Raw genomic sequence first — 72,089 nt, forward strand, 5'->3', positions numbered from 1 at the left:
GCTTAGAAGTTTTTCGGGTTAGTATAAATCAGTAACCAGCGACAATTAGAATTTTTTCGGGTCAGAACAAATCAGTAACCACTGACGCTTAGCATTTTTCGGGTAAGGAGAAAACAGTAACCAGCGGCACTTAGAATTTTTTCGGGTCTGTAGAAATCTGTAACCACTGACACTTATAATTCTTTTCGTGTCAGTACAAATCAGTAACCAGCGGCACTTAGAATTTTTTCGGGTCTGTAGAAATCAGTAACCACTGACACTTATAATTCTTTTCGTGTCAGTACAAATCAGTAACCTGCAACACTTAGAATTTTTTCTGGTCATTATAATTCAGTAACCACTGGCACTTAGAATTTTTTCGGGTCAGTACAAATCAGTAACCAGCATCACTTAGAATTGTTTCGGGTCAGTTGAAATCAGTAACCACTGATATATAGAATTTTTTCGGTTAGTACAAATCAGTAACCAGCGACACTTAGAATGTTTTCGGGTCAGTTCAAGTCAGTAACCACCGACACTTAGAAATGTAATGGGTTAGTAAAAATCAGTAATCAGCGAGACTTAGATTGCTTTCAGGACAGTTCAAATCAGTAACCACTGACACCTATAATTTTAATGGGTACTAAAAATCAGTAACCACTGACAGTTAAATTTTGTTCGTGTCATTACACATCATTATCCACTTGCGCTTAGAATTATTTAGGGTTAGTACAAATCAGTAACCACTGACACTTAGAATTTTTTCGGGTTAGTACAAATCAGTAACCAGCGTCACTTAGAATTTTTTTGGGTCAGTACAAATCAGTAACCACTGACTCTTTGACTTTTTTCGGTTTAGTAGAAATCAGCAACCAGCGCCACTTAGAATATTTTCAGGTCAGTATAAATCAGTAACCACTGACTCTTAGAAAATTTTCGACTCAGTACAAATCAGTAACCAGTGACACTTAGAAATTTTTCGACTCAGTACAAATCAGTAACCAGCGTCACTTAGAGTTTTTTCGGTTCAGTAGAAATCTGTAACCAGCGATATGTATAATTTTTTCGGATCAGTATACATCAGTATCCAATGACAATTAGAATTTTTTCGGTTAGTACAAATCAGTAACCACTGATATATAGAAATTTTTCGGGTTAGTACAAATCAGTAACCAGCGACACTTGCAATTTATGTCGGGTCAGTATAAATCGGTATCCACTGACACTTTGAAATTTATCGACTCAGTACAAATCAGTAACCAGCGACACTTAGAATTTTTTCGGGTTATTATACATCAGTAACCACTGACGCTTAGAATTTTTTCGGGTTAGTACAAATCAGTAACCAGCGTCAGATTGAAATTTTTCGGGTTAGTACAAATCAGTAACCAACGACACTTAGAAATTTTTTGGGTCAGTACAAGTCAGAAACCACTGACACTTTGAATTTTGTCGGGTTAGTACAAATCAGTAACCACTGACACTTATAATTTTAATGGGTAGTAAAAATCAGTAACCACTGACACTTAAATTTTGTTCGGGTCATTACACATCGTTATCCACTTGCGCTTAGAATTATTTAGGGTTAGTACAAATCAGTAACCACTGACACTTAGAATAGTATAGTATAAATCAGTAACCAGCGACACTTAGAATTTTTCGGGTCAGAACAAATCAGTAACCACTGACTCTTAGAATTTTTTCGGGTAAGGAGAAATCAGTAACCACTGATATATAGAATTTTTTCGGGTCAGTATAAATCAGTAAGCACTGACACTTCGAATTTTTTCGGGTTAGTGCAAATCAGTAAGCATTGACACTAAACCTTTTTTTTGGGGCAGTCGAAATCAGTAACCAGCGGCACTTAGAACTTTTTCGGGTTAGTACAAATCAGTAACCAGCGACACTTAGAATATATTCGGGTCAGAACAAATCAGTAACCACTGACACTTAGAATTTTTTCGTGTTAGTACAAATCAGTAACCAGCGACAAATGCAATTTATGTCGGGTCAGTATAAATCATTATCCACTGACACTTTGAAATTTATCGACTCAGTACAAATCAGTAACCAGCGACACTTAGAATTTTTTTGTTTTTGCACAAATCTGTAACCAGCGACACTTAAATTGTTTTTTGGGTCTGTAGAAATCAGTAACCAGCGACACTTCTAATTGTTTTGTATCAGTACCAATCAGTAACCACTGACACTTATAATTTTAATGGGTTACTACAAATCAGTAACCAGCGACTCTTAGATATTTTTCGGGTCATTACAAATCAGTAACCACTTGCGCTTAGAATTTTTTAGTGTTAGTTCAAATCAGTAACCACTGACACTTCGAATTTTTTTGGGTTAGCATAAATTAGTAACCAGCGACACTTAGAAATTTTTTGCGTCAGTACAAGTCAGAAACCACTGACACTTAGAATTTTGTCGGGTTAGTAAAAATCAGTAACCACTGACACTTAAATTTTGTTCGGGTCATTACACATCATTAACCACTTGCGCCTAGAATTATTTAGGGTAGTACAAATCAGTAACCACTGACACTTAGAATTTTTTTTGGTTAGTACAAATGAGTAACCAGCGACACTTAGAATTTTTTCGGGTTAGTACAAATCAGTTACCACCGACACTTAGAAATTTTTTGGGTCAGTACAAATAAGAAACCACTAATATTTAGAATTTTTTCGGGTTAGTACAAATCAGAAACCAGCGTCAGATTGAAATTTTTCGGGTAAGTACAAATCAGTAACCAGCGACACTTAGAAATTTTTTGACTCAGTACAAATCAGTAACCAGCGACACTTAGAAGCTTTTCGTTTTTGTACAAATTAGTAACCAGCTACACTAAAAATGTTTTTGGGTTAGTACAAATCAGTAACCAGCGACACTTAGCATTAAATCGGGTTAGTATAAATCAGTAACCACTGACGCTTAGAACTTTTTCGGGTTAGTACAAATCAGTAACCAGCGATACTTAGAATTATTTTGGGTCTGTAGAAATCTGTAACCACTGACACTTAGAATTTTTTTCGTGGACGTACAAATCAGTAACCAGCGACACTTAGAATTATTTCGGGTTAGTATAAATCAGTAACCACTGACGCTTAGAAGTTTTTCGGGTTAGTATAAATCAGTAACCAGCGACACTTAGAATTTTTTCGGGTCAGAACAAATCAGTAACCACTGATTCTTGGAATTTTTTCGGGTAAGGAGAAATCAGTAACCAGCGGCACTTAGTATTTTTTCGGGTCTGTAGAAATCTGTAATCACTGACACTTATAATTCTTTTCGTGTCAGTACAAATCAGTAACCTGCAACACTTAGAATTTTTTCTGGTCATTATAATTCAGTAACCACTGGCACTTAGAATTTTTTCGAGTCAGTACAAATCAGTAACCACCGACACTTAGAAATGTAATGGGTTAATAAAAATCAGTAATCAGCGAGACTAAGATTTTTTTCAGGACATTTCAAATCAGTAACCACTGACACTTATAATTTTAATGGGTAGTAAAAATCAGTAACCACTGACACTTAAATTTTGTTCGGGTCATTACACATCATTATCCAATTGTGCTTAGAATTATTTAGGGTTAGTACAGAACAGTAACCACTGACACTTAGAATTTTTTCGGTTAGTACAAATCAGCAACCAGCGCCACTTAGAATATTTTCAGGTCAGTATAAATCAGTAACAACTGACTCTTAGAAAATTTTCGACTCAGTACAAATCAGTAACCACTGATATATAGAATTTTTTCGGATTAGTACAAATCAGTAACCAGCCTCACTTAGAATTTTTTCGGGTCAGTACAAATCAGTAACCAGCATCATTTAGAATTGTTTCGGGTCAGTAGAAATCAGTAACCAGCGACATGTACAATTTTTTCGGGTCAGTATAAATCAGTATACACTGACACTTAGAATTTTTTCAGTTAGTACAAATCAGTAACCACTGATATATAGAATTTTTTCGGATTAGTACAAATCAGTAACCAGCCTCACTTAGAATTTTTTCGGGTCAGTACAAATCAGTAACCAGCATCATTTAGAATTGTTTCGGGTCAGTAGAAATCAGTAACCAGCGACATGTACAATTTTTTCGGGTCAGTATAAATCAGTATACACTGACACTTAGAATTTTTTCAGTTAGTACAAATCAGTAACCACTGATATATAGAATTTTTTCGGATTAGTACAAATCAGTAACCAACGACATTTGCAATTTATATCCGGTCAGTATAAATAAAGTATCCAATGACACTTTGAAATTTATCGACTCCGTACAAATCAGTAACCAGCGACACTTAGAAATTTTTCGGGTTAGTATAAATCAGTAAGCATTGACGCTTAGAATTTTTTCGTGTCAGTACAAATCAGTAACGAGCGACACTTAGAATTTTTTCGGGTCAGTACAAATCAGTAACCACTGACACTTATAATTTTAATGGGTTAGTAAAAATCAGTAACCACTGACACTTAAATTTTCTTTGGGTCATTACACATCATTAACCACTTGCGCTTAGAATTATTTAGGGTTAGTACATATCAGTAACCATTTACACATAGAATTTTTTTTGGTTAGTACAAATGAGTAACCAGCGACACTTAGAATTTTTTCTGGTTAGTACAAATCAGTAACCACCGACACTTAGAAATTTTTTTGGGTCAGTACAAATCAGTAACCAGCGTCAGATTGAAATTTTTCGGGTTAGTACAAATCAGTAACCAACGACACTTAGAAATTTTTTGACTCAGTACAAATCAGTAACCAGCGACACTTAGAAGTTTTTCGTTTTTGTACAAATCAGTAACCAGCTACACTTAAAATGTTTTTGGGTTAGTACAAATCAGTAACCAGCGACACTTAGAATTTTTTCGGGTAAGGAGAAATCAGTAACCACTGATACATAGAATTTTTTCAGGTCAGTATAAATCAGTAACCACTGACACTTATAATTCTTTTCGTGTCAGGACAAATCAGTAACCTGCAACACTTAGAATTTTTTCTGGTCATTATAATTCAGTAACCACTGACACTTATAATTTTAATGGGTAGTAAAAATCAGTAACCACTGACACTTAAATTTTGTTCGGGTCATTACACATCATTATCCACTTGCGCTTAGAATTATTTAGGGTTAGTACAGAACAGTAACCACTGACAGTTAGAATTTCTTCGGTTAGTACAAATGAGTGACCAGCGACACTTAGTATTTTTTCGGCTCAGAACAAATCAGTAACCACTGACTCTTTGAATTTTTTCGGTTTAGTAGAAATCAGCAACCAGCGCCACTTAGAATATTTTCAGGTCAGTATAAATCAGTAACCACTGATTCTTAGAAAATTTTCGACTCAGTACAAATCAGTAACCAGTGACACTTAGAAATTTATCGACTCAGTACAAATCAGTAACCAGCCTCACTTAGAATTTTTTCGGGTCAGTGCAAATCAGTAACCAGCATCACTTAAAATTGTTTCGGATCAGTAGAAATCAGTAACCAGCGACATGTACAATTTTTTCGGGTCAGTATAAATCAGTATACACTGACACTTAGTAATTTTTTCGGGTCAGTACAAATCAGTAACCAGCGTCAGATTGAAATTTTTCGGGTTAGTACAAATCAGTAACCAGCGGCACTTAGAATTTTTTCGGGTCTGTAGAAATCTGTAACCACTGACACTTAGAATTTTTTTCGTGTCAGTACAAATCAGTAACCAGCGACCCTTAGAATTTTTTCGGGTAAGGAGAAATCAGTAATCACTGATACATAGAATTTTTTCGGGTCAGTATAAATCAGTAAGCACTGACACTTAGAATTTCTTTGGGTCAGTACAAATCAGTAAGCAGCGAAACTTAGAATTTTTTCGGTTTAGGAGAAATCAGCAAATAGCGCCACTCAGAATTTTTTTCGTGTCAGTACAAATCAGTAACCAGCGACACTTAGAATTTTTTCGGGTCAGTACAAATCAGTAACCACTGACACTTATAATTTTAATGTGTTAGTAAAAATCAGTAAGCACTGACACTTAAATTTTCTTCGGGTCATTACACATCATTAACCACTTGCGCTAAGAATTATTTAGGGTCAGTACAAATCAACAACCACTGACACTTAGAATTTTTTTCGGTTAGTACAAATGAGTAACCAGCGACACTTAGAATTTTTTCGGGTTAGTACAAATCAATAACCACCGACACTTAGTAATTTTTTCGGGTCAGTACAAATCAGTAACCAGCGGCACTTAGAATTTTTTCGGGTCTGTAGAAATCTGTAACCACTGACACTTATAATTCTTTTCGTGTCAGTACAAATCAGTAACCAGCGGCACTTAGAATTTTTTCGGGTCTGTAGAAATCAGTAACCACTGACACTTATAATTCTTTTCGTGTGAGTACAAATCAGTAACCTGCAACACTTAGAATTTTTTCTGGTCATTATAATTCAGTAACCATTGACACTTATAATTTTAATGGGTAGTAAAAATCAGTAACCACTGACACTTAAATATTGTTCGGGTCATTACACATCATTATCCACTTGCGCTTAGAATTATTTAGGGTTAGTACAGAACAGTAACCACTGACACTTAGAATTTTTTCGGTTAGTACAAATGAGTAACCAGCGACACTTAGAATTTTTTCGGCTCAGAACAAATCAGTAACCACTGACCCTTTGAATTTTTTCGGTTTAGTAGAAATCACCAACCAGCGCCACTTAGAATATTTTCAGGTCAGTATAAATCAGTAACCACTGATTCTTAGAAAATTTTCGACTCAGTACAAATCAGTAACCACTGACACTTAGAAATTTTTCGACTCAGTACAAATCAGTAACCAGCCTCACTTAGAATTTTTTCGGGTCAGTACAAATCAGTAACCAGCATCACTTAGAATTGTTTCGGGTCAGTACAAATCAGTAACCAGTGAAACTTAGAATTTTTTCGGGTAAGGAGAAATCAGTAACCACTGATACATAGAATTTTTTCGGGTCAGTATAAATCAGTAAGCACTGACACTTAGAATTTCTTTGGGTCAGTACAAATCAGTAACCACCGACAGTTAGAATTTTTTCGGTTTAGGAGAAATCAGCAAATAGCGCCACTTAGAATTTTTTTCGTGTCAGTACAAATCAGTAACCAGCGACACTTAGAATTTTTTTCGTGTCAGTACAAATCAGTAACCACTGACACTTAGAAATTTTTCGACTCAGTACAAATCAGTAACCAGCCTCACTTAGAATTTTTTCGGGTCAGTACAAATCAGTAACCAGCATCACTTAGAATTGTTTCGGGTCAGTAGAAATCGGTAACCAGCGACATGTACAATTTTTTCGGGTCAGTCTAAATCAGTATACACTGACACTTAGTAATTTTTTCGGGTCAGTACAAATCAGTAACCAGCGTCAGATTGAAATTTTTCGGGTTAGTACAAATCAGTAACCAGCGGCACTTAGAATTTTTTCGGGTCTGTAGAAATCTGTAACCACTGACACTTATAATTTTAATGTGTTAGTAAAAATCAGTAAGCACTGACACTTAAATTTTCTTCGGGTCATTACACATCATTAACCACTTGCGCTAAGTATTATTTAGGGTTAGTACAAATCAATAACCACTGACACTTAGAATTTTTTTCTGTTAGTACAAATTAGTAACCAGCGACACTTAGAATTTTTTCGGGTAGTACAAATCAATAACCACCGACACTTAGTAATTTTTTCGGGTCAGGACAAATCAGTAACCAGCGTCAGATTGAAATTTTTCGGGTTAGTACAAATCAGAAACCACTAACATTTAGAATTTTTTCGGGTTAGTACAAATCAGTAACCAGCGTCAGATTGAAATTTTTCGGGTTAGTACAAATCAGTAACCAGCGACACATAGAAATTTTTATGACTCAGTACAAATCAGTAACCAGCGACACTTAGCATTATTTCAGGTTAGTATAAATCAGTAACCACTGACGCTTAGAACTTTTTCGGGTTAGTACAAATCAGTAACCAGCGATACTTAGAATTATTTCGGGACTGTAGAAATCTGTAACCAATGACACTTAGAATTTTTTTCGTGTCAGTACAAATCAGTAACCAGCGACACTTAGAATTATTTCGGGTTAGTATAAATCAGTAACCACTGACGCTTAGAAGTTTTTCGGGTCAGAAGAAATCAGTAACCACTGACTCTTAGAATATTTTCGGGTAAGGAGAAATCAGTAACCAGCGGCACTTAGAATTTTTTCGGGTCTGTAGAAATCTGTAACCACTGACACTTATAATTCTTTTCGTGTCAGTACAAATCAGTAACCAGCGGCACTTAGAATTTTTTCGGGTCTGTAGAAATCAGAAACCACTGACACTTATAATTCTTTTCGTGTCAGTACAAATCAGTAACCAGCGGCACTTAGAATTTTTTCGGGTCTGTAGAAATCTGTAACCACTGACACTTATAATTCTTTTCGTGTCAGTACAAATCAGTAACCAGCGGCACTTAGAATTTTTTCGGATCTGTAGAAATCAGAAACCACTGACACTTATAATTCTTTTCGTGTCAGTACAAATCAGTAACCTGCAACACGTAGAATTTTTTCTGGTCATTATAATTCAGTAACCACTGACACTTATAATTTTAATGGGTAGTAAAAATCAGTAACCATTGACACTTAAATTTTGTTCGGATCATTACACATCATTATCCACTTGCGCTTAGAATTATTTAGGGTTAGTACAGAACAGTAACCACTGACACTTAGAATTTTTTCGGTTAGTACAAATGAGTAACCAGCGACACTTAGAATTTTTTCGCTTCAGAACAAATCAGTAACCGCTGACTCTTTGAATTTTTTCGGTTTAATAGAAATCAGCAACCAGCGCCACTTAGAATATTTTCAGGTCAGTATAAATCAGTAACCACTGATTCTTAGAAATTTTCGACTCAGTACAAATCAGTAACCAGCCTCACTTAGAATTTTTTCGGGTCAGTGCAAATCAGTAACCAGCATCATTTAGAATTGTTTCGGGTCAGTAGAAATCAGTAACCAGTGACATGTACAATTTTTTCGGGTCAGTATAAATCAGTATACACTGACACTTAGAATTTTTTTCGGTTAGTACAAATCAGTAACCACTGATATATAGAAGTTTTTCGGATTAGTACAAATCAGTAACCAGCGACACTCGCAATTTATATCCGGTCAGTATAAATACAGTATCCACTGACACTTTGAAATTTATCGACTCAGTACAAATCAGTAACCAGCGACACTTAGAATTTTTTCGGGTTATTATAAATCACTAAGCATTGACACTTAGAATTTTAATGGGTTAGTAAAAATCAGTAAGCACTGACACTTAAATTTTCTTCGGGTCATTACACATCATTAACCACTTGCGCTTAGAATTATTTAGGGTTAGTACAAATGAGTAACCAGCGACACTTAGAATTTTTTCGGGTTAGTACAAATCAGTAACCACCGACACTTAGTAATTTTTTCAGGTAAGTACAAATCAGTAACCAGCGTCAGATTAAAATTTTTCGGGTTAGTACAAATCAGTAACCAGCCACACTTAGAAGTTTTTCGTTTGTGTACAAATCAGTAACCAGCTACACTTAAAATGTTTTTGGGTTAGTACAAATCAGTAACCAGCGACACTTAGAATTTTTTCGGTAGAGTACAAATCAGTAAAACCTGACACTTATAATATTAATGTGTTAGTAAAAATCAGTAAACAGCGACTCTTAGATTTTTGTAGGGTCAGTTCAAATCAGTAACCAGTGACATTAGAATAATTTTGGGTTAGCATAAATCAGTAACCAGCGACACTTAGAAATTTTTTGGGTCCGTACAAGTCAGAAACCACTGACACTTAGAATTTTGTCAGGTTAGTACAAATCAGTAACCACTGACACATATAATTTTAATGGGTTAGTAAAAATCAGTAACCACTGACACTTTAATTTTCTTCGGGTCATTACACATCATTAACCACTTGCGCTTAGATTTATTTAGGGTAGTACCACTGATATATAGAATTTTTTCGGTTAGTACAAATCAGTAACCAGCGATACTTAGAATTATTCCGGGTCTGTAGAAATCTATAACCACTGATCAGTAGGTCAGTAACCACTGACACTTAGAATTTTTTTCGGTTAGTACAAATGAGTAACCAGCGACACTTAGAATTTTTTCGGGTTAGTACAAATCAGTTACCACCGACACTTAGAAATTTTTTGGGTCAGTACAAATCAGAAACCACTAATATTTAGAATTTTTTCGGGTTAGTACAAATCAGTAACCACCGACACTTAGAAATGTAATGGGTTAATAAAAATCAGTAATCAGCGAGACTTAGATTTTTTTCAGGACAGTTCAAATCAGTAACCACTGACACTTATAATTTTAATGGGTAGTAAAAATCAGTAACCACTGACACTTAAATTTTGTTCGGGTCATTACACATCATTATCCACTTGCGCTTAGAATTATTTAGGGTTAGTACAAATCAGTAACCACTGACACTTAGAATAGTATAGTATAAATCAGTAACCAGCGACACTTAGAATTCTTCGGGTCAGAACAAATCAGTAACCACTGACTCTTAGAATTTTTTCGGATCAGTATGCAGTGACACTTCGAATTTTTTCGGGTTAGTGCAAATCAGTAAGCATTGACACTAAAACTTTTTTTTGGGTCAGTCGAAATCAGTAACAGGCGGCGCTTAGAATTTTTTCGGGTTAGTATAAATCAGTAACCACTGACACTTGGAACTTTTTCGGTTTAGTACAAATCAGTAAGCAGCGACACTTAGAATTTTTTCGGGTCAGAACAAATCAGTAACCACTGACTCTTAGAATTTTTTCGTGTTAATACAAATCAGTAACCAGCGACAAATGCAATTTATGTCAGGTCAGTATAAATCATTATCCACTGACTCTTTGAAATTTATCGCCACAGTACAAATCAGTAACCAGTGGCACTTAAAATGTTTTTGGGTCTGTAGAAATCAAAAAACCAGCGACACTTCTAATTTTTTTGTATCAGTACAAATCAGTAACCACTGACACTTATAATTTTAATGGGTTAGTACAAATCAGTAACCAGCGACTCTTAGATATTTTTCGGGTCATTACAAATCAGTAACCACTTGCACTTAGAATTTTTTAGTGTTAGTTCAAATCAGTGACCACTGACACTTGGAATTTTTTTGGGTTAGCATAAATCAGTAACCAGTGACACTTAGAAATTTTTTGGGTCAGTACAAGTCAGAAACCACTGACACTTTGAATTTTGTCGGGTTAGTACAAATCAGTAACCACTGACACTTATAATTTTAATGGGTAGTAAAAATCAGTAACCACTGACACTTAAATTTTGTTCGGGTCATTACACATCGTTATCCACTTGCGCTTAGAATTATTTAGGGTTAGTACAAATCAGTAACCACTGACACTTAGAATAGTATAGTATAAATCAGTAACCAGCGACACTTAGAATTTTTCGGGTCAGAACAAATCAGTAACCACTGACTCTTAGAATTTTTTCGGGTAAGGAGAAATCAGTAACCACTGATATATAGAATTTTTTCGGGTCAGTATAAATCAGTAAGCACTGACACTTCGAATTTTTTCGGGTTAGTGCAAATCAGTAAGCATTGACACTAAACCTTTTTTTTTGGGGCAGTCGAAATCAGTAACCAGCGGCACTTAGAACTTTTTCGGGTTAGTACAAATCAGTAACCAGCGACACTTAGAATATATTCGGGTCAGAACAAATCAGTAACCACTGACACTTAGAATTTTTTCGTGTTAGTACAAATCAGTAACCAGCGACAAATGCAATTTATGTCGGGTCAGTATAAATCATTATCCACTGACACTTTGAAATTTATCGACTCAGTGCAAATCAGTAACCAGCGACACTTAGAATTTTTTTGTTTTTGCACAAATCTGTAACCAGCGACACTTAAATTGTTTTTTGGGTCTGTAGAAATCAGTAACCAGCGACACTTCTAATTGTTTTGTATCAGTACCAATCAGTAACCACTGACACTTATAATTTTAATGGGTTACTACAAATCAGTAACCAGCGACTCTTAGATATTTTTCGGGTCATTACAAATCAGTAACCACTTGCGCTTAGAATTTTTTAGTGTTAGTTCAAATCAGTAACCACTGACACTTCGAATTTTTTTGGGTTAGCATAAATTAGTAACCAGCGACACTTAGAAATTTTTTGCGTCAGTACAAGTCAGAAACCACTGACACTTAGAATTTTGTCGGGTTAGTAAAAATCAGTAACCACTGACACTTATAATTTTAATGGGTTAGTAAAAATCAGTAACCACTGACACTTAAATTTTGTTCGGGTCATTACACATCATTAACCACTTGCGCCTAGAATTATTTAGGGTAGTACAAATCAGTAACCACTGACACTTAGAATTTTTTTTGGTTAGTACAAATGAGTAACCAGCGACACTTAGAATTTTTTCGGGTTAGTACAAATCAGTTACCACCGACACTTAGAAATTTTTTGGGTCAGTACAAATAAGAAACCACTAATATTTAGAATTTTTTCGGGTTAGTACAAATCAGTAACCAGCGTCAGATTGAAATTTTTCGGGTAAGTACAAATCAGTAACCAGCGACACTTAGAAATTTTTTGACTCAGTACAAATCAGTAACCAGCGACACTTAGAAGCTTTTCGTTTTTGTACAAATTAGTAACCAGCTACACTAAAAATGTTTTTGGGTTAGTACAAATCAGTAACCAGCGACACTTAGCATTAAATCGGGTTAGTATAAATCAGTAACCACTGACGCTTAGAACTTTTTCGGGTTAGTACAAATCAGTAACCAGCGATACTTAGAATTATTTTGGGTCTGTAGAAATCTGTAACCACTGACACTTAGAATTTTTTTCGTGGACGTACAAATCAGTAACCAGCGACACTTAGAATTATTTCGGGTTAGTATAAATCAGTAACCACTGACGCTTAGAAGTTTTTCGGGTTAGTATAAATCAGTAACCAGCGACACTTAGAATTTTTTCGGGTCAGAACAAATCAGTAACCACTGATTCTTGGAATTTTTTCGGGTAAGGAGAAATCAGTAACCAGCGGCACTTAGTATTTTTTCGGGTCTGTAGAAATCTGTAATCACTGACACTTATAATTCTTTTCGTGTCAGTACAAATCAGTAACCTGCAACACTTAGAATTTTTTCTGGTCATTATAATTCAGTAACCACTGGCACTTAGAATTTTTTCGAGTCAGTACAAATCAGTAACCACCGACACTTAGAAATGTAATGGGTTAATAAAAATCAGTAATCAGCGAGACTAAGATTTTTTTCAGGACAGTTCAAATCAGTAACCACTGACACTTATAATTTTAATGGGTAGTAAAAATCAGTAACCACTGACACTTAAATTTTGTTCGGGTCATTACACATCATTATCCACTTGTGCTTAGAATTATTTAGGGTTAGTACAGAACAGTAACCACTGACACTTAGAATTTTTTCGGTTAGTACAAATCAGCAACCAGCGCCACTTAGAATATTTTCAGGTCAGTATAAATCAGTAACAACTGACTCTTAGAAAATTTTCGACTCAGTACAAATCAGTAACCACTGATATATAGAATTTTTTCGGATTAGTACAAATCAGTAACCAGCCTCACTTAGAATTTTTTCGGGTCAGTACAAATCAGTAACCAGCATCATTTAGAATTGTTTCGGGTCAGTAGAAATCAGTAACCAGCGACATGTACAATTTTTTCGGGTCAGTATAAATCAGTATATACTGACACTTAGAATTTTTTCAGTTAGTACAAATCAGTAACCACTGATATATAGAATTTTTTCGGATTAGTACAAATCAATAACCAACGACACTTGCAATTTATATCCGGTCAGTATAAATAAAGTATCCACTGACACTTTGAAATTTATCGACTCCGTACAAATCAGTAACCAGCGACACTTTGAAATTTTTCGGGTTAGTATAAATCAGTAAGCATTGACGCTTAGAATTTTTTCGTGTCAGTACAAATCAGTAACGAGCGACACTTAGAATTTTTTCAGTTTAGGAGAAATCAGCAAATAGCGCCACTTAGAATTTTTTTCGTGTCAGTACAAATCAGTAACCAGCGACACTTAGAATTTTTTCGGGTCAGTACAAATCAGTAACCACTGACACTTATAATTTTAATGGGTTAGTAAAAATCAGTAACCACTGACACTTAAATTTTCTTTGGGTCATTACACATCATTAACCACTTGCGCTTAGAATTATTTAGGGTTAGTACATATCAGTAACCATTTACACATAGAATTTTTTTCGGTTAGTACAAATGAGCAACCAGCGACACTTAGAATTTTTTCTGGTTAGTACAAATCAGTAACCACCGACACTTAGAAATTTTTTGACTCAGTACAAATCAGTAACCAGCGACACTTAGAAGTTTTTCGTTTTTGTACAAATCAGTAACCAGCTACACTTAAAATGTTTTTGGGTTAGTACAAATCAGTAACCAGCGACACTTAGAATTTTTTCGGGTGGAGTACAAATCAGTAAAACCTGACACATATAATTTTAATGTATTAGTAAAAATCAGTAAACAGCGACTCTTAGATTTTTTTTGGGTCAGTTCAAATGAGTAACCAGTGACATTAGAATTTTTTTGGGTTAGCATAAATCAGTAACCAGCGACACTTAGAAATTTTTTGGGTCAGTACAAGTCAGAAACCAATGAGACTTAGAATTTTGTCGGGTTAGTACAAATGAGTAACCACTGACACTTATAATTTTTTTCGTTTCAGTACAAATCAGTAACCAGCAACGCTTAGAATTATTTCGGGTTAGTAACAATCAGTAACCACTGACGCTTAGAATTTTTTCGGGTTAGTACAAATCAGTAACCAGCGGCACTTAGAATTTTTTCGGGTCTGTGGAAATCTGTAACCACTGACATTTAGAATTTTTTTCGGGTCAGAACAAATCAGTAACCACTGACACTTAGCATTTTTCGGGTAAGGAGAAATCAGTAACCAGCGGCACTTAGAATTTTTTCGGGTCTGTAGAAATCTGTAACCACTGACACTTATAATTCTTTTCGTGTCAGTACAAATCAGTAAACAGCGGCACTTAGAATTTTTTCGGGTCTGTAGAAATCAGTAACCACTGACACTTATAATTCTTTTCGTGTGAGTACAAATCAGTAACCTGCAACACTTAGAATTTTTTCTGGTCATTATAATTCAGTAACCACTGACACTTATAATTTTAATGGGTAGTAAAAATCAGTAACCACTGACACTTAAATATTGTTCGGGTCATTACACATCATTATCCACTTGCGCTTAGAATTATTTAGGGTTAGTACAGAACAGTAACCACTGACACTTAGAATTTTTTCGGTTAGTACAAATGAGTAACCAGCGACACTTAGAATTTTTTCGGCTCAGAACAAATCAGTAACCACTGACTCTTTGAATTTTTTCGGTTTAGTAGAAATCAGCAACCAGCGCCACTTAGAATATTTTCAGGTCAGTATAAATCAGTAACCACTGATTCTTAGAAAATTTTCGACTCAGTACAAATCAGTAACCACTGATATATAGAATTTTTTCGGATTAGTACAAATCAGTAACCAGCCTCACTTAGAATCTTTTCGGGTCAGTACAAATCAGTAACCAGCATCATTTAGAATTGTTTCGGGTCAGTAGAAATCAGTAACCAGCGACATGTACAATTTTTTCGGGTCAGTATAAATCAGTATACACTGACACTTAGAATTTTTTCAGTTAGTACAAATCAGTAACCACTGATATATAGAATTTTTTCGGATTAGTACAAATCAGTAACCAACGACACTTGCAATTTATATCCGGTCAGTATAAATAAAGTATCCACTGACACTTTGAAATTTATCGACTCCGTACAAATCAGTAACCAGCGACAATTAGAAATTTTTCGGGTTAGTATAAATCAGTAAGCATTGACGCTTAGAATTTTTTCGTGTCAGTACAAATCAGTAACGAGCGACACTTAGAATTTTTTCAGTTTAGGAGAAATCAGCAAATAGCGCCACTTAGAATTTTTTTCGTGTCAGTACAAATCAGTAACCAGCGACACTTAGAATTTTTTCGGGTCAGTACAAATCAGTAACCACTGACACTTATAATTTTAATGGGTTAGTAAAAATCAGTAACCACTGACACTTAAATTTTCTTTGGGTCATTACACATCATTAACCACTTGCGCTTAGAATTATTTAGGGTTAGTACATATCAGTAACCATTTACACATAGAATTTTTTTTGGTTAGTACAAATGAGTAACCAGCGACACTTAGAATTTTTTCTGGTTAGTACAAATCAGTAACCACCGACACTTAGAAATTTTTTTGGGTCAGTACAAATCAGTAACCAGCGTCAGATTGAAATTTTTCGGGTTAGTACTAATCAGTAACCAACGACACTTAGAAATTTTTTGGGTCAGTACAAGTCAGAAACCACTGACACTTTGAATTTTGTCGGGTTAGTACAAATCAGTAACCACTGACACTTATAATTTTAATGGGTAGTAAAAATCAGTAACCACTGACACTTAAATTTTGTTCGGGTCATTACACATCGTTATCCACTTGCGCTTAGAATTATTTAGGGTTAATACAAATCAGTAACCACAGACACTTAGAATAGTATAGTATAAATCAGTAACCAGCGACACTTAGAATTTTTCGGGTCAGAACAAATCAGTAACCACTGACTCTTAGAATTTTTTCGGGTAAGGAGAAATCAGTAACCACTGATATATAGAATTTTTTCGGGTCAGTATAAATCAGTAAGCACTGACACTTCGAATTTTTTCGGGTTAGTGCAAATCAGTAAGCATTGACACTAAACCTTTTTTTTGGGGCAGTCGAAATCAGTAACCAGCGGCACTTAGAACTTTTTCGGGTTAGTACAAATCAGTAACCAGCGACACTTAGAATATATTCGGGTCAGAACAAATCAGTAACCACTGACACTTAGAATTTTTTCGTGTTAGTACAAATCAGTAACCAGCGACAAATGCAATTTATGTCGGGTCAGTATAAATCATTATCCACTGACACTTTGAAATTTATCGACTCAGTGCAAATCAGTAACCAGCGACACTTAGAATTTTTTTGTTTTTGCACAAATCTGTAACCAGCGACACTTAAATTGTTTTTTGGGTCTGTAGAAATCAGTAACCAGCGACACTTCTAATTGTTTTGTATCAGTACCAATCAGTAACCACTGACACTTATAATTTTAATGGGTTACTACAAATCAGTAACCAGCGACTCTTAGATATTTTTCGGGTCATTACAAATCAGTAACCACTTGCGCTTAGAATTTTTTAGTGTTAGTTCAAATCAGTAACCACTGACACTTCGAATTTTTTTGGGTTAGCATAAATTAGTAACCAGCGACACTTAGAAATTTTTTGCGTCAGTACAAGTCAGAAACCACTGACACTTAGAATTTTGTCGGGTTAGTAAAAATCAGTAACCACTGACACTTATAATTTTAATGGGTTAGTAAAAATCAGTAACCACTGACACTTAAATTTTGTTCGGGTCATTACACATCATTAACCACTTGCGCCTAGAATTATTTAGGGTAGTACAAATCAGTAACCACTGACACTTAGAATTTTTTTTGGTTAGTACAAATGAGTAACCAGCGACACTTAGAATTTTTTCGGGTTAGTACAAATCAGTTACCACCGACACTTAGAAATTTTTTGGGTCAGTACAAATAAGAAACCACTAATATTTAGAATTTTTTCGGGTTAGTACAAATCAGTAACCAGCGTCAGATTGAAATTTTTCGGGTAAGTACAAATCAGTAACCAGCGACACTTAGAAATTTTTTGACTCAGTACAAATCAGTAACCAGCGACACTTAGAAGCTTTTCGTTTTTGTACAAATTAGTAACCAGCTACACTAAAAATGTTTTTGGGTTAGTACAAATCAGTAACCAGCGACACTTAGCATTAAATCGGGTTAGTATAAATCAGTAACCACTGACGCTTAGAACTTTTTCGGGTTAGTACAAATCAGTAACCAGCGATACTTAGAATTATTTTGGGTCTGTAGAAATCTGTAACCACTGACACTTAGAATTTTTTTCGTGGACGTACAAATCAGTAACCAGCGACACTTAGAATTATTTCGGGTTAGTATAAATCAGTAACCACTGACGCTTAGAAGTTTTTCGGGTTAGTATAAATCAGTAACCAGCGACACTTAGAATTTTTTCGGGTCAGAACAAATCAGTAACCACTGATTCTTGGAATTTTTTCGGGTAAGGAGAAATCAGTAACCAGCGGCACTTAGTATTTTTTCGGGTCTGTAGAAATCTGTAATCACTGACACTTATAATTCTTTTCGTGTCAGTACAAATCAGTAACCTGCAACACTTAGAATTTTTTCTGGTCATTATAATTCAGTAACCACTGGCACTTAGAATTTTTTCGAGTCAGTACAAATCAGTAACCACCGACACTTAGAAATGTAATGGGTTAATAAAAATCAGTAATCAGCGAGACTAAGATTTTTTTCAGGACAGTTCAAATCAGTAACCACTGACACTTATAGTTTTCATGGGTAGTAAAAATCAGTAACCACTGACACTTAAATTTTGTTCGGGTCATTACACATCATTATCCACTTGTGCTTAGAATTATTTAGGGTTAGTACAGAACAGTAACCACTGACACTTAGAATTTTTTCGGTTAGTACAAATCAGCAACCAGCGCCACTTAGAATATTTTCAGGTCAGTATAAATCAGTAACAACTGACTCTTAGAAAATTTTCGACTCAGTACAAATCAGTAACCACTGATATATAGAATTTTTTCGGATTAGTACAAATCAGTAACCAGCCTCACTTAGAATTTTTTCGGGTCAGTACAAATCAGTAACCAGCATCATTTAGAATTGTTTCGGGTCAGTAGAAATCAGTAACCAGCGACATGTACAATTTTTTCGGGTCAGTATAAATCAGTATATACTGACACTTAGAATTTTTTCAGTTAGTACAAATCAGTAACCACTGATATATAGAATTTTTTCGGATTAGTACAAATCAATAACCAACGACACTTGCAATTTATATCCGGTCAGTATAAATAAAGTATCCACTGACACTTTGAAATTTATCGACTCCGTACAAATCAGTAACCAGCGACACTTAGAAATTTTTCGGGTTAGTATAAATCAGTAAGCATTGACGCTTAGAATTTTTTCGTGTCAGTACAAATCAGTAACGAGCGACACTTAGAATTTTTTCAGTTTAGGAGAAATCAGCAAATAGCGCCACTTAGAATTTTTTTCGTGTCAGTACAAATCAGTAACCAGCGACACTTAGAATTTTTTCGGGTCAGTACAAATCAGTAACCACTGACACTTATAATTTTAATGGGTTAGTAAAAATCAGTAACCACTGACACTTAAATTTTCTTTGGGTCATTACACATCATTAACCACTTGCGCTTAGAATTATTTAGGGTTAGTACATATCAGTAACCATTTACACATAGAATTTTTTTCGGTTAGTACAAATGAGCAACCAGCGACACTTAGAATTTTTTCTGGTTAGTACAAATCAGTAACCACCGACACTTAGAAATTTTTTGACTCAGTACAAATCAGTAACCAGCGACACTTAGAAGTTTTTCGTTTTTGTACAAATCAGTAACCAGCTACACTTAAAATGTTTTTTGGTTAGTACAAATCAGTAACCAGCGACACTTAGAATTTTTTCGGGTGGAGTACAAATCAGTAAAACCTGACACATATAATTTTAATGTATTAGTAAAAATCAGTAAACAGCGACTCTTAGATTTTTTTTGGGTCAGTTCAAATGAGTAACCAGTGACATTAGAATTTTTTTGGGTTAGCATAAATCAGTAACCAGCGACACTTAGAAATTTTTTGGGTCAGTACAAGTCAGAAACCAATGAGACTTAGAATTTTGTCGGGTTAGTACAAATGAGTAACCACTGACACTTATAATTTTTTTCGTGTCAGTACAAATCAGTAACCAGCAACGCTTAGAATTATTTCGGGTTAGTAACAATCAGTAACCACTGACGCTTAGAATTTTTTCGGGTTAGTACAAATCAGTAACCAGCGGCACTTAGAATTTTTTCGGGTCTGTGGAAATCTGTAACCACTGACATTTAGAATTTTTTTCGTGTCAGTACAAATCAGTAACCAGCGACACTTGGAATTTTTTCGGTTTAGGAGAAATCAGCAAATAGCGCCACTTAGAAATTTTTTCGGTCAGTACAAGTCAGAAACCACTGACACTTAGAATTTTGTCGGGTTAGTACAAATCAGTAACCACTGACACTTATAATTTTAATGGGTTAGTAAAAATCAGTAACCACTGACACTTAAATTTTGTTCGGGTCATTACACACCATTAACCACTTGCACCTAGAATTATTTAGGGTAGTACAAATCAGTAACCACTGACACTTAGAATTTTTTTTGGTTAGTACAAATGAGTAACCAGCGACAGTTAGAATTTTTTCGGGTTAGTACAAATCAGTAACCAGCGTCACTTTGAATTTTTTCGGGTCAGTACAAATCAGTAACCAGCGTCAGATTGAAATTTTTTGGTTTAGTACAAATCAGTAACCAGCGACACTTAGAAATTTTTTGACTCAGTACAAATCAGTAACCATAGGCACTTAGAAGTTTGTCGTTTTTGTACAAATTAGTAACCAGCTACACTTAAAATGTTTTTGGGTTAGTACAAATCAGTAACCAGCGACACTTAGCATTATTTCGGGTTAGTATAAATCAGTAACCACTGACGCTTAGAACTTTTTCGGGTTAGTACAAATCAGTAACCAGCGAGACTTATAATTATTTCGGGTCTGTAGAAATCTGTAACCACTGACACTTAAAATTTTTTTCGTGTCAGTACAAATCAGTAACCAGCGACACTTAGAATTATTACGGGTTAGTATAAATCAGTAACCACTGACGCTTAGAAGTTTTTCGGGTTAGTTTAAATCAGTAACCAGCGACACTTAGAATTTTTTCAGGTCAGAACAAGTGAGTAACCACTGACTCTTAGAATTTATTCGGGTAAGGAGAAATCAGTAACCAGCGGCTCTTAGAATTTTTTCGGGTCTGTAGAAATCTGTAACCACTGACACTTATAATTCTTTTCGTGTCAGTACAAATCAGTAACCTGCAACACTTAGAATTTTTTCTGGTCATTATAATTCAGTAACCACTGGCACTTAGAATTTTTTCGAGTCAGTACAAATCAGTAACCAGCATCACTTAGAATTGTTTCGGGTCAGTAGAAATCAGTAACCACTGATATATAGAATTTTTTCGGTTAGTACAAATCAGTAACCAGCGACACTTAGAATTTTTTCGGGTCAGTAGAAATCAGTAACCACCGACACTTAGAAATGTAATGGGTTAATAAAAATCAGTAATCAGCGAGACTTAGATTTTTTTCAGGACAGTTCAAATCAGTAACCACTGACACTTATAATTTTAATGGGTAGTAAAAATCAGTAACCACTGACACTTAAATTTTGTTCGGGTCATTAAACATCATTATCCACTTGCGCTTAGAATTATTTAGGGTTAGTACAGAACAGTAACCACTGACACTTAGAATTTTTTCGGTTAGTACAAATGAGTAACCAGCGACACTTAGAATTTTTTCGCTTCAGAACAAATCAGTAACCACTGACTCTTTGAATTTTTTCGGTTTAGTAGAAATCAGCAACCAGCGCCACTTAGAATATTTTCAGGTCAGTATAAATCAGTAACAACTGACTCTTAGAAAATTTTCGACTCAGTACAAATCAGTAACCAACGACACTTGCAGTTTATATCTGGTCAGTATAAATAAAGTATCCACTGACACTTTGAAATTTATCGACTCAGTACAAATCAGTAACCAGCGACACTTAGAATTTTTTCGGGTCTGTAGAAATCTGTAACCACTGACACTTATAATTCTTTTCGTGTCAGTACAAATCAGTAACCAGCGGCACTTAGAATTTTTTCGGGTCTGGACAAATCAGTAACCAGCGTCAGATTGAAATTTTTCGGGTTAGTACAAATCAGAAACCACTAACATTTAGAATTTTTTCGGGTTAGTACAAATCAGTAACCAGCGTCACTTAGAATTTTTTCAGGTCAGTACAAATCAGTAACCAGCGTCAGATTGAAATTTTTCGGGTTAGTACAAATCCGTAACCAGCGACACATAGAAATTTTTTGACTCAGTACAAATCAGTAACCAGCGACACTTAGCATTATTTCAGGTTAGTATAAATCAGTAACCACTGACGCTTAGAACTTTTTCGGGTTAGTACAAATCAGTAACCAGCGATACTTAGAATTATTTCGGGACTGTAGAAATCTGTAACCAATGACACTTAGAATTTTTTTCGTGTCAGTACAAATCAGTAACCAGCGACACTTAGAATTATTTCGGGTTAGTATAAATCAGTAACCACTGACGCTTAGAAGTTTTTCGGGTTAGTATAAATCAGTAACCAGGTACACTTAGAATTTTTTCGGATTAGTACAAATCAGTAACCAGCGACACTCGCAATTTATATCCGGTCAGTATAAATACAGTATCCACTGACAGTTTGAAATTTATCGACTCAGTACAAATCAGTAACCAGCGACACTTAGAATTTTTTCGGGTTAGTATAAATCAGTAAGCATTGACACTTAAACTTTTTTTGGGGTCAGTCAAAATCAGTAACCAGCGGCACTTAGAATTTTTTCGGGTCTGTAGAAATCTGTAACCACTGACACTTAGAATTTTTTTCGTGTCAGTACAAATCAGTAACCAGCGACGCTTAGAATTATTTCGGGTTAGTATAAATCAGTAACCACAGACGCTTAGAATTTTTTCGGGTTAGTACAAATCAGTAACCAGCGACACTTAGAAATTTTTTGACTCAGTACAAATCAGTAACCAGCGACACTTAGAAGCTTTTCTTTTTTGTACAAATTAGTAACCAGCTACACTAAAAATGTTTTTGGGTTAGTACAAATCAGTAACCAGCGACACTTAGCATTAAATCGGGTTAGTATAAATCAGTAACCACTGACGCTTAGAACTTTTTCGGGTTAGTACAAATCAGTAACCAGCGATACTTAGAATTATTTTGGGTCTGTAGAAATCTGTAACCACTGACACTTAGAATTTTTTTCGTGGACGTACAAATCAGTAACCAGCGACACTTAGAATTATTTCGGGTTAGTATAAATCAGTAACCACTGACGCTTAGAAGTTTTTCGGGTTAGTATAAATCAGTAACCAGCGACACTTAGAATTTTTTCGGGTCAGAACAAATCAGTAACCACTGATTCTTGGAATTTTTTCGGGTAAGGAGAAATCAGTAACCAGCGGCACTTAGTATTTTTTCGGGTCTGTAGAAATCTGTAATCACTGACACTTATAATTCTTTTCGTGTCAGTACAAATCAGTAACCTGCAACACTTAGAATTTTTTCTGGTCATTATAATTCAGTAACCACTGGCACTTAGAATTTTTTCGAGTCAGTACAAATCAGTAACCACCGACACTTAGAAATGTAATGGGTTAATAAAAATCAGTAATCAGCGAGACTAAGATTTTTTTCAGGACAGTTCAAATCAGTAACCACTGACACTTATAGTTTTCATGGGTAGTAAAAATCAGTAACCACTGACACTTAAATTTTGTTCGGGTCATTACACATCATTATCCACTTGTGCTTAGAATTATTTAGGGTTAGTACAGAACAGTAACCACTGACACTTAGAATTTTTTCGGTTAGTACAAATCAGCAACCAGCGCCACTTAGAATATTTTCAGGTCAGTATAAATCAGTAACAACTGACTCTTAGAAAATTTTCGACTCAGTACAAATCAGTAACCACTGATATATAGAATTTTTTCGGATTAGTACAAATCAGTAACCAGCCTCACTTAGAATTTTTTCGGGTCAGTACAAATCAGTAACCAGCATCATTTAGAATTGTTTCGGGTCAGTAGAAATCAGTAACCAGCGACATGTACAATTTTTTCGGGTCAGTATAAATCAGTATATACTGACACTTAGAATTTTTTCAGTTAGTACAAATCAGTAACCACTGATATATAGAATTTTTTCGGATTAGTACAAATCAATAACCAACGACACTTGCAATTTATATCCGGTCAGTATAAATAAAGTATCCACTGACACTTTGAAATTTATCGACTCCGTACAAATCAGTAACCAGCGACACTTAGAAATTTTTCGGGTTAGTATAAATCAGTAAGCATTGACGCTTAGAATTTTTTCGTGTCAGTACAAATCAGTAACGAGCGACACTTAGAATTTTTTCAGTTTAGGAGAAATCAGCAAATAGCGCCACTTAGAATTTTTTTCGTGTCAGTACAAATCAGTAACCAGCGACACTTAGAATTTTTTCGGGTCAGTACAAATCAGTAACCACTGACACTTATAATTTTAATGGGTTAGTAAAAATCAGTAACCACTGACACTTAAATTTTCTTTGGGTCATTACACATCATTAACCACTTGCGCTTAGAATTATTTAGGGTTAGTACATATCAGTAACCATTTACACATAGAATTTTTTTCGGTTAGTACAAATGAGCAACCAGCGACACTTAGAATTTTTTCTGGTTAGTACAAATCAGTAACCACCGACACTTAGAAATTTTTTGACTCAGTACAAATCAGTAACCAGCGACACTTAGAAGTTTTTCGTTTTTGTACAAATCAGTAACCAGCTACACTTAAAATGTTTTTTGGTTAGTACAAATCAGTAACCAGCGACACTTAGAATTTTTTCGGGTGGAGTACAAATCAGTAAAACCTGACACATATAATTTTAATGTATTAGTAAAAATCAGTAAACAGCGACTCTTAGATTTTTTTTGGGTCAGTTCAAATGAGTAACCAGTGACATTAGAATTTTTTTGGGTTAGCATAAATCAGTAACCAGCGACACTTAGAAATTTTTTGGGTCAGTACAAGTCAGAAACCAATGAGACTTAGAATTTTGTCGGGTTAGTACAAATGAGTAACCACTGACACTTATAATTTTTTTCGTGTCAGTACAAATCAGTAACCAGCAACGCTTAGAATTATTTCGGGTTAGTAACAATCAGTAACCACTGACGCTTAGAATTTTTTCGGGTTAGTACAAATCAGTAACCAGCGGCACTTAGAATTTTTTCGGGTCTGTGGAAATCTGTAACCACTGACATTTAGAATTTTTTTCGTGTCAGTACAAATCAGTAACCAGCGACACTTGGAATTTTTTCGGTTTAGGAGAAATCAGCAAATAGCGCCACTTAGAAATTTTTTCGGTCAGTACAAGTCAGAAACCACTGACACTTAGAATTTTGTCGGGTTAGTACAAATCAGTAACCACTGACACTTATAATTTTAATGGGTTAGTAAAAATCAGTAACCACTGACACTTAAATTTTGTTCGGGTCATTACACACCATTAACCACTTGCACCTAGAATTATTTAGGGTAGTACAAATCAGTAACCACTGACACTTAGAATTTTTTTTGGTTAGTACAAATGAGTAACCAGCGACAGTTAGAATTTTTTCGGGTTAGTACAAATCAGTAACCAGCGTCACTTTGAATTTTTTCGGGTCAGTACAAATCAGTAACCAGCGTCAGATTGAAATTTTTTGGTTTAGTACAAATCAGTAACCAGCGACACTTAGAAATTTTTTGACTCAGTACAAATCAGTAACCATAGGCACTTAGAAGTTTGTCGTTTTTGTACAAATTAGTAACCAGCTACACTTAAAATGTTTTTGGGTTAGTACAAATCAGTAACCAGCGACACTTAGCATTATTTCGGGTTAGTATAAATCAGTAACCACTGACGCTTAGAACTTTTTCGGGTTAGTACAAATCAGTAACCAGCGAGACTTATAATTATTTCGGGTCTGTAGAAATCTCTAACCACTGACACTTAAAATTTTTTTCGTGTCAGTACAAATCAGTAACCAGCGACACTTAGAATTATTACGGGTTAGTATAAATCAGTAACCACTGACGCTTAGAAGTTTTTCGGGTTAGTTTAAATCAGTAACCAGCGACACTTAGAATTTTTTCAGGTCAGAACAAGTGAGTAACCACTGACTCTTAGAATTTATTCGGGTAAGGAGAAATCAGTAACCAGCGGCTCTTAGAATTTTTTCGGGTCTGTAGAAATCTGTAACCACTGACACTTATAATTCTTTTCGTGTCAGTACAAATCAGTAACCTGCAACACTTAGAATTTTTTCTGGTCATTATAATTCAGTAACCACTGGCACTTAGAATTTTTTCGAGTCAGTACAAATCAGTAACCAGCATCACTTAGAATTGTTTCGGGTCAGTAGAAATCAGTAACCACTGATATATAGAATTTTTTCGGTTAGTACAAATCAGTAACCAGCGACACTTAGAATTTTTTCGGGTCAGTAGAAATCAGTAACCACCGACACTTAGAAATGTAATGGGTTAATAAAAATCAGTAATCAGCGAGACTTAGATTTTTTTCAGGACAGTTCAAATCAGTAACCACTGACACTTATAATTTTAATGGGTAGTAAAAATCAGTAACCACTGACACTTAAATTTTGTTCGGGTCATTAAACATCATTATCCACTTGCGCTTAGAATTATTTAGGGTTAGTACAGAACAGTAACCACTGACACTTAGAATTTTTTCGGTTAGTACAAATGAGTAACCAGCGACACTTAGAATTTTTTCGCTTCAGAACAAATCAGTAACCACTGACTCTTTGAATTTTTTCGGTTTAGTAGAAATCAGCAACCAGCGCCACTTAGAATATTTTCAGGTCAGTATAAATCAGTAACAACTGACTCTTAGAAAATTTTCGACTCAGTACAAATCAGTAACCAACGACACTTGCAGTTTATATCTGGTCAGTATAAATAAAGTATCCACTGACACTTTGAAATTTATCGACTCAGTACAAATCAGTAACCAGCGACACTTAGAATTTTTTCGGGTCTGTAGAAATCTGTAACCACTGACACTTATAATTCTTTTCGTGTCAGTACAAATCAGTAACCAGCGGCACTTAGAATTTTTTCGGGTCTGGACAAATCAGTAACCAGCGTCAGATTGAAATTTTTCGGGTTAGTACAAATCAGAAACCACTAACATTTAGAATTTTTTCGGGTTAGTACAAATCAGTAACCAGCGTCACTTAGAATTTTTTCAGGTCAGTACAAATCAGTAACCAGCGTCAGATTGAAATTTTTCGGGTTAGTACAAATCCGTAACCAGCGACACATAGAAATTTTTTGACTCAGTACAAATCAGTAACCAGCGACACTTAGCATTATTTCAGGTTAGTATAAATCAGTAACCACTGACGCTTAGAACTTTTTCGGGTTAGTACAAATCAGTAACCAGCGATACTTAGAATTATTTCGGGACTGTAGAAATCTGTAACCAATGACACTTAGAATTTTTTTCGTGTCAGTACAAATCAGTAACCAGCGACACTTAGAATTATTTCGGGTTAGTATAAATCAGTAACCACTGACGCTTAGAAGTTTTTCGGGTTAGTATAAATCAGTAACCAGGTACACTTAGAATTTTTTCGGATTAGTACAAATCAGTAACCAGCGACACTCGCAATTTATATCCGGTCAGTATAAATACAGTATCCACTGACAGTTTGAAATTTATCGACTCAGTACAAATCAGTAACCAGCGACACTTAGAATTTTTTCGGGTTAGTATAAATCAGTAAGCATTGACACTTAAACTTTTTTTGGGGTCAGTCAAAATCAGTAACCAGCGGCACTTAGAATTTTTTCGGGTCTGTAGAAATCTGTAACCACTGACACTTAGAATTTTTTTCGTGTCAGTACAAATCAGTAACCAGCGACGCTTAGAATTATTTCGGGTTAGTATAAATCAGTAACCACAGACGCTTAGAATTTTTTCGGGTTAGTACAAATCAGTAACCAGCGACACTTAGAAATTTTTTGACTCAGTACAAATCAGTAACCAGCGACACTTAGAAGCTTTTCTTTTTTGTACAAATTAGTAACCAGCTACACTAAAAATGTTTTTGGGTTAGTACAAATCAGTAACCAGCGACACTTAGCATTAAATCGGGTTAGTATAAATCAGTAACCACTGACGCTTAGAACTTTTTCGGGTTAGTACAAATCAGTAACCAGCGATACTTAGAATTATTTTGGGTCTGTAGAAATCTGTAACCACTGACACTTAGAATTTTTTTCGTGGACGTACAAATCAGTAACCAGCGACACTTAGAATTATTTCGGGTTAGTATAAATCAGTAACCACTGACGCTTAGAAGTTTTTCGGGTTAGTATAAATCAGTAACCAGCGACACTTAGAATTTTTTCGGGTCAGAACAAATCAGTAACCACTGATTCTTGGAATTTTTTCGGGTAAGGAGAAATCAGTAACCAGCGGCACTTAGTATTTTTTCGGGTCTGTAGAAATCTGTAATCACTGACACTTATAATTCTTTTCGTGTCAGTACAAATCAGTAACCTGCAACACTTAGAATTTTTTCTGGTCATTATAATTCAGTAACCACTGGCACTTAGAATTTTTTCGAGTCAGTACAAATCAGTAACCACCGACACTTAGAAATGTAATGGGTTAATAAAAATCAGTAATCAGCGAGACTAAGATTTTTTTCAGGACAGTTCAAATCAGTAACCACTGACACTTATAATTTTAATGGGTAGTAAAAATCAGTAACCACTGACACTTAAATTTTGTTCGGGTCATTACACATCATTATCCACTTGTGCTTAGAATTATTTAGGGTTAGTACAGAACAGTAACCACTGACACTTAGAATTTTTTCGGTTAGTACAAATCAGCAACCAGCGCCACTTAGAATATTTTCAGGTCAGTATAAATCAGTAACAACTGACTCTTAGAAAATTTTCGACTCAGTACAAATCAGTAACCACTGATATATAGAATTTTTTCGGATTAGTACAAATCAGTAACCAGCCTCACTTAGAATTTTTTCGGGTCAGTACAAATCAGTAACCAGCATCATTTAGAATTGTTTCGGGTCAGTAGAAATCAGTAACCAGCGACATGTACAATTTTTTCGGGTCAGTATAAATCAGTATATACTGACACTTAGAATTTTTTCAGTTAGTACAAATCAGTAACCACTGATATATAGAATTTTTTCGGATTAGTACAAATCAATAACCAACGACACTTGCAATTTATATACGGTCAGTATAAATAAAGTATCCACTGACACTTTGAAATTTATCGACTCCGTACAAATCAGTAACCAGCGACACTTAGAAATTTTTCGGGTTAGTATAAATCAGTAAGCATTGACGCTTAGAATTTTTTCGTGTCAGTACAAATCAGTAACGAGCGACACTTAGAATTTTTTCAGTTTAGGAGAAATCAGCAAATAGCGCCACTTAGAATTTTTTTCGTGTCAGTACAAATCAGTAACCAGCGACACTTAGAATTTTTTCGGGTCAGTACAAATCAGTAACCACTGACACTTATAATTTTAATGGGTTAGTAAAAATCAGTAACCACTGACACTTAAATTTTCTTTGGGTCATTACACATCATTAACCACTTGCGCTTAGAATTATTTAGGGTTAGTACATATCAGTAACCATTTACACATAGAATTTTTTTCGGTTAGTACAAATGAGCAACCAGCGACACTTAGAATTTTTTCTGGTTAGTACAAATCAGTAACCACCGACACTTAGAAATTTTTTGACTCAGTACAAATCAGTAACCAGCGACACTTAGAAGTTTTTCGTTTTTGTACAAATCAGTAACCAGCTACACTTAAAATGTTTTTGTGTTAGTACAAATCAGTAACCAGCGACACTTAGAATTTTTTCGGGTGGAGTACAAATCAGTAAAACCTGACACATATAATTTTAATGTATTAGTAAAAATCAGTAAACAGCGACTCTTAGATTTTTTTTGGGTCAGTTCAAATGAGTAACCAGTGACATTAGAATTTTTTTGGGTTAGCATAAATCAGTAACCAGCGACACTTAGAAATTTTTTGGGTCAGTACAAGTCAGAAACCAATGAGACTTAGAATTTTGTCGGGTTAGTACAAATGAGTAACCACTGACACTTATAATTTTTTTCGTGTCAGTACAAATCAGTAACCAGCAACGCTTAGAATTATTTCGGGTTAGTAACAATCAGTAACCACTGACGCTTAGAATTTTTTCGGGTTAGTACAAATCAGTAACCAGCGGCACTTAGAATTTTTTCGGGTCTGTGGAAATCTGTAACCACTGACATTTAGAATTTTTTTCGTGTCAGTACAAATCAGTAACCAGCGACACTTGGAATTTTTTCGGTTTAGGAGAAATCAGCAAATAGCGCCACTTAGAAATTTTTTCGGTCAGTACAAGTCAGAAACCACTGACACTTAGAATTTTGTCGGGTTAGTACAAATCAGTAACCACTGACACTTATAATTTTAATGGGTTAGTAAAAATCAGTAACCACTGACACTTAAATTTTGTTCGGGTCATTACACACCATTAACCACTTGCACCTAGAATTATTTAGGGTAGTACAAATCAGTAACCACTGACACTTAGAATTTTTTTTGGTTAGTACAAATGAGTAACCAGCGACAGTTAGAATTTTTTCGGGTTAGTACAAATCAGTAACCAGCGTCACTTTGAATTTTTTCGGGTCAGTACAAATCAGTAACCAGCGTCAGATTGAAATTTTTTGGTTTAGTACAAATCAGTAACCAGCGACACTTAGAAATTTTTTGACTCAGTACAAATCAGTAACCATAGGCACTTAGAAGTTTGTCGTTTTTGTACAAATTAGTAACCAGCTACACTTAAAATGTTTTTGGGTTAGTACAAATCAGTAACCAGCGACACTTAGCATTATTTCGGGTTAGTATAAATCAGTAACCACTGACGCTTAGAACTTTTTCGGGTTAGTACAAATCAGTAACCAGCGAGACTTATAATTATTTCGGGTCTGTAGAAATCTCTAACCACTGACACTTAAAATTTTTTTCGTGTCAGTACAAATCAGTAACCAGCGACACTTAGAATTATTACGGGTTAGTATAAATCAGTAACCACTGACGCTTAGAAGTTTTTCGGGTTAGTTTAAATCAGTAACCAGCGACACTTAGAATTTTTTCAGGTCAGAACAAGTGAGTAACCACTGACTCTTAGAATTTATTCGGGTAAGGAGAAATCAGTAACCAGCGGCACTTAGAATTTTTTCGGGTCTGTAGAAATCTGTAACCACTGACACTTATAATTCTTTTCGTGTCAGTACAAATCAGTAACCTGCAACACTTAGAATTTTTTCTGGTCATTATAATTCAGTAACCACTGGCACTTAGAATTTTTTCGAGTCAGTACAAATCAGTAACCAGCATCACTTAGAATTGTTTCGGGTCAGTAGAAATCAGTAACCACTGATATATAGAATTTTTTCGGTTAGTACAAATCAGTAACCAGCGACACTTAGAATTTTTTCGGGTCAGTAGAAATCAGTAACCACCGACACTTAGAAATGTAATGGGTTAATAAAAATCAGTAATCAGCGAGACTTAGATTTTTTTCAGGACAGTTCAAATCAGTAACCACTGACACTTATAATTTTAATGGGTAGTAAAAATCAGTAACCACTGACACTTAAATTTTGTTCGGGTCATTAAACATCATTATCCACTTGCGCTTAGAATTATTTAGGGTTAGTACAGAAGAGTAACCACTGACACTTAGAATTTTTTCGGTTAGTACAAATGAGTAACCAGCGACACTTAGAATTTTTTTGGCTCAGAACAAATCAGTAACCACTGACTCTTTGAATTTTTTCGGTTTAGTAGAAATCAGCAACCAGCGCCACTTAGAATATTTTCAGGTCAGTATAAATCAGTAACAACTGACTCTTAGAAAATTTTCGACTCAGTACAAATCAGTAACCAACGACACTTGCAGTTTATATCTGGTCAGTATAAATAAAGTATCCACTGACACTTTGAAATTTATCGACTCAGTACAAATCAGTAACCAGCGACACTTAGAATTTTTTCGGGTCTGTAGAAATCTGTAACCACTGACACTTATAATTCTTTTCGTGTCAGTACAAATCAGTAACCAGCGGCACTTAGAATTTTTTCGGGTCTGGACAAATCAGTAACCAGCGTCAGATTGAAATTTTTCGGGTTAGTACAAATCAGAAACCACTAACATTTAGAATTTTTTCGGGTTAGTACAAATCAGTAACCAGCGTCACTTAGAATTTTTTCAGGTCAGTACAAATCAGTAACCAGCGTCAGATTGAAATTTTTCGGGTTAGTACAAATCCGTAACCAGCGACACATAGAAATTTTTTGACTCAGTACAAATCAGTAACCAGCGACACTTAGCATTATTTCAGGTTAGTATAAATCAGTAACCACTGACGCTTAGAACTTTTTCGGGTTAGTACAAATCAGTAACCAGCGATACTTAGAATTATTTCGGGACTGTAGAAATCTGTAACCAATGACACTTAGAATTTTTTTCGTGTCAGTACAAATCAGTAACCAGCGACACTTAGAATTATTTCGGGTTAGTATAAATCAGTAACCACTGACGCTTAGAAGTTTTTCGGGTTAGTATAAATCAGTAACCAGGTACACTTAGAATTTTTTCGGATTAGTACAAATCAGTAACCAGCGACACTCGCAATTTATATCCGGTCAGTATAAATACAGTATCCACTGACAGTTTGAAATTTATCGACTCAGTACAAATCAGTAACCAGCGACACTTAGAATTTTTTCGGGTTAGTATGAATCAGTAAGCATTGACACTTAAACTTTTTTTGGGGTCAGTCAAAATCAGTAACCAGCGGCACTTAGAATTTTTTCGGGTCTGTAGAAATCTGTAACCACTGACACTTAGAATTTTTTTCGTGTCAGTACAAATCAGTAACCAGCGACGCTTAGAATTATTTCGGGTTAGTATAAATCAGTAACCACAGACGCTTAGAATTTTTTCGGGTTAGTACAAATCAATAACCAGCGGCACTTAGAATTTTTTCGGGTCTGTAGAAATCTGTAACCACTGACACTTAGAATTTTTTTCGTGTCAGTAAAAATCAGTAACCAGCGACGCTTAGAATTATTTCGGGTTAGTATAAATCAGTAACCACTGACGCTTAGAATTTTTTCGTGTCAGTACAAATCAGTAACCAGCAACACTTAGAATTTTTTCGGGTAAGGAGAAATCAGTAACTACTGATATATAGAATTTTTTCGGGTCAGTATAAATCAGTAAGCACTGACACTTAGAATTTCTTTGGGTCAGTACAAATCAGTAAGAAGCGAAACTTAGAATTTTGTCGGGTAAGGAGAAATCAGTAACCACTGATACATAGAATTTTTTCGGGTCAGTATAAATCAGTAAGCACTGACACTTAGAATTTCTTTGGGTCAGTACAAATCAGTAACCACCGACAGTTAGAATTTTTTCGGTTTAGGAGAAATCAGTAAATAGCGCCACTTAGAATTTTTTTCGTGTCAGTACAAATCAGTAACCACTGATACTTAGAAATTTTTCGACTCAGTACAAATCAGTAACCAGCCTCACTTAGAATTTTTTCGGGTCAGTACAAATCAGTAACCAGCATCACTTAGAATTTTTTCGTGTCAGTAAAAATCAGTAACCAGCGACGCTTAGAATTATTTCGGGTTAGTATAAATCAGTAACCACTGATGCTTAGAATTTTTTCGTGTCAGTACAAATCAGTAACCAGCAACACTTAGAATTTTGTCGGGTAAGGAGATATCAGTAACCACTGATATATAGAATTTTTTCGGGTCAGTATAAATCAGTAAGCACTGACACTTAGAATTTCTTTGGTTCAGTACAAATCAGTAACCAGTGACACTTAGAATTTTTTCGGTTCTGAAGAAATCAGTAACCACTGACTCTTAGAATTTTTTCGGGTTAGTATAAATCAGTAACAACTGACGCTTAGAAGTTTTTCGGGTTAGTAGAAATCAGTAACCCGCGACACTTAGAATTTTTTCGGGTCAGAAGAAATCAGTAACCACTGACTCTTAGAATTTTTTCGGGTAAGGAGAAATCAGTAACCAGCGGCACTTAGAATTTTTTCGGGTCTGTAGAAATCTGTAACCACTGACACTTATAATTCTTTTCGTGTCAGTACAAATCAGTAACCAGCGGCACTTAGAATTTTTTCGGGTCTGTAGAAATCAGAAACCACTGACACTTATAATTCTTTTCGTGTCAGTACAAATCAGTAACCTGCAACACGTAAAATTTTTTCTGGTCATTATAATTCAGTAACCACTGACACTTATAATTTTAATGGGTAGTAAAAATCAGTAACCATTGACACTTAAATTTTGTTCGGATCATTACACATCATTATCCACTTGCGCTTAGAATTATTTAGGGTTAGTACAGAACAGTAACCACTGACACTTAGAATTTTTTCGGTTAGTACAAATGAGTAACCAGCGACACTTAGAATTTTTTCGCTTCAGAACAAATCAGTAACCACTGACTCTTTGAATTTTTTCGGTTTAGTAGAAATCAGCAACCAGCGCCACTTAGAATATTTTCAGGTCAGTATAAATCAGTAACCACTGATTCTTAGAAAATTTTCGACTCAGTACAAATCAGTAACCAGCCTCACTTAGAATTTTTTCGGGTCAGTGCAAATCAGTAACCAGCATCATTTAGAATTGTTTCGGGTCAGTAGAAATCAGTAACCAGTGACATGTACAATTTTTTCGGGTCAGTATAAATCAGTATACACTGACACTTAGAATTTTTTCGGTTAGTACAAATCAGTAACCACTGATATATAGAAGTTTTTCAGATTAGTACAAATCAGTAACCAGCGACACTCGCAATTTATATCCGGTCAGTATAATACAGTATCCACTGACACTTTGAAATTTATCGACTCAGTACAAATCAGTAACCAGCGACACTTAGAATTTTTTCGGGTTATTATAAATCACTAAGCATTGACACTTAGAATTTTAATGGGTTAGTAAAAATCAGTAAGCACTGACACTTAAATTTTCTTCGGGTCATTACACATCATTAACCACTTGCGCTTAGAATTATTTAGGGTTAGTACAAATCAGTAACCAGTGACACTTAGAATTTTTTCGGGTTAGTACAAATCAGTAACACCGATACTTAGTAATTTTTTCAGGTAGGTACAATTCAGTAACCAGCGTCAGATTGAAATTTTTCGGGTTAGTACAAATCAGTAACCAGCCACACTTAGAAGTTTTTCGTTTGTGTACAAATCAGTAACCAGCTACACTTAAAATGTTTTTGGGTTAGTACAAATCAGTAACCAGCGACACTTAGAATTTTTTCGGTAGAGTACAAATCAGTAAAACCTGACACTTATAATATTAATGTGTTAGTAAAAATCAGTAAACAGCGACTCTTAGATTTTTGTAGGGTCAGTTCAAATCAGTAACCAGTGACATTAGAATAATTTTGGGTTAGCATAAATCAGTAACCAGCGACACTTAGAAATTTTTTGGGTCCGTACAAGTCAGAAACCACTGACACTTAGAATTTTGTCAGGTTAGTACAAATCAGTAACCACTGACACTTATAATTTTAATGGGTTAGTAAAAATCAGTAACCACTGACACTTTAATTTTCTTCGGGTCATTACACATCATTAACCACTTGCGCTTAGATTTATTTAGGGTAGTACCACTGATATATAGAATTTTTTCGGTTAGTACAAATCAGTAACCAGCGATACTTAGAATTATTCCGGGTCTGTAGAAATCTATAACCACTGATCAGTAGGTCAGTAACCACTGACACTTAGAATTTTTTTCGGTTAGTACAAATGAGTAACCAGCGACACTTAGAATTTTTTCGGGTTAGTACAAATCAGTTACCACCGACACTTAGAAATTATTTGGGTCAGTACAAATCAGAAACCACTAATATTTAGAATTTTTTCGGGTTAGTACAAATCAGTAACCACCGACACTTAGAAATGTAATGGGTTAATAAAAATCAGTAATCAGCGAGACTTAGATTTTTTTCAGGACAGTTCAAATCAGTAACCACTGACACTTATAATTTTAATGGGTAGTAAAAATCAGTAACCACTGACACTTAAATTTTGTTCGGGTCATTACACATCATTATCCACTTGCGCTTAGAATTATTTAGGGTTAGTACAAATCAGTAACCACTGACACTTAGAATAGTATAGTATAAATCAGTAACCAGCGACACTTAGAATTCTTCGGGTCAGAACAAATCAGTAACCACTGACTCTTAGAATTTTTTCGGATCAGTATGCAGTGACACTTCGAATTTTTTCGGGTTAGTGCAAATCAGTAAGCATTGACACTAAAACTTTTTTTTGGGTCAGTCGAAATCAGTAACAGGCGGCGCTTAGAATTTTTTCGGGTTAGTATAAATCAGTAACCACTGACACTTGGAACTTTTTCGGTTTAGTACAAATCAGTAAGCAGCGACACTTAGAATTTTTTCGGGTCAGAACAAATCAGTAACCACTGACTCTTAGAATTTTTTCGTGTTAATACAAATCAGTAACCAGCGACAAATGCAATTTATGTCAGGTCAGTATAAATCATTATCCACTGACTCTTTGAAATTTATCGCCTCAGTACAAATCAGTAACCAGCGGCACTTAAAATGTTTTTGGGTCTGTAGAAATCAAAAAACCAGCGACACTTCTAATTTTTTTGTATCAGTACAAATCAGTAACCACTGACACTTATAATTTTAATGGGTTAGTACAAATCAGTAACCAGCGACTCTTAGATATTTTTCGGGTCATTACAAATCAGTAACCACTTGCACTTAGAATTTTTTAGTGTTAGTTCAAATCAGTGACCACTGACACTTGGAATTTTTTTGGGTTAGCATAAATCAGTAACCAGCGACACTTAGAAATTTTTTGGGTCAGTACAAGTCAGAAACCACTGACACTTTGAATTTTGTCGGGTTAGTACAAATCAGTAACCACTGACACTTATAATTTTAATGGGTAGTAAAAATCAGTAACCACTGACACTTAAATTTTGTTCGGGTCATTACACATCGTTATCCACTTGCGCTTAGAATTATTTAGGGTTAGTACAAATCAGTAACCACTGACACTTAGAATAGTATAGTATAAATCAGTAACCAGCGACACTTAGAATTTTTCGGGTCAGAACAAATCAGTAACCACTGACTCTTAGAATTTTTTCGGGTAAGGAGAAATCAGTAACCACTGATATATAGAATTTTTTCGGGTCAGTATAAATCAGTAAGCACTGACACTTCGAATTTTTTCGGGTTAGTGCAAATCAGTAAGCATTGACACTAAACCTTTTTTTTTGGGGCAGTCGAAATCAGTAACCAGCGGCACTTAGAACTTTTTCCGGTTAGTACAAATCAGTAACCAGCGACACTTAGAATATATTCGGGTCAGCACAAATCAGTAACCACTGACACTTAGAATTTTTTCGTGTCAGTACAAATCAGTAACCAGCGACAAATGCAATTTATGTCGGGTCAGTATAAATCATTATCCACTGACACTTTGAAATTTATCGACTCAGTACAAATCAGTAACCAGCGACACTTAGAATTTTTTTGTTTTTGCACAAATCTGTAACCAGCGACACTTAAATTGTTTTTTGGGTCTGTAGAAATCAGTAACCAGCGACACTTCTAATTGTTTTGTATCAGTACCAATCAGTAACCACTGACACTTATAATTTTAATGGGTTACTACAAATCAGTAACCAGCGACTCTTAGATATTTTTCGGGTCATTACAAATCAGTAACCACTTGCGCTTAGAATTTTTTAGTGTTAGTTCAAATCAGTAACCACTGACACTTCGAATTTTTTTGGTTTAGCATAAATTAGTAACCAGCGACACTTAGAAATTTTTTGCGTCAGTACAAGTCAGAAACCACTGACACTTAGAATTTTGTCGGGTTAGTAAAAATCAGTAACCACTGACACTTATAATTTTAATGGGTTAGTAAAAATCAGTAACCACTGACACTTAAATTTTGTTCGGGTCATTACACATCATTAACCACTTGCGCCTAGAATTATTTAGGGTAGTACAAATCAGTAACCACTGACACTTAGAATTTTTTTTGGTTAGTACAAATGAGTAACCAGCGACACTTAGAATTTTTTCGGGTTAGTACAAATCAGTTACCACCGACACTTAGAAATTTTTTGGGTCAGTACAAATAAGAAACCACTAATATTTAGAATTTTTTCGGGTTAGTACAAATCAGTAACCAGCGTCAGATTGAAATTTTTCGGGTAAGTACAAATCAGTAACCAGCGACACTTAGAAATTTTTTGACTCAGTACAAATCAGTAACCAGCGACACTTAGAAGCTTTTCGTTTTTGTACAAATTAGTAACCAGCTACACTAAAAATGTTTTTGGGTTAGTACAAATCAGTAACCAGCGACACTTAACATTAAATCGGGTTAGTATAAATCAGTAACCACTGACGCTTAGAACTTTTTCGGGTTAGTACAAATCAGTAACCAGCGATACTTAGAATTATTTTGGGTCTGTAGAAATCTGTAACCACTGACACTTAGAATTTTTTTCGTGGACGTACAAATCAGTAACCAGCGACACTTAGAATTATTTCGGGTTAGTATAAATCAGTAACCACTGACGCTTAGAAGTTTTTCGGGTTAGTATAAATCAGTAACCAGCGACACTTAGAATTTTTTCGGGTCAGAACAAATGAGTAACCACTGATTCTTGGAATTTTTTCGGGTAAGGAGAAATCAGTAACCAGCGGCACTTAGTATTTTTTCGGGTCTGTAGAAATCTGTAACCACTGACACTTATAATTCTTTTCGTGTCAGTACAAATCAGTAACCTGCAACACTTAGAATTTTTTCTGGTCATTATAATTCAGTAACCACTGGCACTTAGAATTTTTTCGAGTCAGTACAAATCAGTAACCACCGACACTTAGAAATGTAATGGGTTAATAAAAATCAGTAATCAGCGAGACTAAGATTTTTTTCAGGACAGTTCAAATCAGTAACCACTGACACTTATAATTTTAATGGGTAGTAAAAATCAGTAACCACTGACACTTAAATTTTGTTCGGGTCATTACACATCATTATCCACTTGTGCTTAGAATTATTTAGGGTTAGTACAGAACAGTAACCACTGACACTTAGAATTTTTTCGGTTAGTACAAATCAGCAACCAGCGCCACTTAGAATATTTTCAGGTCAGTATAAATCAGTAACAACTGACTCTTAGAAAATTTTCGACTCAGTACAAATCAGTAACCACTGATATATAGAATTTTTTCGGATTAGTACAAATCAGTAACCAGCCTCACTTAGAATTTTTTCGGGTCAGTACAAATCAGTAACCAGCATCATTTAGAATTGTTTCGGGTCAGTAGAAATCAGTAACCAGCGACATGTACAATTTTTTCGGGTCAGTATAAATCAGTATACACTGACACTTAGAATTTTTTCAGTTAGTACAAATCAGTAACCACTGATATATAGAATTTTTTCGGATTAGTACAAATCAGTAACCAACGACACTTGCAATTTATATCCGGTCAGTATAAATAAAGTATCCACTGACACTTTGAAATTTATCGACTCCGTACAAATCAGTAACCAGCGACACTTAGAAATTTTTCGGGTTAGTATAAATCAGTAAGCATTGACGCTTAGAATTTTTTCGTGTCAGTACAAATCAGTAACGAGCGACACTTAGAATTTTTTCAGTTTAGGAGAAATCAGCAAATAGCGCCACTTAGAATTTTTTTCGTGTCAGTACAAATCAGTAACCAGCGACACTTAGAATTTTTTCGGGTCAGTACAAATCAGTAACCACTGACACTTATAATTTTAATGGGTTAGTAAAAATCAGTAACCACTGACACTTAAATTTTCTTTGGGTCATTACACATCATTAACCACTTGCGCTTAGAATTATTTAGGGTTAGTACATATCAGTAACCATTTACACATAGAATTTTTTTCGGTTAGTACAAATGAGTAACCAGCGACACTTAGAATTTTTTCTGGTTAGTACAAATCAGTAACCACCGACACTTAGAAATTTTTTTGGGTCAGTACAAATCAGTAACCAGCGTCAGATTGAAATTTTTCGGGTTAGTACAAATCAGTAACCAACGACACTTAGAAATTTTTTGACTCAGTACAAATCAGTAACCAGCGACACTTAGAAGTTTTTCGTTTTTGTACAAATCAGTAACCAGCTACACTTAAAATGTTTTTGGGTTAGTACAAATCAGTAACCAGCGACACTTAGAATTTTTTCGGGTGGAGTACAAATCAGTAAAACCTGACACATATAATTTTAATGTGTTAGTAAAAATCAGTAAACAGCGACTCTTAGATTTTTTTTGGGTCAGTTCAAATGAGTAACCAGTGACATTAGAATTTTTTTGGGTTAGCATAAATCAGTAACCAGCGACACTTAGAAATTTTTTGGGTCAGTACAAGTCAGAAACCAATGACACTTAGAATTTTGTCGGGTTAGTACAAATGAGTAACCACTGACACTTATAATTTTTTTCGTGTCAGTACAAATCAGTAACCAGCGACGCTTAGAAGTATTTCGGGTTAGTAACAATCAGTAACCACTGACGCTTAGAATTTTTTCGGGTTAGTACAAATCAGTAACCAGCGGCACTTAGAATTTTTTCGGGTCTGTGGAAATCTGTAACCACTGACATTTAGAATTTTTTTCGTGTCAGTACAAATCAGTAACCAGCGACACTTGGAATTTTTTCGGTTTAGGAGAAATCAGCAAATAGCGCCACTTAGAAATTTTTTCGGTCAGTACAAGTCAGAAACCACTGACACTTAGAATTTTGTCGGGTTAGTACAAATCAGTAACCACAGACACTTATAATTTTAATGGGTTAGTAAAAATCAGTAACCACTGACACTTAAATTTTGTTCGGGTCATTACACATCATTAACCACTTGCACCTAGAATTATTTAGGGTAGTACAAATCAGTAACCACTGACACTTAGAATTTTTTTTGGTTAGTACAAATGAGTAACCAGCGACAGTTAGAATTTTTTCGGGTTAGTACAAATCAGTAACCAGCGTCACTTTGAATTTTTTCGGGTCAGTACAAATCAGTAACCAGCGTCAGATTGAAATTTTTTGGTTTAGTACAAATCAGTAACCAGCGACACTTAGAAATTTTTTGACTCAGTACAAATCAGTAACCAGAGGCACTTAGAAGTTTGTCGTTTTTGTACAAATTAGTAACCAGCTACACTTAAAATGTTTTTGGGTTAGTACAAATCAGTAACCAGCGACACTTAGCATTATTTCGGGTTAGTATAAATCAGTAACCACTGACGCTTAGAACTTTTTCGGGTTAGTACAAATCAGTAACCAGCGAGACTTATAATTATTTCGGGTCTGTAGAAATCTGTAACCACTGACACTTAAAATTTTTTTCGTGTCAGTACAAATCAGTAACCAGCGACACTTAGAATTATTACGGGTTAGTATAAATCAGTAACCACTGACGCTGAGAAGTTTTTCGGGTTAGTTTAAATCAGTAACCAGCGACACTTAGAATTTTTTCGGGTCAGAACAAGTGAGTAACCACTGACTCTTAGAATTTATTCGGCTAAGGAGAAATCAGTAACCAGCGGCACTTAGAATTTTTTCGGGTCTGTAGAAATCTGTAACCACTGACACTTATAATTCTTTTCGTGTCAGTACAAATCAGTAACCTGCAACACTTAGAATTTTTTCTGGTCATTATAATTCAGTAACCACTGGCACTTAGAATTTTTTCGAGTCAGTACAAATCAGTAACCAGCATCACTTAGAATTGTTTCGGGTCAGTAGAAATCAGTAACCACTGATATATAGAATTTTTTCGGTTAGTACAAATCAGTAACCAGCGACACTTAGAATTTTTTCGGGTCAGTAGAAATCAGTAACCACCGACACTTAGAAATGTAATGGGTTAATAAAAATCAGTAATCAGCGAGACTTAGATTTTTTTCAGGACAGTTCACATCAGTAACCACTGACACTTATAATTTTAATGGGTAGTAAAAATCAGAAACCACTGACACTTAAATTTTGTTCGGGTCATTACACATCATTATCCACTTGCGCTTAGAATTATTTAGGGTTAGTACAGAACAGTAACGACTGACACTTAGAATTTTTTCGGTTAGTACAAATGAGTAACCAGCGACACTTAGAATTTTTTTGGCTCAGAACAAATCAGTAACCACTGACTCTTTGAATTTTTTCGGTTTAGTAGAAATCAGCAACCAGCGCCACTTAGAATATTTTCAGGTCAGTATAAATCAGTAACAACTGACTCTTAGAAAATTTTCGACTCAGTACAAATCAGTAACCAACGACACTTGCAGTTTATATCTGGTCATTATAAATAAAGTATCCACTGACACTTTGAAATTTATCGACTCAGTACAAATCAGTAACCAGCGACACTTAGAATTTTTTCGGGTTAGTATAAATCAGTAAGCATTGACACTTAAACTTTTTTTTGGGTCAGTCGAAATCAGTAACCAGCGGCACTTAGAATTTTTTCGGGTCTGTAGAAATCTGTAACCACTGACACTTAGAATTTTTTTCATGTCAGTACAAATCAGTAACCAGCGACGCTTAGAACTATTTCGGGTTAGTACAAATCAGTAACCACTGACGCTTAGAATTTTTTCGTGTCAGTACAAATCAGTAACCAGCGACGCTTAGAACTATTTCGGGTTAGTATAAATCAGTAACCACTGACGCTTAGAATTTTTTCGTGTCAGTACAAATCAGTAACCAGCGACACTTAGAATTTTTTTGTGTAAGGAGAAATCAGTAACCACTGATATATAGAATTTTTTCGGGTCAGTATAAATCAGTAAGCACTGACACTTAGAATTTCTTTGGGTCAGTACAAATCAGTAACCACCGACAGTTAGAATTTTTTCGGATTAGGAGAAATCAGCAAATAGCGCCACTTAGAATTTTTTTCTTGTCAGTACAAATGAGTAACCAGCGACACTTAGAATTTTTTCTGGTTAGTACAAATCAGTAACCACCGACACTTAGTAATTTTTTCGGGTCAGTACAAATCAGTAACCAGCGTCAGATTGAAATTTTTCGGGTTAGTACAAAGCAGTAACCAGCGACACTTAGAAATTTTTTGACTCAGTACAAATCAGTAACCAGCGACACTTAGAAGTTTTTCGTTTTTGTACAAATCAGTAACCAGCTACACTTAAAATGTTTTTGGGTTAGTTCAAATCAGTAACCAGCGACACTTAGAATTTTTTCGGTAGAGTACAAATCAGTAAAACCTGACACTTATAATTTTAATGTGTTAGTAAAAATCAGTATAGAGCGACTCTTAGATTTTTATTGGGTCAGTTCAAATCAGTAACCAGTGACATTAGAATTTTTTTGGGTTAACATAAATCAGTAACCAGCGAAACTTAGAAATTTTTTGGGTCAGTACAAGTCAGAAACCACTGTCACTTAGAATTTTGTCGGGTTAGTACAAATCAGTAACCAGCGATACTTAGAATTATTTTGGGTCTGTAGAAATCTGTAACCACTGACACTTAGAATTTTTTTCGTGGACGTACAAATCAGTAACCAGCGACACTTAGAATTATTTCGGGTTAGTATAAATCAGTAACCACTGACGCTTAGAAGTTTTTCGGGTTAGTATAAATCAGTAACCAGCGACACTTAGAATTTTTTCGGGTCAGAACAAATGAGTAACCACTGATTCTTGGAATTTTTTCGGGTAAGGAGAAATCAGTAACCAGCGGCACTTAGTATTTTTTCGGGTCTGTAGAAATCTGTAACCACTGACACTTATAATTCTTTTCGTGTCAGTACAAATCAGTAACCTGCAACACTTAGAATTTTTTCTGGTCATTATAATTCAGTAACCACTGACACTTAGAATTTTTTTTGGTTAGTACAAATGAGTAACCAGCGACAGTTAGAATTTTTTCGGGTTAGTACAAATCAGTAACCAGCGTCACTTTGAATTTTTTCGGGTCAGTACAAATCAGTAACCAGCGTCAGATTGAAATTTTTTGGTTTAGTACAAATCAGTAACCAGCGACACTTAGAAGTTTTTCGGGTTAGTATAAATCAGTAACCAGCGACACTTAGAATTTTTTCGGGTCAGAACAAATGAGTAACCACTGATTCTTGGAATTTTTTCGGGTAAGGAGAAATCAGTAACCAGCGGCACTTAGTATTTTTTCGGGTCTGTAGAAATCTGTAACCACTGACACTTATAATTCTTTTCGTGTCAGTACAAATCAGTAACCTGCAACACTTAGAATTTTTTCTGGTCATTATAATTCAGTAACCACTGGCACTTAGAATTTTTTCGAGTCAGTACAAATCAGTAACCACCGACACTTAGAAATGTAATGGGTTAATAAAAATCAGTAATCAGCGAGACTAAGATTTTTTTCAGGACAGTTCAAATCAGTAACCACTGACACTTATAATTTTAATGGGTAGTAAAAATCAGTAACCACTGACACTTAAATTTTGTTCGGGTCATTACACATCATTATCCACTTGTGCTTAGAATTATTTAGGGTTAGTACAGAACAGTAACCACTGACACTTAGAATTTTTTCGGTTAGTACAAATCAGCAACCAGCGCCACTTAGAATATTTTCAGGTCAGTATAAATCAGTAACAACTGACTCTTAGAAAATTTTCGACTCAGTACAAATCAGTAACCACTGATATATAGAATTTTTTCGGATTAGTACAAATCAGTAACCAGCCTCACTTAGAATTTTTTCGGGTCAGTACAAATCAGTAACCAGCATCATTTAGAATTGTTTCGGGTCAGTAGAAATCAGTAACCAGCGACATGTACAATTTTTTCGGGTCAGTATAAATCAGTATACACTGACACTTAGAATTTTTTCAGTTAGTACAAATCAGTAACCACTGATATATAGAATTTTTTCGGATTAGTACAAATCAGTAACCAACGACACTTGCAATTTATATCCGGTCAGTATAAATAAAGTATCCACTGACACTTTGAAATTTATCGACTCCGTACAAATCAGTAACCAGCGACACTTAGAAATTTTTCGGGTTAGTATAAATCAGTAAGCATTGACGCTTAGAATTTTTTCGTGTCAGTACAAATCAGTAACGAGCGACACTTAGAATTTTTTCAGTTTAGGAGAAATCAGCAAATAGCGCCACTTAGAATTTTTTTCGTGTCAGTACAAATCAGTAACCAGCGACACTTAGAATTTTTTCGGGTCAGTACAAATCAGTAACCACTGACACTTATAATTTTAATGGGTTAGTAAAAATCAGTAACCACTGACACTTAAATTTTCTTTGGGTCATTACACATCATTAACCACTTGCGCTTAGAATTATTTAGGGTTAGTACATATCAGTAACCATTTACACATAGAATTTTTTTCGGTTAGTACAAATGAGTAACCAGCGACACTTAGAATTTTTTCTGGTTAGTACAAATCAGTAACCACCGACACTTAGAAATTTTTTTGGGTCAGTACAAATCAGTAACCAGCGTCAGATTGAAATTTTTCGGGTTAGTACAAATCAGTAACCAACGACACTTAGAAATTTTTTGACTCAGTACAAATCAGTAACCAGCGACACTTAGAAGTTTTTCGTTTTTGTACAAATCAGTAACCAGCTACACTTAAAATGTTTTTGGGTTAGTACAAATCAGTAACCAGCGACACTTAGAATTTTTTCGGGTGGAGTACAAATCAGTAAAACCTGACACATATAATTTTAATGTGTTAGTAAAAATCAGTAAACAGCGACTCTTAGATTTTTTTTGGGTCAGTTCAAATGAGTAACCAGTGACATTAGAATTTTTTTGGGTTAGCATAAATCAGTAACCAGCGACACTTCGAAATTTTTTGGGTCAGTACAAGTCAGAAACCAATGACACTTAGAATTTTGTCGGGTTAGTACAAATGAGTAACCACTGACACTTATAATTTTTTTCGTGTCAGTACAAATCAGTAACCAGCGACGCTTAGAAGTATTTCGGGTTAGTAACAATCAGTAACCACTGACGCTTAGAATTTTTTCGGGTTAGTACAAATCAGTAACCAGCGGCACTTAGAATTTTTTCGGGTCTGTGGAAATCTGTAACCACTGACATTTAGAATTTTTTTCGTGTCAGTACAAATCAGTAACCAGCGACACTTGGAATTTTTTCGGTTTAGGAGAAATCAGCAAATAGCGCCACTTAGAAATTTTTTCGGTCAGTACAAGTCAGAAACCACTGACACTTAGAATTTTGTCGGGTTAGTACAAATCAGTAACCACTGACACTTATAATTTTAATGGGTTAGTAAAAATCAGTAACCACTGACACTTAAATTTTGTTCGGGTCATTACACATCATTAACCACTTGCACCTAGAATTATTTAGGGTAGTACAAATCAGTAACCACTGACACTTAGAATTTTTTTTGGTTAGTACAAATGAGTAACCAGCGACAGTTAGAATTTTTTCGGGTTAGTACAAATCAGTAACCAGCGTCACTTTGAATTTTTTCGGGTCAGTACAAATCAGTAACCAGCGTCAGATTGAAATTTTTTGGTTTAGTACAAACCAGTAACCAGCGACACTTAGAAGTTTTTCGTTTTTGTACAAATCAGTAACCAGCTACACTTAAAATGTTTTTGGGTTAGTACAAATCAGTAACCAGCGACACTTAGAATTTTTTCGGGTGGAGTACAAATCAGTAAAACCTGACACATATAATTTTAATGTGTTAGTAAAAATCAGTAAACAGCGACTCTTAGATTTTTTTTGGGTCAGTTCAAATGAGTAACCAGTGACATTAGAATTTTTTTGGGTTAGCATAAATCAGTAACCAGCGACACTTAGAAATTTTTTGGGTCAGTACAAGTCAGAAACCAATGACACTTAGAATTTTGTCGGGTTAGTACAAATGAGTAACCACTGACACTTATAATTTTTTTCGTGTCAGTACAAATCAGTAACCAGCGACGCTTAGAAGTATTTCGGGTTAGTAACAATCAGTAACCACTGACGCTTAGAATTTTTTCGGGTTAGTACAAATCAGTAACCAGCGGCACTTAGAATTTTTTCGGGTCTGTGGAAATCTGTAACCACTGACATTTAGAATTTTTTTCGTGTCAGTACAAATCAGTAACCAGCGACACTTGGAATTTTTTCGGTTTAGGAGAAATCAGCAAATAGCGCCACTTAGAAATTTGTTCGGTCAGTACAAGTCAGAAACCACTGACACTTAGAATTTTGTCGGGTTAGTACAAATCAGTAACCACAGACACTTATAATTTTAATGGGTTAGTAAAAATCAGTAACCACTGACACTTAAATTTTGTTCGGGTCATTACACATCATTAACCACTTGCACCTAGAATTATTTAGGGTAGTACAAATCAGTAACCACTGACACTTAGAATTTTTTTTGGTTAGTACAAATGAGTAACCAGCGACAGTTAGAATTTTTTCGGGTTAGTACAAATCAGTAACCAGCGTCACTTTGAATTTTTTCGGGTCAGTACAAATCAGTAACCAGCGTCAGATTGAAATTTTTTGGTTTAGTACAAATCAGTAACCAGCGACACTTAGAAATTTTTTGACTCAGTACAAATCAGTAACCAGAGGCACTTAGAAGTTTGTCGTTTTTGTACAAATTAGTAACCAGCTACACTTAAAATGTTTTTGGGTTAGTACAAATCAGTAACCAGCGACACTTAGCATTATTTCGGGTTAGTATAAATCAGTAACCACTGACGCTTAGAACTTTTTCGGGTTAGTACAAATCAGTAACCAGCGAGACTTATAATTATTTCGGGTCTGTAGAAATCTGTAACCACTGACACTTAAAATTTTTTTCGTGTCAGTACAAATCAGTAACCAGCGACACTTAGAATTATTACGGGTTAGTATAAATCAGTAACCACTGACGCTGAGAAGTTTTTCGGGTTAGTTTAAATCAGTAACCAGCGACACTTAGAATTTTTTCGGGTCAGAACAAGTGAGTAACCACTGACTCTTAGAATTTATTCGGGTAAGGAGAAATCAGTAACCAGCGGCACTTAGAATTTTTTCGGGTCTGTAGAAATCTGTAACCACTGACACTTATAATTCTTTTCGTGTCAGTACAAATCAGTAACCTGCAACACTTAGAATTTTTTCTGGTCATTATAATTCAGTAACCACTGGCACTTAGAATTTTTTCGAGTCAGTACAAATCAGTAACCAGCATCACTTAGAATTGTTTCGGGTCAGTAGAAATCAGTAACCACTGATATATAGAATTTTTTCGGTTAGTACAAATCAGTAACCAGCGACACTTAGAATTTTTTCGGGTCAGTAGAAATCAGTAACCACCGACACTTAGAAATGTAATGGGTTAATAAAAATCAGTAATCAGCGAGACTTAGATTTTTTTCAGGACAGTTCACATCAGTAACCCCTGACACTTATAATTTTAATGGGTAGTAAAAATCAGAAACCACTGACACTTAAATTTTATCGGGTCATTACACATCATTATCCACTTGCGCTTAGAATTATTTAGGGTTAGTACAGAACAGTAACGACTGACACTTAGAATTTTTTCGGTTAGTACAAATGAGTAACCAGCGACACTTAGAATTTTTTTGGCTCAGAACAAATCAGTAACCACTGACTCTTTGAATTTTTTCGGTTTAGTAGAAATCAGCAACCAGCGCCACTTAGAATATTTTCAGGTCAGTATAAATCAGTAACAACTGACTCTTAGAAAATTTTCGACTCAGTACAAATCAGTAACCAACGACACTTGCAGTTTATATCTGGTCAGTATAAATAAAGTATCCACTGACACTTTGAAATTTATCGACTCAGTACAAATCAGTAACCAGCGACACTTAGAATTTTTTCGGGTTAGTATAAATCAGTAAGCATTGACACTTAAACTTTTTTTTGGGTCAGTCGAAATCAGTAACCAGCGGCACTTAGAATTTTTTCGGGTCTGTAGAAATCTGTAACCACTGACACTTAGAATTTTTTTCATGTCAGTACAAATCAGTAACCAGCGACGCTTAGAACTATTTCGGGTTAGTACAAATCAGTAACCACTGACGCTTAGAATTTTTTCGTGTCAGTACAAATCAGTAACCAGCGACGCTTAGAACTATTTCGGGTTAGTATAAATCAGTAACCACTGACGCTTAGAATTTTTTCGTGTCAGTACAAATCAGTAACCAGCGACACTTAGAATTTTTTTGTGTAAGGAGAAATCAGTAACCACTGATATATAGAATTTTTTCGGGTCAGTACAAATCAGTAAGCACTGACACTTAGAATTTCTTTGGGTCAGTACAAATCAGTAACCACCGACAGTTAGAATTTTTTCGGATTAGGAGAAATCAGCAAATAGCGCCACTTAGAATTTTTTTCTTGTCAGTACAAATGAGTAACCAGCGACACTTAGAATTTTTTCTGGTTAGTACAAATCAGTAACCACCGACACTTAGTAATTTTTTCGGGTCAGTACAAATCAGTAACCAGCGTCAGATTGAAATTTTTCGGGTTAGTACAAAGCAGTAACCAGCGACACTTAGAAATTTTTTGACTCAGTACAAATCAGTAACCAGCGACACTTAGAAGTTTTTCGTTTTTGTACAAATCAGTAACCAGCTACACTTAAAATGTTTTTGGGTTAGTTCAAATCAGTAACCAGCGACACTTAGAATTTTTTCGGTAGAGTACAAATCAGTAAAACCTGACACTTATAATTTTAATGTGTTAGTAAAAATCAGTAAAGAGCGACTCTTAGATTTTTATTGGGTCAGTTCAAATCAGTAACCAGTGACATTAGAATTTTTTTGGGTTAACATAAATCAGTAACCAGCGAAACTTAGAAATTTTTTGGGTCAGTACAAGTCAGAAACCACTGTCACTTAGAATTTTGTCGGGTTAGTACAAATCAGTAACCAGCGATACTTAGAATTATTTTGGGTCTGTAGAAATCTGTAACCACTGACACTTAGAATTTTTTTCGTGGACGTACAAATCAGTAACCAGCGACACTTAGAATTATTTCGGGTTAGTATAAATCAGTAACCACTGACGCTTAGAAGTTTTTCGGGTTAGTATAAATCAGTAACCAGCGACACTTAGAATTTTTTCGGGTCAGAACAAATCAGTAACCACTGATTCTTGGAATTTTTTCGGGTAAGGAGAAATCAGTAACCAGCGGCACTGAGTATTTTTTCGGGTCTGTAGAAATGTGTAACCACTGACACTTATAATTCTTTTCGTGTCAGTACAAATCAGTAACCTGCAACACTTAGAATTTTTTCTGGTCATTATAATTCAGTAACCACTGGCACTTAGAATTTTTTCGAGTCAGCACAAATCAGTAACCACCGACACTTAGAAATGTAATGGGTTAATAAAAATCAGTAATCAGCGAGACTAAGATTTTTTTCAGGACAGTTCAAATCAGTAACCACTGACACGTATAATTTTAATGGGTAGTAAAAATCAGTAACCACTGACACTTAAATTTTGTTCGGGTCATTACACATCATTATCCACTTGCGCTTAGAATTATTTAGGGTTAGTACAGAACAGTAACCACTGACACTTAGAATTTTTTCGGTTAGTACAAATGAGTAACCAGCGACACTTAGAATTTTTTTGGCTCAGAACAAATCAGTAACCACTGACTCTTTGAATTTTTTCGGTTTAGTAGAAATCAGCAACCAGCGCCACTTAGAATATTTTCAGGTCAGTATAAATCAGTAACAACTGACTCTTAGAAAATTTTCGACTCAGTACAAATCAGTAACCACTGATATATAGAATTTTTTCGGATTAGTACAAATCAGTAACCAGCCTCACTTAGAATTTTTTCGGGTCAGTACAAATCAGTAACCAGCATCATTTAGAATTGTTTCGGGTCAGTAGAAATCAGTAACCAGCGACATGTACAATTTTTTCGGGTCAGTATAATTCAGTATACACTGACACTTAGAATTTTTTCAGTTAGTACAAATCAGCAACCAGCGCCACTTAGAATATTTTCAGGTCAGTATAAATCAGTAACAACTGACTCTTAGAAAATTTTCGACTCAGTACAAATCAGTAACCACTGATATATAGAATTTTTTCGGATTAGTACAAATCAGTAACCAGCCTCACTTAGAATTTTTTCGGGTCAGTACAAATCAGTAACCAGCATCATTTAGAATTGTTTCGGGTCAGTAGAAATCAGTAACCAGCGACATGTACAATTTTTTCGGGTCAGTATAAATCAGTATACACTGACACTTGGAATTTTTTCAGTTAGTACAAATCAGTAACCACTGATATATAGAATTTTTTCGGATTAGTACAAATCAGTAACCAACGACACTTGCAATTTATATCCGGTCAGTATAAATAAAGCATCCACTGACACTTTGAAATTTATCGACTCAGTACAAATCAGTAACCAGCGACACTTAGAAATTTTTCGGGTTAGTATAAATCAGTAAGCATTGACGCTTAGAATTTTTTCGTGTCAGTACAAATCAGTAACGAGCGACACTTAGAATTTTTTCAGTTTAGGAGAAATCAGCAAATAGCGCCACTTGGAATTTTTTTCGTGTCAGTACAAATCAGTAACCAGCAACACTTTGAATTTTTTCGGGTCAGTACAAATCAGTAACCACTGACACTTATAATTTTAATGGGTTAGTAAAAATCAGTAACCACTGACACTTAAATTTTCTTTGGGTCATTACACATCATTAACCACTTGCGCTTAGAATTATTTAGGGTTAGTACATATCAGTAACCATTTACACATAGAATTTTTTTCGGTTAGTACAAATGAGTAACCAGCGACACTTAGAATTTTTTCTGGTTAGTACAAATCAGTAACCACCGACACTTAGAAATTTTTTTGGGTCAGTACAAATCAGTAACCAGTGTCAGATTGAAATTTTTCGGGTTAGTACAAATCAGTAACCAACGACACTTAGAAATTTTTTGACTCAGTACAAATCAGTAACCAGCGACACTTAGAAGTTTTTCGTTTTTGTACAAATCAGTAACCAGCTACACTTAAAATGTTTTTGGGTTAGTACAAATCAGTAACCAGCGACACTTAGAATTTTTTCGGGTGGAGTACAAATCAGTAAAACCTGACACTTATAATTTTAATGTGTTAGTAAAAATCAGTAAACAGCGAATCTTAGATTTTTTTTGGGTCAGTTCAAATGAGTAACCAGTGACATTAGAATTTTTTTGGGTTAGCATAAATCAGTAACCAGCGACACTTAGAAATTTTTTGGGTCAGTACAAGTCAGAAACCAATGACACTTAGAATTTTGTCGGGTTAGTACAAATGAGTAACCACTGATACTTATAATTTTTTTCGTGTCAGTACAAATCAGTAACCAGCGACGCTTAGAATTATTTCGGGTTAGTAACAATCAGTAACCACTGACGCTTAGAATTTTTTCGGGTTAGTACAAATCAGTAACCAGCGGCACTTAGAATTTTTTCGGGTCTGTGGAAATCTGTAACCACTGACATTTAGAATTTTTTTCGTGTCAGTACAAATCAGTAACCAGCGACACTTGGAATTTTTTCGGTTTAGGAGAAATCAGCAAATAGCGCCACTTAGAAATTTTTTCGGTCAGTACAAGTCAGAAACCACTGACACTTAGAATTTTGTCGGGTTAGTACAAATCAGTAACCACTGACACTTATAATTTTAATGGGTTAGTAAAAATCAGTAACCACTGACACTTAAATTTTGTTCGGGTCATTACACATCATTAACCACTTGCACCTAGAATTATTTAGGGTAGTACAAATCAGTAACCACTGACACTTAGAATTTTTTTTGGTTAGTACAAATGAGTAACCAGCGACAGTTAGAATTTTTTCGGGTTAGTACAAATCAGTAACCAGCGTCACTTTGAATTTTTTCGGGTCAGTACAAATCAGTAACCAGCGTCAGATTGAAATTTTTTGGTTTAGTACAAATCAGTAACCAGCAACACTTAGAAATTTTTTGACTCAGTACAAATCAGTAACCAGAGGCACTTAGAAGTTTGTCGTTTTTGTACAAATTAGTAACCAGCTACACTTAAAATGTTTTTGGGTTAGTACAAATCAGTAACCAGCGACACTTAGCATTATTTCGGGTTAGTATAAATCAGTAACCACTGACGCTTAGAACTTTTTCGGGTTAGTACAAATCTGTAACCAGCGAGACTTATAATTATTTCGGGTCTGTAGAAATCTGTAACCACTGACATTTAAAATTTTTTTCGTGTCAGTACAAATCAGTAACCAGCGACACTTAGAATTATTACGGGTTAGTATAAATCAGTAACCACTGACGCTTAGAAGTTTTTCGGGTTAGTTTAAATCAGTAACCAGCGACACTTAGAATTTTTTCGGGTCAGAACAAGTGAGTAACCACTGACTCTTAGAATTTATTCGGGTAAGGAGAAATCAGTAACCACTGACACTTATAATTCTTTTCGTGTCAGTACAAATCAGTAACCTGCAACACTTAGAATTTTTTCTGGTCATTATAATTCAGTAACCACTGGCACTTAGAATTTTTTCGAGTCAGTTCAAATCAGTAACCAGCATCACTTAGAATTGTTTCGGGTCAGTAGAAATCAGTAACCACTGATATATAGAATTTTTTCGGTTAGTACAAATCAGTAACCAGCAACACTTAGAATTTTTTCGGGTCAGTAGAAATCAGTAACCACCGACACTTAGAAATGTAATGGGTTAATAAAAATCAGTAATCAGCGAGACTTAGATTTATTTCAGGACAGTTCAAATCAGTAACCACTGACACTTATAATTTTAATGGGTAGTAAAAATCAGTAACCACTGACACTTAAATTTTGTTCGGGTCATTACACATCATTATCCACTTGCGCTTAGAATTATTTAGGGTTAGTACAGAAGAGTAACCACTGACACTTAGAATTTTTTCGGTTAGTACAAATGAGTAACCAGCGACACTTAGAATTTTTTTGGCTCAGAACAAATCAGTAACCACTGACTCTTTGAATTTTTTCGGTTTAGTAGAAATCAGCAACCAGCGCCACTTAGAATATTTTCAGGTCAGTATAAATCAGTAACAACTGACTCTTAGAAAATTTTCGACTCAGTACAAATCAGTAACCAACGACACTTGCAATTTATATCTGGTCAGTATAAATAAAGTATCCACTGACACTTTGAAATTTATCGACTCAGTACAAATCAGTAACCAGCGACACTTAGAATTTTTTCGGGTTAGTATAAATCAGTAAGCATTGACACTTAAACTTTTTTTTGGGTCAGTCGAAATCAGTAACCAGCGGCACTTAGAATTTTTTCGGGTCTGTACAAATCTGTAACCACTGACACTTAGAATTTTTTTCATGTCAGTACAAATCAGTAACCAGCGACGCTTAGAACTATTTCGGGTTAGTACAAATCAGTAACCACTGACGCTTAGAATTTTTTCGTGTCAGTACAAATCAGTAACCAGCGACGCTTAGAACTATTTCGGGTTAGTATAAATCAGTAACCACTGACACTTATAATTTTAATGGGTTAGTAAAAATCAGTAACCACTGACACTTAAATTTTGTTCGGGTCATTACACATCATTAACCACTTGCACCTAGAATTATTTAGGGTAGTACAAATCAGTAACCAGCCTCACTTAGAATTTTTTCGGGTCAGTACAAATCAGTAACCAGCATCATTTAGAATTGTTTCGGGTCAGTAGAAATCAGTAACCAGCGACATGTACAATTTTTTCGGGTCAGTATAAATCAGTATACACTGACACTTAGAATTTTTTTCTTGTCAGTACAAATGAGTAACCAGCGACACTTAGAATTTTTTCGTGTCAGTACAAATCAGTAACCAGCGACACTTAGAATTTTTTTGTGTAAGGAGAAATCAGTAACCACTGATATATAGAATTTTTTCGGGTCAGTATAAATCAGTAAGCACTGACACTTAGAATTTCTTTGGGTCAGTACAAATCAGTAACCACCGACAGTTAGAATTTTTTCGGATTAGGAGAAATCAGCAAATAGCGCCACTTAGAATTTTTTTCTTGTCAGTACAAATGAGTAACCAGCGACACTTAGAATTTTTTCTGGTTAGTACAAATCAGTAACCACCGACACTTAGTAATTTTTTCGGGTCAGTACAAATCAGTAACCAGCGTCAGATTGAAATTTTTCGGGTTAGTACAAAGCAGTAACCAGCGACACTTAGAAATTTTTTGACTCAGTACAAATCAGTAACCAGCGACACTTAGAAGTTTTTCGTTTTTGTACAAATCAGTAACCAGCTACACTTAAAATGTTTTTGGGTTAGTACAAATCAGTAACCAGCGACACTTAGAATTTTTTCGGTAGAGTACAAATCAGTAAAACCTGACACTTATAATTTTAATGTGTTAGTAAAAATCAGTAAAGAGCGACTCTTAGATTTTTATTGGGTCAGTTCAAATCAGTAACCAGTGACATTAGAATTTTTTTGGGTTAGCATAAATCAGTAACCAGCGACACTTAGAAATTTTTTGGGTCAGTACAAGTCAGAAACCACTGTCACTTAGAATTTTGTCGGGTTAGTACAAATCAGTAACCACTGACACTTATAATTTTTTTCGTGTCAGTACAAATCAGTAACCAGCGACGCTTAGAATTATTTCGGGTTAGTATAAATCAGTAATCACTGACACTTAAATTTTCTTCGGGTCATTACACATCATTAACCACTTGCGCTTAGAATTATTTAGGGTTAGTACATATCAGTAAACACTTACACATAGAATTTTTTTTGGTTAGTACAAATGAGTAACCAGCGACACTTAGAATTTTTTCTGGTTAGTACAAATCAGTAATCACCGACACTTAGAAATGTAATGGTTAATAAAAATCAGTAATCAGCGAGACTTAGATTTTTTTCAGGACAGTTCAAATCAGTAACCACTGACACTTATAATTTTAATGGGTAGTAAAAATCAGTAACCACTGACACTTAAATTTTGTTCGGGTCATTACACATCATTATCCACTTGCGCTTAGAATTATTTAGGATTAGTACAGAAGAGTAACCACTGACACTTAGAATTTTTTCGGTTAGTACAAATGAGTAACCAGCGACACTTAGAATTTTTTTGGCTCAGAACAAATCAGTAACCACTGACTCTTTGAATTTTTTCGGTTTAGTAGAAATCAGCAACCAGCGCCACTTAGAATATTTTCAAGTCAGTATAAATCAGTAACAACTGACTCTTAGAAAATTTTCGACTCAGTACAAATCAGTAACCAGTGACACTTAGAAATTTTTCGACTCAGTACAAATCAGTAACCAGCCTCACTTAGATTTTTTTCGGGTCAGTACAAATCAGTAACCAGCATCACTTAGAATTGTTTCGGGTCAGTAGAAATCAGTAACCAGCGACATGTACAATTTTTTCGGGTCAGTATAAATCAGTATACACTGACACTTAGAATTTTTTCAGTTAGTACAAATCAGTAAGCACTGATATATAGAATTATTTTGGATTAGTACGAATCGGTAACCAACGACACTTGCAATTTATATCTGGTCAGTATAAATAAAGTATCCACTGACACTTTGAAATTTATCGACTCAGTACAAATCAGTAACCAGCGACACTTAGAATTTTTTCGGGTTAGTATAAATCAGTAAGCATTGACACTTAAACTTTTTTTTGGGTCAGTCGAAATCAGTAACCAGCGGCACATAGAATTTTTTCGGGTCTGTAGAAATCTGTAACCACTGACACTTAGAATTTTTTTCGTGTCAGTACAAATCAGTAACCAGCGACGCTTAGAACTATTTCGGGTTAGTATAAATCAGTAACCACTGACGCTTAGAATTTTTTCGTGTCAGTACAAATCAGTAACCAGCGACACTTAGAATTTTTTCGTGTAAGGAGAAATCAGTAACCACTGATATATAGAATTTTTTCGGGTCAGTATAAATCAGTAAGCACTGACACCTAGAATTTCTTTGGGTCAGTACAAATCAGTAACCACCGACAGTTAGAATTTTTTCGGTTTAGGAGAAATCAGCAAATAGCGCCACTTAGAATTTTTTTCGTGTCAGTACAAATCAGTAACCAGCGACACTTAGAATTTTTTCGTGTCAGTACAAATCAGTAACCACTGACACTTATAATTTTAATGGGTTAGTAAAAATCAGTAACCGCTGACACTTAAATTTTCTTCGGGTCATTACACATCATTAACCACGTGCGCTTAGAATTATTTAGGGTTAGTACATATCAATAACCACTTACACATAGAATTTTTTTCGGTTAGTACAAATGAGTAACCAGCGACACTTAGAATTTTTTCTGGTTAGTACAAATCAGTAACCACCGACACTTAGTAATTTTTTCGGGTCAGTACAAATCAGTAACCAGCGTCAGATTGAAATTTTTCGGGTTAGTACAAAGCAGTAACCAGCGACACTTAGAAATTTTTTGACTCAGTACAAATCAGTAACCAGCGACACTTAGAAGTTTTTCGTTTTTGTATAAATCAGTAACCAGCTACACTTAAAATGTTTTTGGGTTAGTACAAATCAGTAACCAGCGACACTTAGAATTTTTTCAGTAGAGTACAAATCAGTAAAACCTGACACTTATAATTTTAATGTGTTAGTAAAAATCAGTAAAGAGCGACTCTTAGATTTTTATTGGGTCAGTTCAAATCAGTAACCAGTGACATTAGAATTTTTTTGGGTTAGCATAAATCAGTAACCAGCAACACTTAGAAATTTTTTGGGTCAGTACAAGTCAGAAACCACTGTCACTTAGAATTTTGTCGGGTTAGTACAAATCAGTAACCACTGACACTTATAATTTTTTTCGTGTCAGTACAAATCAGTAACCAGCGACGCTTAGAATTATTTCGGGTTAGTATAAATCAGTAACCACTGACGCTTAGAATTTTTTCGGGTTAGTACAAATCAGTAAGCATTGACACTTAAACTTTTTTTTGGGTCAGTCGAAATCAGTAACCAGCGGCACTTAGATTTTTTTCGGGTCTGTAGAAATCTGTAACCACTGACACTTAGAATTTTTTTCGTGTCAGTACAAATCAGTAACCAGCGACGCTTAGAACTATTTCGGGTTAGTATAAATCAGTAACCACTGACGCTTAGAATTTTTTCGTGTCAGTACAAATCAGTAACCACTGACGCTTAGAATTTTTTCGTGTCAGTACAAATCAGTAACCAGCGACACTTAGAATTTTTTCGTGTAAGGAGAAATCAGTAACCACTGATATATAGAATTTTTTCGGGTCAGTATAAATCAGTAAGCACTGACACTTAGAATTTTTTTGGGTCAGTACAAATCAGTAACCACCGACAGTTAGAATTTTTTCGGTTTAGGAGAAATCAGCAAATAGCGCCACTTAGAATTTTTTTCGTGTCAGTACAAATCAGTAACCAGCGACACTTAGAATTTTTTCGTGTCAGTACAAATCAGTAACCAGTGACACTTATAATTTTAATGGGTTAGTAAAAATCAGTAACCACTGACACTTAAATTTTCTTCGGGTCATTACACATCATTAACCACGTGCGCTTAGAATTATTTAGGGTTAGTACATATCAGTAACCACTTACACATAGAATTTTTTTCGGTTAGTACAAATGAGTAACCAGCGACACTTAGAATTTTTTCTGGTTAGTACAAATCAGTAACCACCGACACTTAGTAATTTTTTCGGGTCAGTACAAATCAGTAACCAGCATCAGATTGAAATTTTTCGGGTTAGTACAAAGCAGTAACCAGCGACACTTAGAAATTTTTTGACTCAGTACAAATCAGTAACCAGCGACACTTATAATTTTAATGGGTTAGTACAAATCAGTAACCAGCGACACTTAGAATTTTTTCGGTAGAGTACAAATCAGTAAAACCTAACACTTATAATTTTAATGTGTTAGTAAAAATCAGTAAACAGTGACTCTTAGAATTTTTTTGGGTCAGTTCAAATGAGTAACCAGTGAAATTAGAATTTTTTTGGGTTAGCATAAATCAGTAACCAGCGACACTTAGAAATTTTTTGGGTCAGTACAAGTCAGAAACCAATGACACTTAGAATTTTGTCGGGTTAGTACAAATGAGTAACCACTGACACTTATAATTATTTTCGTGTCAGTACAAATCAGTAACCAGCGACGCTTAGAATTATTTCGGGTTAGTAACAATCAGTAACCACTGACGCTTAGAATTTTTTCGGGTTAGTACAAATCAGTAACCAGCGGCACTTAGAATTTTTTCGGGTCTGTGGAAATCTGTAACCACTGACATTTAGAATTTTTTTCGTGTCAGTACAAATCAGTAACCAGCGACACTTGGAATTTCTTCGGTTTAGGAGAAATCAGCAAATAGCGCCACTTAGAAATTTTTTCGGTCAGTACAAGTCAGAAACCACTGACACTTAGAATTTTGTCGGGTTAGTACAAATCAGTAACCACTGACACTTATAATTTTAATGGGTTAGTAAAAATCAGTAACCACTGACACTTAAATTTTGTTCGGGTCATTACACATCATTAACCACTTGCACCTAGAATTATTTAGGGTAGTACAAATCAGTAACCACTGACACTTAGAATTTTTTTTGGTTAGTACAAATGAGTAACCAGCGACAGTTAGAATTTTTTCGGGTTAGTACAAATCAGTAACCAGCGTCACTTTGAATTTTTTCGGGTCAGTACAAATCAGTAACCAGCGTCAGATTGAAATTTTTTGGTTTAGTACAAATCAGTAACCAGCGACACTTAGAAATTTTTTGACTCAGTACAAATCAGTAACCAGAGGCACTTAGAAGTTTGTCGTTTTTGTACAAATTAGTAACCAGCTACACTTAAAATGTTTTTGGGTTAGTACAAATCAGTAACCAGCGACACTTAGCATTATTTCGGGTTAGTATAAATCAGTAACCACTGACGCTTAGAACTTTTTCGGGTTAGTACAAATCAGTAACCAGCGAGACTTATAATTATTTCGGGTCTGTAGAAATCTGTAACCACTGACACTTAAAATTTTTTTCGTGTCAGTACAAATCAGTAACCAGCGACACTTAGAATTATTACGGGTTAGTATAAATCAGTAACCACTGACGCTTAGAAGTTTTTCGGGTTAGTTTAAATCAGTAACCAGCGACACTTAGAATTTTTTCGGGTCAGAAGAAGTGAGTAACCACTGACTCTTAGAATTTATTCGGGTAAGGAGAAATCAGTAACCAGCGGCACTTAGAATTTTTTCGGGTCTGTAGAAATCTGTAACCACTGACACTTATAATTCTTTTCGAGTCAGTACAAATCAGTAACCTGCAACACTTAGAATTCTTTCTGGTCATTATAATTCAGTAACCACTGGCACTTAGAATTTTTTCGGGTCAGTACAAATCAGTAACCAGCATCACTTAGAATTGATTCGGGTCAGTAGAAATCAGTAACCACTGATATATAGAATTTTTTCGGTTAGTACAAATCAGTAACCAGCGACACTTAGAATTTTTTCGGGTCAGTAGAAATCAGTAACCACCGACACTTAGAAATGTAATGGGTTAATAAAAATCAGTAATCAGCGAGACTTAGATTTATTTCAGGACAGTTCAAATCAGTAACCACTGACACTTATAATTTTAATGGGTAGTAAAAATCAGTAACCACTGACACTTAAATTTTGTTCGGGTCATTACACATCATTATCCACTTGCGCTTAGAATTATTTAGGGTTAGTACAGAAGAGTAACCACTGACACTTAGAATTTTTTCGGTTAGTACAAATGAGTAACCAGCGACACTTAGAATTTTTTTGGCTCAGAACAAATCAGTAACCACTGACTCTTTGAATTTTTTCGGTTTAGTAGAAATCAGCAACCAGCGCCACTTAGAATATTTTCAGGTCAGTATAAATCAGTAACAACTGACTCTTAGAAAATTTTCGACTCAGTACAAATCAGTAACCAACGACACTTGCAATTTATATCTGGTCAGTATAAATAAAGTATCCACTGACACTTTGAAATTTATCGACTCAGTACAAATCAGTAACCAGCGACACTTAGAATTTTTTCGGGTTAGTATAAATCAGTAAGCATTGACACTTAAACTTTTTTTTGGGTCAGTCGAAATCAGTAACCAGCGGCACTTAGAATTTTTTCGGGTCTGTAGAAATCTGTAACCACTGACACTTAGAATTTTTTTCATGTCAGTACAAATCAGTAACCAGCGACGCTTAGAACTATTTCGGGTTAGTACAAATCAGTAACCACTGACGCTTAGAATTTTTTCGTGTCAGTACAAATCAGTAACCAGCGACGCTTAGAACTATTTCGGGTTAGTATAAATCAGTAACCACTGACGCTTAGAATTTTTTCGTGTCAGTACAAATCAGTAACCAGCGGCACTTAGAATTTTTTTGTGTAAGGAGAAATCAGTAACCACTGATATATAGAATTTTTTCGGGTCAGTATAAATCAGTAAGCACTGACACTTAGAATTTCTTTGGGTCAGTACAAATCAGTAACCACCGACAGTTAGAATTTTTTCGGTTTAGGAGAAATCAGCAAATAGCGCCACTTAGAATTTTTTTCTTGTCAGTACAAATGAGTAACCAGCGACACTTAGAATTTTTTCTGGTTAGTACAAATCAGTAACCACCGACACTTAGTAATTTTTTCGGGTCAGTACAAATCAGTAACCAGCGTCAGATTGAAATTTTTCGGGTTAGTACAAAGCAGTAACCAGCGACACTTAGAAATTTTTTGACTCAGTACAAATCAGTAACCAGCGACACTTAGAAGTTTTTCGTTTTTGTACAAATCAGTAACCAGCTACACTTAAAATGTTTTTGGGTTAGTACAAATCAGTAACCAGCGACACTTAGAATTTTTTCGGTAGAGTACAAATCAGTAAAACCTGACACTTATAATTTTAATGTGTTAGTAAAAATCAGTAAAGAGCGACTCTTAGATTTTTATTGGGTCAGTTCAAATCAGTAACCAGTGACATTAGAATTTTTTTGGGTTAGCATAAATCAGTAACCAGCGACACTTAGAAATTTTTTGGGTCAGTACAAGTCAGAAACCACTGTCACTTAGAATTTTGTCGGGTTAGTACAAATCAGTAACCACTGACACTTATAATTTTTTTCGTGTCAGTACAAATCAGTAACCAGCGACGCTTAGAATTATTTCGGGTTAGTATAAATCAGTAATCACTGACACTTAAATTTTCTTCGGGTCATTACACATCATTAACCACTTGCGCTTAGAATTATTTAGGGTTAGTACATATCAGTAAACACTTACACATAGAATTTTTTTTGGTTAGTACAAATGAGTAACCAGCGACACTTAGAATTTTTTCTGGTTAGTACAAATCAGTAATCACCGACACTTAGAAATGTAATGGTTAATAAAAATCAGTAATCAGCGAGACTTAGATTTTTTTCAGGACAGTTCAAATCAGTAACCACTGACACTTATAATTTTAATGGGTAGTAAAAATCAGTAACCACTGACACTTAAATTTTGTTCGGGTCATTACACATCATTATCCACTTGTGCTTAGAATTATTTAGGGTTAGTACAGAACAGTAACCACTGACACTTAGAATTTTTTCGGTTAGTACAAATCAGCAACCAGCGCCACTTAGAATATTTTCAGGTCAGTATAAATCAGTAACAACTGACTCTTAGAAAATTTTCGACTCAGTACAAATCAGTAACCACTGATATATAGAATTTTTTCGGATTAGTACAAATCAGTAACCAGCCTCACTTAGAATTTTTTCGGGTCAGTACAAATCAGTAACCAGCATCATTTAGAATTGTTTCGGGTCAGTAGAAATCAGTAACCAGCGACATGTACAATTTTTTCGGGTCAGTATAAATCAGTATACACTGACACTTAGAATTTTTTCAGTTAGTACAAATCAGTAACCACTGATATATAGAATTTTTTCGGATTAGTACAAATCAGTAACCAACGACACTTGCAATTTATATCCGGTCAGTATAAATAAAGTATCCACTGACACTTTGAAATTTATCGACTCCGTACAAATCAGTAACCAGCGACACGTAGAAATTTTTCGGGTTAGTATAAATCAGTAAGCATTGACGCTTAGAATTTTTTCGTGTCAGTACAAATCAGTAACGAGCGACACTTAGAATTTTTTCAGTTTAGGAGAAATCAGCAAATAGCGCCACTTAGAATTTTTTTCGTGTCAGTACAAATCAGTAACCAGCGACACTTAGAATTTTTTCGGGTCAGTACAAATCAGTAACCACTGACACTTATAATTTTAATGGGTTAGTAAAAATCAGTAACCACTGACACTTAAATTTTCTTTGGGTCATTACACATCATTAACCACTTGCGCTTAGAATTATTTAGGGTTAGTACATATCAGTAACCATTTACACATAGAATTTTTTTCGGTTAGTACAAATGAGTAACCAGCGACACTTAGAATTTTTTCTGGTTAGTACAAATCAGTAACCACCGACACTTAGAAATTTTTTTGGGTCAGTACAAATCAGTAACCAGCGTCAGATTGAAATTTTTCGGGTTAGTACAAATCAGTAACCAACGACACTTAGAAATTTTTTGACTCAGTACAAATCAGTAACCAGCGACACTTAGAAGTTTTTCGTTTTTGTACAAATCAGTAACCAGCTACACTTAAAATGTTTTTGGGTTAGTACAAATCAGTAACCAGCGACACTTAGAATTTTTTCGGGTGGAGTACAAATCAGTAAAACCTGACACATATAATTTTAATGTGTTAGTAAAAATCAGTAAACAGCGACTCTTAGATTTTTTTTGGGTCAGTTCAAATGAGTAACCAGTGACATTAGAATTTTTTTGGGTTAGCATAAATCAGTAACCAGCGACACTTAGAAATTTTTTGGGTCAGTACAAGTCAGAAACCAATGACACTTAGAATTTTGTCGGGTTAGTACAAATGAGTAACCACTGACACTTATAATTTTTTTCGTGTCAGTACAAATCAGTAACCAGCGACGCTTAGAAGTATTTCGGGTTAGTAACAATCAGTAACCACTGACGCTTAGAATTTTTTCGGGTTAGTACAAATCAGTAACCAGCGGCACTTAGAATTTTTTCGGGTCTGTGGAAATCTGTAACCACTGACATTTAGAATTTTTTTCGTGTCAGTACAAATCAGTAACCACCGACACTTAGAAATGTAATGGGTTAATAAAAATCAGTAATCAGCGAGACTTAGATTTATTTCAGGACAGTTCAAATCAGTAACCACTGACACTTATAATTTTAATGGATAGTAAAAATCAGTAACCACTGACAATTAAATTTTGTTCGGGTCATTACACATCATTATCCACTTGCGCTTAGAATTATTTAGGGTTAGTACAGAACAGTAACGACTGACACTTAGAATTTTTTCGGTTAGTACAAATGAGTAACCAGCGACACTTAGAATTTTTTTGGCTCAGAACAAATCAGTAACCACTGACTCTTTGAATTTTTTCGGTTTAGTAGAAATCAGCAACCAGCGCCACTTAGAATATTTTCAGGTCAGTATAAATCAGTAACAACTGACTCTTAGAAAATTTTCGACTCAGTACAAATCAGTAACCAACGACACTTGCAGTTTATATCTGGTCAGTATAAATAAAGTATCCACTGACACTTTGAAATTTATCGACTCAGTACAAATCAGTAACCAGCGACACTTAGAATTTTTTCGGGTTAGTATAAATCAGTAAGCATTGACACTTAAACTTTTTTTTGGGTCAGTCGAAATCAGTAACCAGCGGCACTTAGAATTTTTTCGGGTCTGTAGAAATCTGTAACCACTGACACTTAGAATTTTTTTCATGTCAGTACAAATCAGTAACCAGCGACGCATAGAACTATTTCGGGTTAGTACAAATCAGTAACCACTGACGCTTAGAATGTTTTCGTGTCAGTACAAATCAGTAACCAGCGACGCTTAGAACTATTTCGGGTTAGTATAAATCAGTAACCACTGACGCTTAGAATTTTTTCGTGTCAGTACAAATCAGTAACCAGCGACACTTAGAATTTTTTTGTGTAAGGAGAAATCAGTAACCACTGATATATAGAATTTTTTCGGGTCAGTATAAATCAGTAAGCACTGACACTTAGAATTTCTTTGGGTCAGTACAAATCAGTAACCACCGACAGTTAGAATTTTTTCGGATTAGGAGAAATCAGCAAATAGCGCCACTTAGAATTTTTTTCTTGTCAGTACAAATGAGTAACCAGCGACACTTAGAATTTTTTCTGGTTAGTACAAATCAGTAACCACCGACACTTAGTAATTTTTTCGGGTCAGTACAAATCAGTAACCAGCGTCAGATTGAAATTTTTCGGGTTAGTACAAAGCAGTAACCAGCGACACTTAGAAATTTTTTGACTCAGTACAAATCAGTAACCAGCGACACTTAGAAGTTTTTCGTTTCTGTATAAATCAGTAACCAGCTACACTTAAAATGTTTTTGGGTTAGTACAAATCAGTAACCAGCGACACTTAGAATTTTTTCGGTAGAGTACAAATCAGTAAAACCTGACACTTATAATTTTAATGTGTTAGTAAAAATCAGTAAAGAGCGACTCTTAGATTTTTATTGGGTCAGTTCAAATCAGTAACCAGTGACATTAGAATTTTTTTGGGTTAACATAAATCAGTAACCAGCGAAACTTAGAAATTTTTTGGGTCAGTACAAGTCAGAAACCACTGTCACTTAGAATTTTGTCGGGTTAGTACAAATCAGTAACCAGCGATACTTAGAATTATTTTGGGTCTGTAGAAATCTGTAACCACTGACACTTAGAATTTTTTTCGTGGACGTACAAATCAGTAACCAGCGACACTTAGAATTATTTCGGGTTAGTATAAATCAGTAACCACTGACGCTTAGAAGTTTTTCGGGTTAGTATAAATCAGTAACCAGCGACACTTAGAATTTTTTCGGGTCAGAACAAATCAGTAACCACTGATTCTTGGAATTTTTTCGGGTAAGGAGAAATCAGTAACCAGCGGCACTGAGTATTTTTTCGGGTCTGTAGAAATGTGTAACCACTGACACTTATAATTCTTTTCGTGTCAGTACAAATCAGTAACCTGCAACACTTAGAACTTTTTCTGGTCATTATAATTCAGTAACCACTGGCACTTAGAATTTTTTCGAGTCAGCACAAATCAGTAACCACCGACACTTAGAAATGTAATGGGTTAATAAAAATCAGTAATCAGCGAGACTAAGATTTTTTTCAGGACAGTTCAAATCAGTAACCACTGACACGTATAATTTTAATGGGTAGTAAAAATCAGTAACCACTGACACTTAAATTTTGTTCGGGTCATTACACATCATTATCCACTTGCGCTTAGAATTATTTAGGGTTAGTACAGAACAGTAACCACTGACACTTAGAATTTGTTCGGTTAGTACAAATGAGTAACCAGCGACACTTAGAATTTTTTTGGCTCAGAACAAATCAGTAACCACTGACTCTTTGAATTTTTTCGGTTTAGTAGAAATCAGCAACCAGCGCCACTTAGAATATTTTCAGGTCAGTATAAATCAGTAACAACTGACTCTTAGAAAATTTTCGACTCAGTACAAATCAGTAACCACTGATATATAGAATTTTTTCGGATTAGTACAAATCAGTAACCAGCCTCACTTAGAATTTTTTCGGGTCAGTACAAATCAGTAACCAGCATCATTTAGAATTGTTTCGGGTCAGTAGAAATCAGTAACCAGCGACATGTACAATTTTTTCGGGTCAGTATAATTCAGTATACACTGACACTTAGAATTTTTTCAGTTAGTACAAATCAGCAACCAGCGCCACTTAGAATATTTTCAGGTCAGTATAAATCAGTAACAACTGACTCTTAGAAAATTTTCGACTCAGTACAAATCAGTAACCACTGATATATAGAATTTTTTCGGATTAGTACAAATCAGTAACCAGCCTCACTTAGAATTTTTTCGGGTCAGTACAAATCAGTAACCAGCATCATTTAGAATTGTTTCGGGTCAGTAGAAATCAGTAACCAGCGACATGTACAATTTTTTCGGGTCAGTATAAATCAGTATACACTGACACTTGGAATTTTTTCAGTTAGTACAAATCAGTAACCACTGATATATAGAATTTTTTCGGATTAGTACAAATCAGTAACCAACGACACTTGCAATTTATATCCGGTCAGTATAAATAAAGCATCCACTGACACTTTGAAATTTATCGACTCAGTACAAATCAGTAACCAGCGACACTTAGAAATTTTTCGGGTTAGTATAAATCAGTAAGCATTGACGCTTAGAATTTTTTCGTGTCAGTACAAATCAGTAACGAGCGACACTTAGAATTTTTTCAGTTTAGGAGAAATCCGCAAATAGCGCCACTTGGAATTTTTTTCGTGTCAGTACAAATCAGTAACCAGCGACACTTTGAATTTTTTCGGGTCAGTACAAATCAGTAACCACTGACACTTATAATTTTAATGGGTTAGTAAAAATCAGTAACCACTGACACTTAAATTTTCTTTGGGTCATTACACATCATTAACCACTTGCGCTTAGAATTATTTAGGGTTAGTACATATCAGTAACCATTTACACATAGAATTTTTTTCGGTTAGTACAAATGAGTAACCAGCGACACTTAGAATTTTTTCTGGTTAGTACAAATCAGTAACCACCGACACTTAGAAATTTTTTTGGGTCATACAAATCAGTAACCAGTGTCAGATTGAAATTTTTCGGGTTAGTACAAATCAGTAACCAACGACACTTAGAAATTTTTTGACTCAGTACAAATCAGTAACCAGCGACACTTAGAAGTTTTTCGTTTTTGTACAAATCAGTAACCAGCTACACTTAAAATGTTTTTGGGTTAGTACAAATCAGTAACCAGCGACACTTAGAATTTTTTCGGGTGGAGTACAAATCAGTAAAACCTGACACTTATAATTTTAATGTGTTAGTAAAAATCAGTAAACAGCGAATCTTAGATTTTTTTTGGGTCAGTTCAAATGAGTAACCAGTGACATTAGAATTTTTTTGGGTTAGCATAAATCAGTAACCAGCGACACTTAGAAATTTTTTGGGTCAGTACAAGTCAGAAACCAATGACACTTAGAATTTTGTCGGGTTAGTACAAATGAGTAACCACTGATACTTATAATTTTTTTCGTGTCAGTACAAATCAGTAACCAGCGACGCTTAGAATTATTTCGGGTTAGTAACAATCAGTAACCACTGACGCTTAGAATTTTTTCGGGTTAGTACAAATCAGTAACCAGCGGCACTTAGAATTTTTTCGGGTCTGTGGAAATCTGTAACCACTGACATTTAGAATTTTTTTCGTGTCAGTACAAATCAGTAACCAGCGACACTTGGAATTTTTTCGGTTTAGGAGAAATCAGCAAATAGCGCCACTTAGAAATTTTTTCGGTCAGTACAAGTCAGAAACCACTGACACTTAGAATTTTGTCGGGTTAGTACAAATCAGTAACCACTGACACTTATAATTTTAATGGGTTAGTAAAAATCAGTAACCACTGACACTTAAATTTTGTTCGGGTCATTACACATCATTAACCACTTGCACCTAGAATTATTTAGGGTAGTACAAATCAGTAACCACTGACACTTAGAATTTTTTTTGGTTAGTACAAATGAGTAACCAGCGACAGTTAGAATTTTTTCGGGTTAGTACAAATCAGTAACCAGCGTCACTTTGAATTTTTTCGGGTCAGTACAAATCAGTAACCAGCGTCAGATTGAAATTTTTTGGTTTAGTACAAATCAGTAACCAGCAACACTTAGAAATTTTTTGACTCAGTACAAATCAGTAACCAGAGGCACTTAGAAGTTTGTCGTTTTTGTACAAATTAGTAACCAGCTACACTTAAAATGTTTTTGGGTTAGTACAAATCAGTAACCAGCGACACTTAGCATTATTTCGGGTTAGTATAAATCAGTAACCACTGACGCTTAGAACTTTTTCGGGTTAGTACAAATCTGTAACCAGCGAGACTTATAATTATTTCGGGTCTGTAGAAATCTGTAACCACTGACACTTAAAATTTTTTTCGTGTCAGTACAAATCAGTAACCAGCGACACTTAGAATTATTACGGGTTAGTATAAATCAGTAACCACTGACGCTTAGAAGTTTTTCGGGTTAGTTTAAATCAGTAACCAGCGACACTTAGAATTTTTTCGGGTCAGAACAAGTGAGTAACCACTGACTCTTAGAATTTATTCGGGTAAGGAGAAATCAGTAACCAGCGGCACTTAGAATTTTTTCGGGTCTGTAGAAATCTGTAACCACTGACACTTATAATTCTTTTCGTGTCAGTACAAATCAGTAACCTGCAACACTTAGAATTTTTTCTGGTCATTATAATTCAGTAACCACTGGCACTTAGAATTTTTTCGAGTCAGTACAAATCAGTAACCAGCATCACTTAGAATTGATTCGGGTCAGTAGAAATCAGTAACCACTGATATATAGAATTTTTTCGGTTAGTACAAATCAGTAACCAGCGACACTTAGAATTTTTTCGGGTCAGTAGAAATCAGTAACCACCGACACTTAGAAATGTAATGGGTTAATAAAAATCAGTAATCAGCGAGACTTAGATTTATTTCAGGACAGTTCAAATCAGTAACCACTGACACTTATAATTTTAATGGGTAGTAAAAATCAGTAACCACTGACACTTAAATTTTGTTCGGGTCATTACACATCATTATCCACTTGCGCTTAGAATTATTTAGGGTTAGTACAGAACAGTAACCACTGACACTTAGAATTTTTTCGGTTAGTACAAATGAGTAACCAGCGACACTTAGAATTTTTTTGGCTCAGAACAAATCAGTAACCACTGACTCTTTGAATTTTTTCGGTTTAGTAGAAATCAGCAACCAGCGCCACTTAGAATATTTTCAGGTCAGTATAAATCAGTAACAACTGACTCTTAGAAAATTTTCGACTCAGTACAAATCAGTAACCAGTGACACTTAGAAATTTTTCGACTCAGTACAAATCAGTAACCAGCCTCACTTAGATTTTTTTCGGGTCAGTACAAATCAGTAACCAGCATCACTTAGAATTGTTTCGGGTCAGTAGAAATCAGTACCAGCGACATGTACAATTTTTTCGGGTCAGTATAAATCAGTATACACTGACACTTAGAATTTTTTCAGTTAGTACAAATCAGTAACCACTGATATATAGAATTTTTTTGGATTAGTACGAATCGGTAACCAACGACACTTGCAATTTATATCTGGTCAGTATAAATAAAGTATCCACTGACACTTTGAAATTTATCGACTCAGTACAAATCAGTAACCAGCGACACTTAGAATTTTTTCGGGTTAGTATAAATCAGTAAGCATTGACACTTAAACTTTTTTTTGGGTCAGTCGAAATCAGTAACCAGCGGCACTTAGAATTTTTTCGGGTCTGTAGAAATCTGTAACCACTGACACTTAGAATTTTTTTCGTGTCAGTACAAATCAGTAACCAGCGACGCTTAGAACTATTTCGGGTTAGTATAAATCAGTAACCACTGACGCTTAGAATTTTTTCGTGTCAGTACAAATCAGTAACCACTGACGCTTAGAATTTTTTCGTGTCAGTACAAATCAGTAACCAGCGACACTTAGAATTTTTTCGTGTAAGGAGAAATCAGTAACCACTGATATATAGAATTTTTTCGGGTCAGTATAAATCAGTAAGCACTGACACCTAGAATTTCTTTGGGTCAGTACAAATCAGTAACCACCGACAGTTAGAATTTTTTCGGTTTAGGAGAAATCAGCAAATAGCGCCACTTAGAATTTTTTTCGTGTCAGTACAAATCAGTAACCAGCGACACTTAGAATTTTTTCGTGTCAGTACAAATCAGTAACCACTGACACTTATAATTTTAATGGGTTAGTAAAAATCAGTAACCACTGACACTTAAATTTTCTTCGGGTCATTACACATCATTAACCACGTGCGCTTAGAATTATTTAGGGTTAGTACATATCAATAACCACTTACACATAGAATTTTTTTCGGTTAGTACAAATGAGTAACCAGCGACACTTCGAATTTTTTCTGGTTAGTACAAATCAGTAACCACCGACACTTAGTAATTTTTTCGGGTCAGTACAAATCAGTAACCAGCGTCAGATTGAAATTTTTCGGGTTAATACAAAGCAGTAACCAGCGACACTTAGAAATTTTTTGACTCAGTACAAATCAGTAACCAGCGACACTTAGAAGTTTTTCGTTTTTGTATAAATCAGTAACCAGCTACACTTAAAATGTTTCTGGGTTAGTACAAATCAGTAACCAGCGACACTTAGAATTTTTTCAGTAGAGTACAAATCAGTAAAACCTGACACTTATAATTTTAATGTGTTAGTAAAAATCAGTAAAGAGCGACTCTTAGATTTTTATTGGGTCAGTTCAAATCAGTAACCAGTGACATTAGAATTTTTTTGGGTTAGCATAAATCAGTAACCAGCGACACTTAGAAATTTTTTGGGTCAGTACAAGTCAGAAACCACTGTCACTTAGAATTTTGTCGGGTTAGTACAAATCAGTAACCACTGACACTTATAATTTTTTTCGTGTCAGTACAAATCAGTAACCAGCGACGCTTAGAATTATTTCGGGTTAGTATAAATCAGTAACCACTGACGCTTAGAACTTTTTCGGGTTAGTACAAATCAGTAAGCATTGACACTTAAACTTTTTTTTGGGTCAGTCGAAATCAGTAACCAGCGGCACT

This window comes from Chiloscyllium punctatum, chromosome Y, assembly GCF_047496795.1.
Source record: "Chiloscyllium punctatum isolate Juve2018m chromosome Y, sChiPun1.3, whole genome shotgun sequence".
Classification (NCBI taxonomy): domain Eukaryota; kingdom Metazoa; phylum Chordata; class Chondrichthyes; order Orectolobiformes; family Hemiscylliidae; genus Chiloscyllium; species Chiloscyllium punctatum.